The sequence below is a fragment of the Ictidomys tridecemlineatus genome, chromosome 14, assembly GCF_052094955.1.
Source record: "Ictidomys tridecemlineatus isolate mIctTri1 chromosome 14, mIctTri1.hap1, whole genome shotgun sequence".
NCBI lineage: Eukaryota > Metazoa > Chordata > Mammalia > Rodentia > Sciuridae > Ictidomys > Ictidomys tridecemlineatus.
This window is the reverse complement of record NC_135490.1, coordinates 14,675,121-14,745,182: the sequence shown is the minus strand read 5'-3', so window position 1 is coordinate 14,745,182 and position 70,062 is coordinate 14,675,121. Positions and strand designations below refer to the sequence as shown.

General features: G+C 52.8%; 1 protein-coding gene and 1 long non-coding RNA gene across 2 annotated transcripts; one reads left to right on the top strand and one right to left on the bottom strand.

Annotated features, from left to right (window-relative positions):
- Window positions 1–11,351: 11,351 nt before the first annotated feature.
- Lzts1 (leucine zipper tumor suppressor 1) lies at window positions 11,352–65,352 on the bottom strand. Its single transcript, XM_005329290.4, has 4 exons — window positions 65,214–65,352; window positions 20,150–20,627; window positions 17,811–18,626; window positions 11,352–14,980 (listed from the first exon to the last, which is right to left on the bottom strand). Exons 2-4 carry the CDS (start codon window positions 20,492–20,494, stop codon window positions 14,321–14,323), a joined length of 1,821 nt encoding a protein of 606 aa, XP_005329347.1. The 5' UTR covers window positions 20,495–20,627; window positions 65,214–65,352; the 3' UTR covers window positions 11,352–14,320.
- Window positions 32,303–40,639, top strand: LOC144370296 (uncharacterized). Its single transcript, XR_013430241.1, has 3 exons — window positions 32,303–33,200; window positions 33,557–33,617; window positions 33,765–40,639. It is a non-coding gene; the product is annotated as an uncharacterized LOC144370296 (long non-coding RNA).
- Window positions 65,353–70,062: the final 4,710 nt, after the last annotated feature.

Below are 70,062 nucleotides of genomic sequence, written 5' to 3'. Positions count from 1 at the left end.
ACCTGAGTCTTCCCAGAGGCTCTGTGGTCCTGGTGGGGGAAGAATGTATTGAATTTCATTGACAGGTGTCTTTCCTGCACTCTCTTGTGCCTGCCCTTGGAACACCAATTCAGTGGTTCTTTTTTTCCTATTTTTCAGATGAGGAAACTGAGGCTTGTGCCTGCTGGCCGGACCCAGCCCCACGGAGCACTGAGTAGACCGGGGAGCAGCTCCCTGGGTCCCAATGCCCTGGCTTTTGGAGCAGAACCCTGCGTCTTGTCCGGGTGCTGGGTTCCGTCTTTCCTGGAGGAGAGCCCTGGGGTTTGGGGTGGAACAGAGAGCACTACAGAAGCCAGCTGGCCCCCTCTGCCACCGGGAGCCTGGGAGCCTGATCACCAAGTTCACTGCTGACGGCATGAAAACCACCAAATGTCCCGCGAACGCCCCTGAGGCCCCCCCTCCTGGAAGTGAGCTGCTCTTAAACAAAGGGCCACGTGCCACCCTGCCCCCACTGCCAAGGCCCAGTGGGACAGCAGGTCCTTAAGCAAACGGGGAAAGGAGACCACAGCTGCCATCAGCACAGGACACTCTTGTTTTCTTAATTCCCGTCCTGCTAAATGGTGATTACCAGGGCCTGCCTGGGGCTGATCCTTCCAGCCACCTGACTGCAGCCAGTGGGGCACCCAGAGAACAGAGCAGCTGGTGGGGCGCACTTCCGCGGGGGCAGAGCGGGCAGCAGATGTGAGGCACTGATTATTCTGGGAGGGCTGCACCAGGGGCCGCATTTGCACTTCAAAGGGGACAGGCCCCGGTCCCCACCCTGGGACCAGAGTCTGTTCTGAGGAAAATCAAGTTGAGTGACCCTCGAGCCCCACCCCCTTCCTAACAGGGGGCGGTTTTAAACAACCCCCAGGAGTTAACAGGCACTCGCTAGACACTCCCAGGGACCCTCCCCTGTCTACCACTTCTCCTCTCAGTGGGTCTCTTTCCATCTGGCCTGGGCGGAGGGACTGGGCACTCTGTAATTACACCTTTTGTGTGGACCCTGGACACCCCTGTTGTTATGGGTTGAATCGGAACCCGCCCCACCCCCCAGATATGGTGACATCCCAACTCCCAGCACCTCAGAATCTGTCCACCTTTGGGAGTAGTGTCCTAGAAGATGTGATCAGTTAAGGTGAGGCAGCCCCTGATCCCACGTGGCTGGTGCCCTCATGCGGGCAGAGGACCAGAGAGGAAACGCCATGGGGAGACAGGGGCAGAGACATAAGCCAGGAAACAGCTGGGAGAGACAGGGACGGACCCTGCCCTGGTGCCTCCCTAGGGCGCGGCCCTGCACACTCCCGGCCTCCAGAACTGTGAGAGAGCACATTTCTGCTCTTTGGACCCGCCCAGTTTGTGGGGCTTATGATGGTGGCCCAGGCAAGGAGTGGGCCCCGAGGGTAGGTAGGACTCTCCTTCTTTAAGGAGGACACTGAGGCTCAGAGAGGCTGCCTGACGTCCCCAGGGTCAGAAAGCTGAAAGTCATGGGCCCCTCTGCTGTGCTCACAGGGACCTGGCCTGAAGCAGGACCTGGGATTGGCATGACCAGGCCTAGTCCTCCCTCCCCGCGGCTCCCCCTCCCCCTCCCCCACTCCCCTCCCCATTCCCCTGGTCATGAAGCCCCTCAGTCATGCAGGTGTGCCCAGGGCCCTGACGCCACATCACTAAATGGAAAGAAAGTTGAGCTTGAAGCACAGAAAGCGCCCCCTCCGCCCACGTAAACTTCTTTCCAGGGCACAGAGCCATAATTTCATGTTTTCGTCTTCTCAACCAGACAGTGAGCTCTGAGGGCAGAACGCTGGAGTTCATCCCCTGCCCTCCCTGCACCCACTCCCTGCACAACAGTAGATGCTGATTTAATCAGTAGCCACTGTGCTGGGCAGGGTGGGGGATTCAGAAGGCGTTAGCACCCTTAAGGCTCTTAGAGTGCAAGGAGGGCTCTGGTCTGGCCCACAGCACAGGCCCTGGGATCGTTAGTCTCCCCTGCTGAAAAGCAGCTCCGCTTGTGGGCCTCTGTGAAGTGGGGTCCCCACAGCCCCTCAGCCTCGGCCGGGAGGATCTCCGCACACTGGAGTGCTGTGGACCAGCCAGGGAACTAGGGGTCAGCAGAGGGCTGCTGGGTCCCAGGGAGGTTCGTGTGCCCCTGCCCCAGGCCCTGCAGTCCTGGCTGAACAGCCTCCTGGAGCTTTCCCGGCCCTCCCCTCTCAGAGATGCTGGCTGTCCTTCCAGGTAATGGAGGCGCTCCTGGGTGATCAGAGCCCCTGAGCCCCTCCCTGCAGGGCTGGCGGATGCGCCTGGTACCTGGGAGGAGCAGGAGGCGGGGGTGCTGGATGAAGTCCTACTGAGGGGTACAGCATGTCTCCCCGTCCTTGCTGGAACCTTCTACCTGCAGAGCAGAGTGACGAGGAGAGAGAAAGGGCTGTGCCCATGGGCCCTGTCCCTGGGGGGGACCCTTGGTCAGGCTCCCGGTTCTTCAGGGCACTGTGAAATGGGATGATACTGCCTGGGTGCATCCTGAGGTGCCTGCAGGGCACAGGCCTGAAGCCACTTGGGTGATCCCAAGTGGCATCAGAGTCTGCATGCTTTCCCTGGGGCCTGCAGTGGTGGTCCCCTGCCTCTGAGAACGCGGGGCCGATTACTGTGCCCATGAGGGGTGCGCATTTCCTGGGGCCCAAGTGGCTTTAAGGATCTGCACTTGGTTCGTCAGACTCTGAAACGGAGCTCCCCCTGCCCTCCCCCTCCCAGGCCGCCCCCCATTGTCCTGGCCTTTTCTCTGTCCTCTCTGGAGGCACAATAGCCTGGAAATGGCCACTTCCTCCTCATTCAAGCCCAGGCGCCCCACCAGGCAGCCCTAAGTGAGCTCTGAGGGCAGAACCCTGGAGTTCACCCCCCCACACTCCCTGCCCAGTAGCCACCTGTGCTGGGCAGGGTTGGGGGTTCAGAAGGAGTCAGCACCCTACGGCTCTTAGGTGCAAGGAGTGTCGCTTCACCTCCAGGCCCGGGGACAACAGCCTGTCCTCCTGGGAGACAGGGGGAGTTCCGGGCTCTGGTCTGGCCCAGAGCACAGGCCTTGGGGATCCTAAGGGATCAGAGTCTTGCTTGCCACGTCCTTCCTTTCACTGTGGCCCTGCGGCTAGAGGGAGCTCGGCCCTCAGAGGTCCAGGAGGTGTCAATCATGGAGCTCCGTGGGAAGCCTGTCCCCCTGTCCAGCCCTTTCTGCCTGGTGCTGAGCCCTGCCTGGCTATGCTGAGCAGCCGCTGGGCGGGCAGCCTCTGGGCTGGATGCTGTGGTTTGGGTGGGAGCTGTCCCAAGGCTTGGTGGCACTATTGGGAGGTAATGAGACCTTCATGAGGTGGGGCCTAGTGGAAGGTCTTTAGGTCCTTGGCGGGGGTGGGGTGGGGTGTCCTTGAAGGGAATTGTGGGACCCCAGCCCCTTCCTCACTCTCTTTCATCTCTTGGCCACCAGATGTACAGGTTTGCTCTGAAATGAGCTGCCACTGGGATGTGCCATCTTGCCACAGCCCCAGAGCCATGGGGCCAGCAGCTCATGGCTGAGACCTCTAAACCCACATTCACACACATCCACACCCCTCCACATATGTTCACACACACACACACACACACACACACACACACACCCTTACCAAAATAAAACCAAACCAAACCAAACCTTTCCTCTGTTTAAATTAATTACCTCAGGTATTTGTTACAGTAACTGAAAACGGACAAACACAAGGGATAAGTTGGGGCCACAATTCACTGGTCACCTGCAACTGAATTAGCTCTCAGCAAGGGCACTGGCTCTTAACCCATAAAGCAACCACCTTGGCTACCTGAAATGGAGCCAGCCTCCTATGGACTGAGACCCCTGAAACGGCGAGCCTTGAGTACACTTTCCCTCCTCCACAGTTGGCTCTGGCCGGGCCCCAGTCCCAGCAGCCGCGTCCTGGAGGACCCCTGGTGGTGCTGGAGTGGGCCACGAATGTCCTCCCCTCCCGTGGTTTGCGGAGTCCATGAGCAGGTTTGGTCCTGGGCAGTGGGTATCACTGGACGTCCACGTGGCTGGTTTAGAGGCAGGGCCAGGAGTCAGGAGGGTGACCTGTGCCTCAGCGGTGCGGGACTCTGCTGGGTCCTGGTGTCACCCATGGAAGACCCAGTGGGTGGGGTGCTGAGACGGTGGCGGCCCGCCCCGCCCCTCCACGAGGCTCTGGTTGTGGTGCTGGAGTCAAAGTTGGAGGCCGGGACAGTGGTGGGCGTGCAGAGAGGGAGGCGGGGAGGTCTGCGGGCAGGTGGGCACCCACGGCCCCTCCAGTTTGAGGTGCTCGTCCACCCTGCCCGCTGCTCGGAGGATGGTGGCTGCCGCTCAGCTGTGTCCTTTCTGAGGGCCATGCCTTCCCAGGGTGGGGAGGACCCAGGAATGGCTGGGATGTGGGGACAGAGCGAGTGTAGGGTACAAAGGCCAGCCTCTCACCCCAACCGGCTGAGGGCCACCGAGCCCTCCGTGGTGACGGTCGTGGGGGCTCCTCCCTCTGCCCCATCCCACTGGCTCCCTTTCCCCAGGGTGTGGCCAGAGGGCTGCCCCCAAGTGGACTGGGTGCAGGTCACCCTCACCTGTGCCCACGCCCTGGACGGGGCCCACCCCATGAGGGAGGGGCTAGAGGGAAGGTGGAGGAGGAGGTGAGGTGCCTTCCCCACGTGGAAGCGCCCTCCAGCCCTAACACACTTACACACCCATCCACACCCACACAACACACCCATGCACACGCTCACACACACACACCCAAACACCCACCCATAGCACACGCTCACAGATACACACATCCGTGCACTCCCACATCCACTCACACCCACACACATACGCAGCACACGTCCACACCACACATACACACGTTCACACGCAGGCACCTACACGTACACACACCTCTCAGGCCTCATCTTCAATACCAACCTTTTAAGGCTTCTAGAAACTAGGGAAAGTAGGCTATTTACTGTTGTGTGTGTGTGTGTGTGTGTGTGTGTGTGTGTGTGTGTGATGTGAGTTAGTTCTACAGGCTTCTCCCCTTTCTGTCCAGCTGTGCCCTTCGGGATCTCGGAGTAGGAAAGGCCTCCACCCGGCGGACTCCAGGATGGCAGAGGGAGGTGAGCCTGGCGGGGGCCCTGGGTTGGGGACTCCACCGGCTTTCCTGCAGCTCGAATCTTCCCGTGAGGCCAGCTTGGGCAGGAGCTGGCCAGCTGGCATCGTCGCAGCCCCTCCTGCTTTCTAAGTGTAGTCTTGAGGCCCGGCCAGACGGGAGCTGGAGCCAGCATCTCCCTGGAAAGCGTGCGCTGTCACCGGGCAGGGCCGGGAAGCTGGCGGGGCGCTGGCTGGGCTGAGGGGGGCAGGAGTGCTCAGGAGCCCTCGCCTCCCCTCCCAGGCTGCCTCCAGCTCCTTGTCTGTGAGTGAAGGGCTTGGGTGAATGCCCCCTGGGGTCCCTGTGATGACCTGTGGTGGAAGCCCTCTATCCAGGACGGCAGCCATCGGAGCCCAGTAGGGCAGGCCAGCCCCCGCTGACCAGCCTGGTGTTTCTCAGGGCTCAGAAGATGGTGGCTCTGGGGAGACCTGGGCCATGTGACGAGCAGTAGGGGAGGAAAACAAGGTGACCTTGATTGTGGTTGGACAGTTGGGCGTTTACCTCCTCCTCCGGCCTCCCTCACTGTCCCCTAAGCCAGCAGAGGAGCCCGGCCATCTCACAGATACCGGTGACTCCGTTGGAGGAAGTGCTTTTCAACAGCCACCACTTTGGGCGGATGGGGTGGTGCCCACCTGTAATCCTAGCAGCTCCGAAGGCTGAAGCACAGGGATCACAAGTTCAAAGCCAGCCTCAGCCACTTAGCAAGGCCCTAAGCAACTTAGCAAGACCTTGTTTTTAAATAAAATATAAAAACATGCTGGGGATGTTGCTCAGTGGTTAAGGACAACCAGGTTCAATCCCCGGTACCAAAAAAAAAAAATAAAGAGGTACCACTTCTTCCTGCTGCAGACTTCCTTTTGAAAACTCAAGCCAAAGATGCATTTCTAAGGGTGGATTTTTAAGGCTCTATGATCGGAAGAGGACAGATTGAGGGGAGACTGGCCTCTCTGTTGGTGTCCAAAGGGGACCTTGCAGGAGGAAGACAGGAGGAGTCCGAGCAGAACGTCACCTTTGTGGATGGTTAGGGTGACTGGGCATGGGCGCTGCTGTGGGCACCCGGGGCCCCAGAGCAGGAGCTGTCTTGGGCCATAGTCAGGACTAGAGCTGCCACCTAGGCACCGGGGACTAGATCCGTGTCAACAGGACACCTCTGTGCGCTGTGGCTTCCTTACGTGAGCACATGAGGATGCTGCTAGAGTTAAATGCCAAGACAGGTTTGAGAAGTCACCCAGCCCTGGCCCAGGACACCAGCAGGCTTCTCCACTCCTCCGTGTGAGTTGCCCTGTGAGTCTCTCTCCAGAAGAACCATCTCAGTAGGGGGGAAGCCTGGGCCTCGGAACCCGGGCTATGTGCACCCCACTCCCTGTGCAGCCCGAGAGGCGGCCAGCTGAGTGTAGGCCAAGCGTCCTGTTATTTTTGGAGTGTGGATTTAATTAGCCTCACCTGTCACTGATTACGAAGGCTGTCTAAGCCTCCTTAGCTCTCAATTAGCTGGGATTGAGGCGGTGGGGCGGGCGGGGGGTGGGGACCAGAAGGGGGGACGCAGTGGGCTGTGTCTGCGTGTGCACATGTGTAGGCTCGGGCCAGCGTGGGGGAGAGCTGAAGGTTTCTAAGGGCCCCTCTTGGGCCAGGGTTTGGTGTCAGCAGGCGGCTCCGACACACCCTCAGCTAATCCCTCTTTGTTTCTTTCTTCCCCAGCTGCGCCCTCTGTCCCAGGGGCTTTCTCCCTCCACCAACCAGCCTTCTGGAGTTGAAAGCCAAGGAGAAAAGACGGCAGACTGCTGGAGAGACAGCTGATCAGGGTAAGATCAGCTGTTCTCACAGGGTGGGTGGAGCCCAGCCAGGCCAGAGAGCCTGGGCGCCTGCTGTAGCTCCTCATGGCCAGAAGCCGGGACAATTTACCCCAGCAGACCAGAATAAATATAGTTACGATGCATTGCAGTCGCAGTAACAATAATAGCAGTAGTGCTTTAGCTAGCTTTTATTGGGTATTATCCCATTAAATTATAAAAACAACCCTCTGGCCAGGCGTGGTGGTGCACACCTGTCATCCCAGTGGCTTGGAAGGCCGAGGCAGGAGGATTGTGAATTCAGAGTCAGCCTCAGCAATTTAGTGAGGCTGTGAGCAACTTAACAAGACCCTGTCTCAACATGCAAAAATTAAAAAGGGCTGGGCTGGGGATGTGGCTCTGAAGTAGCACCCCCTTTCTCCCCCGGAAAAGTCTTAACTGGGCTTCTCCGGAAATCTTCACCATGGCTGATTTTAGGCCTGTCAGCAAAAGAGTCTCTGCAAAAGAGTTCAATGTAGATAAACTTCCTATTTTCATGTTGCCCTGTTTTACTTGGCTGCTGGCCGGGAAGAAATCAGCACTCCAGGTGCTGGACACCCCCTTACTAGTTTCTCACAAACATGTATCCAGTATAGTAGTTTGTAAAAATGTGTAAACAAGGCCTCTGGCCTTGAGCTGGGGCTTCACAGAGATGTCTACATTTCTAAGATAAGAGGAGTTACCAACGGGGCTCCATGGTAACAGCTGGCAGGGGGAGGAAAGAAAGGGAGAAAAGCTCTCCCCTTCTCAGATGTTGTCCTTGAAGAGTTAACTTGCCCAGAACAGAGAAAGAAAAAGCTGCTTTTATGTGAACTTCTGCAGACTGTGAACTTCTGAGCCCCTCCCCTTACATCCTGGGTATAAAACTCTGAAACTCCCTGAACTCAAGATTCAGGGATTGACTGATTACAGCAAAAGCTGTGCCCTCTGAACTTGGCTGCAGCCAAATAAAACTGTTTCCTGCTATCTTCGGTGCCTTACCTCATCTGTCTCTACAGTAGCTCATGATTAAATGCTCCTGGGTTCAATCCCTCATAACAAAAAGAAAAATAAAACACCAAAAAACAGCCCTCTGCAGCACAGAGAGATTAAGCCAAGTCTCTAAGGTCACCCAGCTCAGCAGCTGGGGAGTCTGTAGGTGACCTCTGCCAATTCTGATTCTGCTGGGCTGGATGGCACAGTGGGGTCTGACCCAGGAATTCCCCTTGGTGCACGGGACTTGTGGTGACGGTAAATGGGATGTTTTGAGAACTCTCTGGTCTCTGTGGTTAGATTCAGGTTTGCCATGATAGGTATCAGAACCATAAATTGGAGAGACCTGCTAGCCAGGTGGGAGGGCTGGACTTCATTCTGCGATGAGTGGGGAGCCGGCGGAGCTTTGGAGCAGAAAGGGGGCTTCCTGGAAGAAGCACTGGGCATAACCCTGAGCGCTGTGCATTGGGGGGTTCAATGGACCAGGGGGGGAGTCAAGAAACCCGTGGGGTTACTAGAGCTGTCAAGGCGACCAGCTGTCACATTGGGAATGCCCTTTCTTCTTTCTGGGCCCTGCTGTTGGGAATCCAAGGCAGTTGGCATTTGAAGGCATCTAAGAGGTCTTGGATGTCCTGACCCCAGCTGGGCCAATAGATGCAGAGGAAAAGGGAGTGGTGAGGAGGCTTTCAAGAGTGGGTTATTGCCAGGCATGGTGGTGGGCACCTGTAATCCTGATGGTTCAGGAGGCTGAGGCAGGAGGATGGCAAGTTCAAAGCCAGCCTCAGCAAAAGTGAAGGTACTAAGCAACTCCGTGAGAACCTGTCTCTAAATAAAACACTAAATAGGGCTGGGATGTGGCTCAGTGGTTGAGTGCCCCTGAGTCCAATTCCTGATACCTCCCCCCAAAAGAAAAAGAGTGGGTTATTTCAGGTCTGAGTGAATAGAGAGGATGATGGTGGGGTAGAGATCAACCTCTTTCCAAAGTGGCAGGAGAGAGGCATGGCATGCAGATGGCCAGGACAAGGTCTCAGTGTGCCCAGGGCTCCTCCCCAAACAACAGCAGCACCCCACAGGCCTGGATGAGACCCTTGAAGCTGAGTGTTCCTTAACCTCGAGAGAAGCTCTTTGGATTTCAGTGGCCCTCTAAGGACTGGGGCCTTTCACAAAGTTCCACCTTTGCTTTTCGGGTGTGGAAGAGCCAGGATGTTTAATGCTTAAGGCTTCGCAAAGGAGTGGGAGGAGCTTGTGTTAGGTGGGAGGGAGGCAAGGTCACAGATGGCCCAGGAAGAGGTGTGTGTGTGTGTGTGTGTGTGTGTGTGTGTGTGTGTGGGTGGTGGAGGACAATGTCTGGAAAGGAAGCTGGTAAGGTGTCTGCCGAGGCCCTCAGAAGAGAGGAGAATTCCAAGCACAGAAGTTAAGAGAGGACAGTGGCTGGCAGTCTCTCAAAATGTTAAAATCCAGGGGCACCTGTGGCTCTCCAAGTTTCCCCAGGTACCAGAGGAGGCCTGAGGAGACCACCCTGCCTGCGTCCTCTGTGACACTCACTGTGACGACACACTCTCTTGTGTGAACACCCTAAGGATTTATGCGCGCATGATCGAGTGGCGATATTTCAGGCCCTGAGACACCTGGGTGGGGAGAAGCTTGGGGGCAGCATGACCTTCATGAAATAACCGAGAAGACACCTGTGCTGCGGCTGCTGAGAGGGCGGCCGACGTCCCTCCGGCTTGTGCACTGAGCCTCGGGCTGGATAAAAATACCCAGAGCAGCGCCTCGGAGGCCGGCGGAGGCTGGGGACTGAGCTGCTTCTTGTCAGGGGCAGGAGCCTCTCTCTTTTTCTGTCTCACTTTTGTTCTTTTTCTTTTTGTTTTCTCTAGAATAAGGAGGTAGGGATTCTCTAGGACGAGGCTTGGGTTTGCTGCCCCTCCTGCTGGGACAGCCTTGGCCCTGGTCCTGGCCCTGCCCAGCCAGGCAGGGGCTTGCTTTTATGTTATTCCCAGACCTTGGGATGGGCAGAAGCCGGTGGGGTGGCCCGTAAGGAGGTTGCTGGAGGGTGCTTTTCATCTATTTCTAGACCTTGTGATGGACCAACCTTGACTTTAGCTACTTAAAAATGCTGCCGTTGAATGTGCAGGGCAGTGGGTGGGGGCAGGATTCAGGCAGGCAGCGCGGGGAGCCAGGCTCTGCTCCATGTGGCCTGTCCGGCAGCGCTGGACTCAGGATCCCCAAGAGTATAGGGGGGGAGTACAGGGGGGAGGGGCCAGGCCTCCTACACTAGGTTGAAATCGGCCCCTGCTGGGTCTCACTGGCTCTAGTGGGTACCCAGTGGCTACCCAGTGTGTGGTGGTGGGAGGCACATCCCCCAGTGGGCAAGGTTACCCAGAGGTCATCCTAGGCCTGTCATGACCCCTTTGCCCCAAGGCTGCAGCTCTTGGAACTAGAGGGAGTCTCTTGTCCTGATTCTGCCTCTTTGGGGGGGGGCACTGCACCCCACCTTTCTGCCTGTCCAGAACCCACTGCTCTTGCCTCCTGGGCTGGCAGCAGGGAGCCCTCCGCTCACCATGCCAACACCATCCTGGAGATCCATGTCTCCCCTTCTCCTTCCCACCCTCTGCTCCTCTATGTCCCACCCCCACCCAAGGTCATCCCCTGCCTGCCATCCTCCCTGGTCACCAGCCCCTATTGACCTTCCCGGCTCAGGGGCATTGCCCTGTGACCCATGTGCTCTGTTGTAGCCTTGAACTTTTAATTCCCTCTGAAAATGTCCTTTGCACCTGATTGACAGGGGACATTGTCTCCTGCACCTGAGTGACAGCCCCTTGGGCCCAGAGTCTAACTAAGCCTAGAACAGTAGGGAATGCTTGTCAAGGTGAACTGGTACCAGGCAGGCGGGACAGATGGCCACTGTGGTGACAGTACCTTCCAACTAGGGCCTGGGGTGGTGGCAACAATAACCACCCTGGTCTCTTGCCAAGAGGCCATATGCCCCCGAGCAAGGAGCTGGCTGGTGACGGGAGCAGCTGGTGGGAGACAAGAGGGGCGCGTGGCTGGGGCTGGGCTGTCTTGGAGACAGCCCTGTAACCCTGCAAGGCACTTGTCCCCTGGTCCTTCCTGGCCTTTTTTCGGGGTGGGCCAGGACCACATTGCAGATGAGGTCAGTGGGCTGGTAAGGGGCAGGGCCAGCTGAAGGCGACTGACCCCAGGGCCCTGACTCATGTCCCTGGGCCGCCTTCTCCAAGGCTTCCTCCCCTCCCTGGCTGCCGAGAAGGAACGTGGCCATGCCTGTCCGAGGGAGCAGTCTCAAGGAGTGGCCACACCGCAGTGAAGTGGGGGGCGGGGGACATAAGTGGCTGTGGAGGGCATGAGAAATGGCATTCTTTATTCATAAATAAAAACATAAAATTACCAGAAGTAGTTTACATGGCCAAAAAGTGACATCAAAAACAAAATAAAACGAAGCTGTCAAAAGCAAAGCAAACCAGAAACGACAAAGAAAAAGAACTATGTACACAGCCTCCCAAGTACCATTCCATCAAGGCCAGCTTTTGCCCCCAGAGGCAGCACAAAGAGCCGCTGAACAGAGCGGGCAGCGGGGCCCTCGTGGCCAGGGGTGCTGAGACTCCCCCAGGCCGGCCTGGCTGCCCTTGAGAGATGGCCCAGGCCAGGGACAGGGACAAGAGCTCAGCAAAGGCCTCTCGGGGCAAAGCTGCCAAGCCTCCAGTCCCCCGCTGAGCTCCGGGCCCTGGGGCTACGAAGAATATACTGTGAGGCGTCCCTGGGCGTCCCTCCTTGGTGGGTGGTGTGGAATGACCTCTCTCTGCAGAGAGCTGGAGCATCGTCAAGCCAGGCAGCTTTGGGGGCGCAGAGCAGGTCTGAGTGAGCAAGCTGGCCCGGGGCATCAGCCCTGAGCCTGCACTCCCCAGTTCCTGCTCAACCTTGCTCTTCAGAGCCTCCCTCTGAGAGGCTGGGCGGGGCGGGGCCCAAGAGTGGCAAAGGTGCCTTTCAACAGTGAAGGGAAGAAACCCACCGGAAGGCCCGGTTGCTAGGTTACAGTTCACTTGTGTCAGGTGCAACCTTAGGCCGCCCTGGGGCCTTGGGCTAGTGGCAGCCCAGGAACAGCTCCTGCCATCTTGGATGCTGGGCAAGGCCTGGGTGGATGTGTCTGGGATGGGATGGGCAGGGACAGGGGGAAGATGGAGGTCCCTGTGAGTGGGGGCACACACACTGAGGTGGAGAGCAGGCTTTGTTCCCGAGGGCCTGTCCTGGGGACATCACCTCTTCATCCTCATCACCTCTGCTCAGGCCAGGTCCTGAGGGCAGAGCACTAGGCTTCTGGCTGCTGGGGTGGGGGGTGGGGCAACCAGTCTCCTCCTCTCTCTCTGTGTCGCATTCTCACTGGGAGAAAGGACTCAAGGCACAGGCTGGTGGAAATGGAGGAACCAACGGCCATGGGACCAAGCATGGGGCGTCTTTAACCAGGTCTAAACTGTGCCCGTGGAGGGTACTGCCCTCAGGGAGGGAGGCGGTTCTGGGCATGTCCATCCCAGCTTCAAGTCCAGTCTGTGGCTAAGAGCAATGGTTTGACATTCCAGAGGACCGCCCCTGTCAGGCGAGGACACAGGACAGGCACAGTTACCCAGGGAACGGAAGGCAGCGCTAGCTAGCCACAGGGATGGTGCCCTGCCCCCAGCCACCCCTAGTGCTGGATGTGGTGCAAGGGAAGCAGCCCCCACTCCCACCCCAGACCTCTCAGGCCAGCGTCCAGGAAGCGGCACTGGGGGATTGCTCCCAGACTGTCAAGAACCCAGACTCTCCCAACCTACACCGCGGCCCCTCTCAGCAGACAGGCAGAGTCACAGGCACCCAGCAAGGGCTGGCTTTCCTACCAACAGCAGCTGTGGTTAGGAGCAAAAATAGATGGAGCAGCCTGGCCGGCTGCTAGATCTGGCTTGTTTCTGAAAAGACAAGAAAGGGGGAGGAAAAAAAGAAAAGAAGAAGAAGAAAGAAAGAAAATTCCCTGAACCAAGCAACTGCTCTCTTCACCCATCTCTGGACATCTTCAAAAGACAAACCCCAGCCGCCCACAGTGCCCCTGAGGAAGGCTGCAGATTCGTTACAGCCTGAGGCTCCTGTGAGGCTGAGGAGGTGGGGGGGAGCAGCAGGTGGCTTGAGGCTGTTTGTTCAGAAGGCTGTGTGTGTCCCCTGTCCTATGTCCTCGCTACCCTCCCTGCTGGGGCTCCGGCCTGGCAGCACTCTGTGGACCATTCCAACCTGTGAAGACTCAGAACGTAGCACCACAGATGCTAAGAGGGAAGAGATGCCCCTGAATGGGGCTAATGGGCAGAAAAGGGAGATGCCCAGATTGCAGGTGTACCATCTGAGTAGATGGGTTACGTTTGGATCCAAGCCAAATTTGATGCCTGGGAAGGGAAATCCTTGCAGAGGGGCCACCGGCCAACTCTGACCCGGTCAGGGACTTCTCCGTCTCAGTTTCAACTGGAAAGATCGGGAGGTACTCCTGGTATAGGCGAAGGCCAAACCCTCCGTGTCCCTTTCCCAACACCCATCCCAGAGTCTCAGTGTCTATGGCTTTAGGAAGAATGTCACTGAGGTCAAAGGCCACCAGCTGTTCAAAGGCTGTGTAACTCCAGTTGGACGCTGCACCCCATTATCTGCCACTGGTTCTCACTGTTCAGCTTCCCAGACCCCAGACCTCTGCAGGTCTCACGGAGGCTCCACACAGCCAAGGTGCCCAGCATCTGCTCCCTTCCGAGGCTTGATGGGCTGTGGGTTCTCCACCCCCCACCCCAACCCCTACACCTCAGGGGCCAGAGAAGAGCAGCTCAGCTGATGAGATTCCAAGGCTTCTGGTCATACATGGCCTCTTTCTATTCCCGAGGCCTCCTGATGTCCAGGGGATTAGACAGGCTTGGGGATAAGAACTGGAAGGGAGCTTCTGTCCCTGGAGTGGCCACTGGGGCTTCCCAGCAGTCACCTACTTCACTGTTTTGAACAAAGGCCAAGGTTTAGGGAGCCCTGAACCAGTGCACGGGGATCCCTGTACCCATCACCGGGAGAGCTGGGGGTCGCTGATCAGAGCTTGAGGTGGTGGTTGGTGAGGCTGGAACAGGGAGGAGAAGGGGAAGAAGTCTCATCCTGACCCCTGCCCACCACCTGTGGCTCCTGGACCTGTGTCTAGGAGGTGGCTTCTCTCAGAGAGGCCCGAGTTGCTGAGCAGCTGAGAAGGGAGGGGGGCTCTCCTTGAACAGGGGGGGGCCCTTGCCTCCGGGTACCAGGTCCCCAGCTCTGTCTCCCCAGGCTGGTCCCTCAGATCTCAGTGGCTATGATGTCCTCGTAGGGGATGTCAGCTCCTTCCAGGTCAATCTCAAGGGGCTCCCCAGCCCCGTCCCCGCGAGCCAGCTGCTGCAGGGCCTTCTCCAGGCGCTGGTTGCGCTGGTACATGGCCAGGTAGCTCTGCTGCAGTTGCTTCTGGTACTGGATCACCTTCTCCTTCTCCTCCTTCCACACCTGCCGCTCCTGCTGGAAGCCCGAGGACATCTGGTCGTGGCCTTGCCTCTCCTCCTTCAGCTCTGCCCGCAGCCGCTCCAGCTCCCGCTGCAGGGCGGGGATGTCCTCCGAGAAGGTGGGCGTGACCGCCGGGCCCAGGGCGGCGCTCTCCCGCTGCAGGGCCGCCTGCGCGCGCAGCTCCAGCAGCTCCTGCTCCAGCAGGTTCACCTTCTCGCGAAGCAGCTCTGACTCGTTCTTCTTGCGCTGCAGCTCGTTCTCGCAGACCTCCAGCTCCAGGCCCTTGGTGCGCAGGGCGCTCTCCAGGTCCTGGGTCTTCAGCTCCATGCCCTCCAGCCGGCCCCTCGCGTCCTTCAGCTGCGCCTTCAGACTGAGGATCTCGCTGGCCTTGGCGTTCACCTCCGTCTGCGACTCCTTGAGCTGCTGTTTGAGGAGGGAGATCTCACCTGACTTCTGGCACACCTGCCGGGGTTGGGGGTGGAGAGAGAGTGCCAGACATCAGTGTCCTTGCCCCAGGGACATCTCAACTGCCTGAAGGGATCAAGCTGCTCCAGACAGGGGCTGCCTGGAGATACTGGTCCCAAGTCCGTTGCCTGGGCAACCTGGGATGGCCGAGCCCTGTTGGACGATCTTTTTGTTCTCCTGTGCATCTTGATTTCCCCAGGGTCCGAGTCCAGACCACAGTCTTTGCCCAAAGCCATGGCAATTGGCAACTCAAAGATCAGTGGTCTACTCTGCCTACTGCTGCCAACCCCATCACTCACCTTTGACACCAGTGGTGCTGGCTTCTCTGCCAAACCCTCTGACCTCACCCCTGCACGTACCCGGCCCCCTTCTCTCCTCTCCTGCTGCCCTGATGAACCCTGGTGGCTGGTACAACCTGTCGTGCCACCAGAGCACGAGCTACAGGCTTTCCCTGCTTTACTCCTCCACTGCCACACCTACAGCTCATCAGAGTTTGGCCAGACGCAGTGATGATTGGGAGGCTGAGGCAGAAGGATTGCAAGTTCAAAGCCAGCCTCAGCAGTTTAGATAGGCCTTAACTTAGTGAGACCTGTCTCTTCAAAAAAAAAAAAAAAAAAAAGCAATGATGAAAACCCAAGTCATGTGTTTCTGTCCAGCTGACTGTGTCTCAAGAATGAATAGAGGCCAAGGCCTGGACTCGGCAGAATGGACTCTTGGAACTCGTCTGGAGATCACCTTCATATTTTCTCACTTTCCCCTCCCAGAAGAAGCTCCTCCTTGCTCCCGAGGAAACACTGCTCAGTCTACAGGAGACCCACCCACCTGCCATGCATGGCTGAGGCCAAGAATCTCTTCCCAAGGCCAAGTGCTATGGGCTGGATCTTGAATGTCACCCCAAGGTCCATGCGTTAAGTGCCTGGTCCCCAAGGTGGTGCTACTGAGAGGTGGTGGAAGCTTTAAAAAGTGTCTTTAGATCATGTAGGGTGTGCCCTAGAAGAGGATTGTGGAGCCCTAGCCTCTTCCTCTCTCTCTCTCTCTCTCTCTTTGGGTCCCTGGTTTTGAGGTGATTTTGCTCCATTACACACTCCTGCCATGATGTGCAGCCTCTCCGTAGGCCCAAAGCAAAAGGGGCCAATTGATCTGGGACCTCCAAAACTGTGAGCCAAACACAACTTTTATTTTTATGAGCTGATTATCTCAGGTATTTTGCTACAGTGACAGAAAGCTAACTAACACGCCAAGCCGGCATTTGTTTCCTGGAGGGAGCAGCACAGAATCATGGTGAAATCATGGGCTGGCTTTGAACCTGACTCAGTGGCTTATGATATGGGTGATCCTGGACACATTAACATGGTGGAAATATGGTATGGCTATTGAAAATGTGAACTCTGGATCCATACCATTAGGATCAAATCCTGACTCTGACCTTAATATGTATCAGACCTTGGTCAGGTCACTTAACTTGCTGTTTGCTATTATAGACTCTCTGAGCCTCAGTTTTCTTAATTGTACATTGAGGAATAGTTACAATACCTACTGCAGAGAGTAACTGCAAGGATTAGAAGAGAGAACTTGGCACATAATAAGCTCTGTAAGTTAGAATAAGTAGGTTTAGAATGATGTCATCATCATAGCATATTATTAAGTCATTTTTATTATCATTTATTTTTTGCAGTACTGAGGATTAAATCCAGAGGTGCTCTACCAATGAACTATGTCCCCAGCCCTCACTAAGGCGGGCCTTGAAGTTGTGATGTTCCCAAGTAGTTGGGTTATGGGTGTGTCTGTCCACCATGCCCAGCCTATATTCTTTATTTAATTTTATTGTTTTAACAAGTACCCTGACTGGACAAGCGGGGAACAAGATAACAGCCATGTCCACCTAGCTGCTGACTAGACAAGGATGGAGACCGAGGGCCAGTACTCACTATACATCTCTGCGAAGTTCCAAAGTGGCTGAGAACAAGGGCTGGGGCGGGTCTGCTGTGGCCACACAGATGGGAAGAGGACAGGTGTAGCTGGATAGAAGAGACCCTCCCTTCTCACCTGGCCAGTTCCCCTCCCATCTCTCCCATGTCACCTCACTGTCCAGGACCAGGGCAGGGCTCTGAGGCGATCAGATTCTGCTGAGGGTGGGCCACCCCACCTTGGCCTGCTGCTGGTCTAGACACAGGGCCCTCATCTTCCCCAGGCAGGGTGCTTTAGGGCCAAGGACATCGATGCTGAGTGCACAACCCACCTGCCCTCCCACCCCCTGGGACTGTTCAGAGGAGAGAGGCTGCATCCCGATCAGTGGGGTGCTGTGCCCCAGCGTCTCCATCGCTGGTCCAGGTGGTCTGGAGTGTGTCTGAGTGTATGTGTGTGCACACGTGTGCATGCAGGTGTGCTCTTTTCCCTGCTCTGCTGTGTGCCCCTCTCAACTCACCAACCCCGGGCTCCACTCACACTTCTGCCAGGAGGGCCTCCTTCCACTGCTGAGACCTGGCACTACCTGGCCGCTCTTATGGGTGGGTGGGATCCTTTTCCTTAAGTCCAGCCAACAACTCCCACTCTCTCTTGGGTCCTGGGACCTGATGAACCAGGTGTCCTTTTGAACTTCTGGTCAGCAGAGGAAGTGAGTTCTGCCCTCAGACAGCCTGGCTAGGCCTCCGGGTCTGGGTTCCCCAGTGACTCAGCCGGTAAACTCAGTTCCGGGGGCCACGGGGGTGATGGTGGAGACAGAGGAGGGAACCGGGAGCTGAGTGCGTCCCCATCACAGTTAACCAGGGAGCCCCTTCCCTGGGTCACAAAGCTGGCCCTTTAGTGTGTGCGGACAGGTGCACCTCACCTCCCACTGGGTCTCCTCCAGTGCCGGGGCCAAGTTGGTCTTCTCGCGCTCGTAGGACCTGAGCTTGGTCTCCAGCAGGTCCTGCTCCTTCATGAGGCTCTCGAGCTCCTGCCGCAGCTGCCACTTCTCCTGCTGCAGCTGCAGCACCTGCAGGTGCAGCACTTGCTGCGTGCGCTGGTTCTTCTGCGAGGCCTGCTTCAGCTTGCTGCTGCTCTTGGGCTCGGGGCCCTCCGGATCGTCCCTGCTGCCGTCCCTGCTGCGCCGGGCGCGCTCCTCTGAGGCCGGGCCCGAGGCGAACTCCTTCTCCTCAAAGCTGCGCTGCAGCTTCTGCAGCGCGCCCTCCCTCTGCCGCAGCTTCTGCTCCAGCTCCTGGACCGTGCACTCGTCCGTGGAGATGGGGGAGCGCACGCACGAGGAGCTCTTGTCCGCCTTGGCCGGGTGGGCCAGCTTGCTGCCCCCGTCGGAGAACGACAGAGCCTTCAGGCTCATCATGTTGCTGTCCTGCAGGATGATGCCCTGCGTGATGTTGTGTGCCGAGCCCCCGAAACGGCTGGTGGGCCCCACGGGCATGACCAGCGGGTCCAGCTGGTAGCTGCTGCTGGTGCTGTGCGTGGGCAGGCTGGACATGGAGTTCCGGCCCGAGTCGGACAGCGCCCCAGAGCACAGGCCCGGCTTCAGCTCCTGCTCCTTGGGCTTGTCCGGAGGGGCCAGGTGCAGCTGGTGGCTGGCACTCTCGGGGGAGGAGTGGAGGACGGTTCCCGAACGCGGCAGCACGGGTTTGAAGGCCGTGGGCCTCACTGCCCCCTTGTCTGAGCCCTGGGGAGGCAAAGAACCATATTGACCTCGAGTATTTCCTCTGGCTCTGCCCTCCTCTTCCTCCCCATGGGGTCTGTGTGCCGACCTCCCAAGGCACAGGAGCTCAGAGCCCAGGCGGTACCCTTCTTGGTCAACAGCCTTGCTGGCCTATTGTGGTGACTGTCTGCAAGGGAGGAAATCTTCAGTACCTGGGGAATGTCCTTAACAGTTGTCCTTTACACTAACTTAACAGGCACTGTTCTATGACACAGCAACCTGCCGACAGCCTGTCCCAGCCCCTTTGAGAAGACAAATGCCATTTATGTTCACTGACTGAGATGTCAGCTGCTGCTCTGGGTGTATGAGGTCAAGGCACTGGGCTGGACAAGCAGGGGTCCATGTGTGTTGGTCAATCCCTCTTGCCCTTTGTGGCCACTTCTGGTCATCCTGCAGCAAGAATGCTAACACATTCTCTGCTCGGCTGGGAGGATCACTGGGAACAATAGCCCTCTTTTAAACTTGTAATTTCCATAGGTAGAGTCCTTTCACATTGTTTAATGGGCTTCAAGATTTATGCAAACATAACGGGCCCTTTCCTAGTACAGGTTGAACTGAATCAGAATATCCCAAATCCAAGATGCTACAGATTCAGAAACTTTTTGAGACCTGACATGGGGCCCCAAGTGGAACATTTCACATCATGAAATTTCATTTGTGCACAACTTATTAAAAACGCTGTGTAAAATTACCTTCAGGCTCTGTGCATAAGGTGTACATGAAACAAAAAAATTCATGTTTTGACTTGGGCACCATCCCCAAGACAACTCATTATGTCTACATACATATTCCACCTCTGGTCCTCGGTATCTGGTCCTTGGATAAGGGATACTCAACCTGTATATCAAAGCCTTGGATCTGTTCCTACAAGACGGACAGGAACTGGATAGGAAAATTGTTTTCAGTGTCTACTATGGGGACTTACGAGTGCTTGAGCTGGCATAAAGCCTAGACTTCTGAAATCCCAGGACTCTTTGCCTACATCATTGTTAAACAAAATCCCAGTCCTTATTGAGCTAAAGATGCCTCCAGGCCTGGCTTGATCAAGGAGCTACTGCACCTGGGCAGCAAATGAGAAGACTCACCTCCAGGAGTCTGCAGGAGGGAGAAGATACTGACTCCTTCCAGCTGTTCTTGCAGATGACAACAGACCCCCCCCCCCATCTTTGCCTTTGAGAATGTAACTGGTTGTCCTACCTTGACAGTCCAGGCACATCCCTGTACAGCTCAGAGAGGCCTGAATTTCCCCTTGGCTCTTTGCTGAAGGGCTGACCCATGACTTTCAGCTCAGGGGGACCGACCAGCTTTCATTCCTTGACCAGCCTTTGATCTGGGATGAGGCTGAGCTTTCCCCCCTCACCCCTGCTGCTTCGGCCTCCTGGAGAGAGGTGACCACTGGACCTTTCTCTGCTTCTTCTCTTCCCACCCAACTCCCGTCCCCCCTCCCCCTACTCCTGTCCCCCTCCCTTGCCAGGACCCCCACTCACCATTTCTAGCTGATTGGAGAAGGGCATGAGCTTGGGTGGAGTGGATGGGTCAAAGTCCACCCCAGCCTGGCCCCCGATGTCCCCACTGGACAGTGCCGTGTAATCTGGGCGGTGGGAGCCCCGGGCCTTCTGGCTGACCTTGATGTAGAAAAAGTCCTCGCTCTTGCCCATTTTGGAGCTGGACTTGCCGTGACTGGAGTCCTGGGAGAAGCCGAATCTCAGCAGCCCATCAGAGTACCGGTTGAGCTTCTTGAGGTGGGAGGACTTGCGCAGCTTGTACTGCGAGGCCCGGCAGTGCTTGCTGTGGAAGCTGTGGCCGGAGATAAGGCTGCTGACGCTGCCCATGGTGACCCGGGGCCAGGGACGGGCAGGGCGGGGCGGGGGCCTGTTGCGGCGGTGGCAGCGAGGGGTGACGCTGGCTCCGCGAGGGGGCTGCAGTCATAGCAAAACTCTTGCAGAGCCTGGGAGAACCATGGACCTGGAAGGAGGTGCAGACAGAGGTCAGCCTGGGCCGGGCCGGGCACTGGACACACATTGATTTCAGGAGGGCAGCAGAGAAACGTGGGCAGATGCCAGCAGGAGCCCCCTCGGGGCGAGGAGCTGTTCTACACACTGGGGTGTCCATCAGAGCCCCAAACACTGAGCTCCTGCGACTTCGGCTCAGCGTGCAGTTGACAGGCCACACACAAGTCAATGATCTCAGAGCCCAAGAGGAGCCAGGATGACAGAATTGAAGGACAGGCTTGTTCCACCAGTGGAGGGCTCTGGTGTCCCTGTATCCCCATACCGGGGGCTTAATCCCCAAAGTCATAGGGTAATGGTGTTGGAAGGGAGGCCTTGGGAGGCTGTTGAGGGTGGGGCGTTTGTGGTTTTTTAAGAAGAGGAACAGAGACTGGCAAGGTCGCTGTCAGCACCACCTGGGGACCCTGCAGAGCCCCACCAGCAAGAACAAACTGGGTAAGAACTCCCACCTGTGTTCTTTAGAAGTTACCCAGTTTGTGGTCTTCTGTTACAGCAACAGAAAACGGACTCAGGGAGTGTAAGGGAAGTGTCTCCCTCAGGGTAGCCTTTAAGAACTCAAGAAAATGAAGGGCAAGCCATGTGGAAATCTGGGGGGACAGAGCTCACCAAGAGGAACCCCACATACCAGGCCCTGAGGCTCTGCGGCAGATTGCGCCTGGCTCCCTGAGATCAGCGGGGAGGCCAACCTGGCTGGAGAAGCAGCAGTCAGGGAGCCAGCAGGGGCCCTTGGCTGCAAGGACATTGGCTTGACTCTAAGTGGAGTCCCAAGGGGCTCTATGCAGCCAGCAATTTCATCTGACATGCTGGGAAGGTCACTGTCCACAGCTGGGTGGAGAAGAGGCGAGTGAGGGGCTGGGACAGAACTGGGGGGCCAAGAACGTGAGTGACTAGTGCAGCCATCTTGGGGTGGCAGATGTGCATTAAATTTTAGATACAATTTTAAAATTGAGCTGATAGAATTTGCAAAAGGATGGGGTATAAGGAAGTGAGAAAAAAAGAAAGGAATCAAGAATGTTTTTAAAAATAGAAGAAAAAAAACAATAAAAAAAATTTTGAAAAAGAATGACATAAAGAATGCCTAATGTTTTTATCCAAGCAGGCAGAAAGGCCACAGACGGAGCCAGTGTAGGGGGAAATAGAAATTTGGTTTAAAACAGTAAGTTTTCAGCCCATTTGGCATCCAAGGAGTGATGAGGTACATGGCACACGAGGAAGTGAGGGAAGAAGTGAGGGAGGAAGTGAGAGAGGAAGTGAGGGAGAAAGTGAGGGAGGAAGTGAGAGAGGACGTGAGGGAGGAAGTGAGAGAGGAAATGAGGGAGGAAGTGAGGGAGGAAGTGAGGGAGGAAGTGAGAGAGGAAGTGAGGGAGGAAGTGAGAGAGGAAGTTAGGGAGGAATTGGAGCCACAGGCAGAAGATGGCAGGTGTGGGAGCCGCTGCAGAAAGACAGGAGGAGTCCAAGGACTGACTGGAGCTCCAAGAGGTCAGGAGGCGAGAGAGGACGGAGGGAGAGCACTGAGGAGCCCTGTGGGCAGGAGGACACCTGAGGCAGGATGAAGGAAGGAATTTCCCACAGGGATGGTGTCACCGGCTGGGTGCCTAAGTGACATGCCAGCTGGGAGTTGGTCAATGGATGTGGTGGGGTGGAGCTCACTGGTGACCTGACAAGAGCAGATTTGGTGGTGGGGTGGAAGAAAAGCCACCTCAAGTGGTAGAGGGTCCATGAGAGAAAGAGGGAAAGAAACGGTGGCCTTGAAGGTTGAGAAGCTGGTGACAGACTTGAACTGGACTCCCAGTCACACCACGGCCAGCCACGACAGGGAGGTGAACTACCTACCATTTTGCACCTGCAGTTTTGCAAACTCATTCTAAAACATAGAAGCTTTCAGAAAAGTTAGAGGGCCTCTCTCTCTCTCTCTCTCTCAATTTATTCTTTTACTTTTGGGGGGCTAGGGATGAACCCAGCGCTTTGCACACACTATGCAAGGGCTCTGTCACCAAGCTACACCCCAGCCCTTCTTATTTCATTGTGAGATGGTGTCTCCCTAAGTTGCCCAGGTTGGCCTTGAACTTGAGATTCTCCTGCCTTAGCTGCCAGAGGAGTTGGGATGGCAGGTGTGTGCCATCCTGCCCCACCGAGGGCCACCTCGTACAGTCAGTGCTTCACCATTCACAGCAACCTTGTCAGTCACTGGACAGAGAATGAACCGGGATGTCAGTGCCTCCCGCGTGCAGGTTGACGAATCGCTAAGCACAGATCACGTGATTGTCAAGGGGGAAGGCAGTGTGAGCCCCAGGCATGCGGAAGGAGAGTTTCTCAGTCAGGAGACAGAGGAGCCATCAAGGGAAAAACAACCCACCCCCACTTCATAAAACCAGAGGTGCAGAAGGAATCCGTGTTCTTTGTTTTGCTCTAGATTATCCTGTCCATCTCAAAGGAGCCAGAGCAGCCCTGGGTGGCCACGGGAGTTGCGTGTGCCGGGCTGAAAGAGTCAGAGGCTCAGACTGAGCATTAGCGCCTGCGTCCAGACTTGGGTTGCTTCCCAGAGAACACAGAGGCTGTGTTAGGAGTAAGGGTCTTCTATCTTCCAGGAGCAGGAGCACAACACAACCAAACTTCATCCTGTGAGTTCGAGGCATGCTCTTACCTGAAGAGCTTTTGTTAACTTGACGGCCTCTTAGATTCATAGGGTCACTGGGAAAATTTCATGAAATGCCCTGAATAGATGAGCGCTCTGTGACATTTATTGAATGCGGAGTAGGTCCTAGGCGCTCTGCAGCGGCAGGCATTTTCATTGGTCTCTGTTATCTGTGTGATCAGCCTTCCCACCCCGTCTCTCATCCCTGTGCTGTCCTCAATATCCACACTGCTTTTTCTAGAACCACTTTTATTTTCCAAAAAGCAACTTCCCTGCCTCCCATCCCCCCTCGGAGCTTCCTGGGAGCGCAGAGTTCTTCCAGTGACCTAACAGTTGGCACTGAAAGATGTGATTTTTTTCCCCCCTAAGTCATCCTTCTGTAGCTCGGCTCAGAACTCCAGGGCCAACTCTTCTATTGCAGCCCACACAGGGAAGCGACGCTATGCATCGTACCACTTGGGCAACTGGCTTCTTACTTTTCGTCACCCAAGAAACACTTATGAGCACTTCATACATAGTGTCTCAGGGGCCTGGCTGTTGGCGTCTCTGAGCCAAGCACAGTGGGGCATGCTAGTAAATCCAGCAACTTGGGAGGCTGAGGCAGGAGGATCACAAGTTCATGACCAGCCTCAGCAATTTAACTAGGCCCTAAGCAACTTAGTGAGTCCCTGTATCAAAATAAAAAAAAAAAGATGGGACTGGGGTTGTAGCTCACTGGCAGTGTGCTTGCCTAGCTTATGTGAGGCACAGGGTTTGATCCTCAGCACCACATAAAAAAATAAATGAATAAAATAGAGATATTGTGTCCTTCTAAAACTAAAAAAAAAAAAAAAATAAGAGCTGGGGATGTGGCTTGGTGGTTAGGCACCCCTGGGTTCAATCCCTACTACCAAAAAAAAAAAAAAAACCAAACAAAAACAAACAACAACCCAGAAACAAGACAAGATCAACCTTTCTGAGCTTTCTTCGTTATAAAATGGAAATCTGAACTCTTAAACACATCCAGTACAAAGACAAAACGCTAGCAGGAGTGAAGTGCAAAGTGTGGCACAGGGTAAGTGCTTATGGCTGGGATGTGTGCGGGATAAACAGAAAGATAAGTTTTCCAGAAGCCTGCAACATAGACGGGGTAAAAAAGCAAAAATGCTAAATGAGCCAGGCATGGTAGCACTTGCTTGTAATCCCAGTGACTTTGGAGGCTGAGGCAGGAGGATCACAACTTCAAGGCCAGCCTCAGCAACTTAGCCAGATGCTGTCTCAAAATAAAATTTTTTTTAAAAAGGGGGGGCGTGGCTGGGGATGTGGTTCAGAGGTTAAGTGTCCCTGATTTCAATCCCCGGTACCTGCCCCCCCCCCAAAAAAAAAGCGAAATGAATCTGTGGCTCTGCTCTTCTTACCTCCATCTCTTCTCAACTGGACCTTGAAACAGCCTCCAAATGTCTTTCCCGTCTGTTTGACACACTCCTGTGAAGTGTGAAGGCCATTGTACTTCCTTATGAAAACCTTTTCAGCCTTCCCAAGTTCTCAGAGTAAAACACAGATTCCTCCCCACACCCTGCAAGCCAGGGCAGCCTGGGTTCCTCCTGCTGCTCCCACCTGATCACACACCATCCTTTCCTCCTCGGTGATGACCCCCTCACCTCCCGGTGGTTGAACACGCGAAGCCTCTTCCCACCCACAGCTGGGGCGCCTGCTGTTGTTCTGGCTTAGAACTCTCTCTTTGCTCCTCTGGCAGATCAGATGGCCCTTTCCCATCCTTCAGCTCTCAGCTCGAGCCTCGCCTCGCCTCTGGAAGGAAGGTGTTTTTCTGTAGTTACCCGTGAAAAGGTCGGGCTCCTCCCCTGCTTTCTGTCTTACCAACCTATTTATTTCCTGGGCAATACATACTTAACCTATAATAAATACTCTCATTCTAAAACCCAGCTGTTTGAGTACGTCTTCATCAGACTCTGAGCTCCGTGACAACAAAGACTTTGGAGATTTTAGAACAAAAGTGAGAAGATGAGGTGCCAACTCAGAGAGGTGCCATGTCACAGCCCCAGTGGCTCAGCTGACCAGTGACCAACACGGGATTTGAACCTGCACCCAAATACCTCATTTGCCAGCCATAGCATGACAGTAGGCTCAAAGATGTTTGGGTTCCCATCCTAAAGAGCAAAGAGAGTCCCCAGGATTGGGGGAGAGCATGCCCACAGGAGAAATCACATTCTGCTGCCTCCGGCCAAAGCTTCATTTCCTCTGTGGACAAATGTCAATCAGATCTTAGGTGACTTGAGCTCCATCCACCCGAGCAGCACCCAGGTGGCTTGAGGTGCAGGGACTCTGTGCTGCGTGCTCAGGATCACGAAGATGATGACAAATGATGTCAGAAGCAAAGGACAGGAGTGTCCAAAGGATGGTCCCTGAGAGACAGTTCCTGTCTCAGCCCAGGTACCCTGCCAGCAAGCCCCATGTGCTGGCATGCAGAGTTACAGTGGGGTTCCAGTTACTCTGGGATCCACCTGAGGCTAAGCTAATCACCCCTAAGTACCTAGACTTGTTCCCCTGTCAAGTTGAAGAACACATTAGGGAAATCCTGGGTGCAGTCACGCCTCATTCCTAAACCCAAATCCCCTTACCACCCACTTTGGTAAGGACAAGAATCTGAAGGTGCACATTTTAATTCCTGGGGGGAAAAAATCCCCCTTGGCCAGGGGTAAACGCAGCAATCACTTGGAGATCTGGTCAGGGGAAAGGGGGAAGAGGGCAGAGAGGAGAACCTCACACTGAGTGTGGCTGAACCCCATCTTCTGCTGGAGCTCTTAGGGACTTCACAGAGGAATCCAGCTCAGAGCTGACTTCCGGTCTGAAAAGAAGAGCCAAGGAGGAGAGGAACCCAAAGCAGCTGTTGGAGGAAGGCCTCCAGGGCTGTACTTCTCAATCCAGCCCCAGGGAATTCAGAACCTCACCCCAGCGACTGCTTCACACCCTCCCCCCAGCCCAGGCTGCACGGAGCAGCCACAGCTCCCCCAGGACCGGAAACGGCCTGGAATCCTGGGAAGCCCTGCTTCTGAGCCGCTCCCACACATTTAGGTGGGAACACCAGTGGGGTAATTTTGCTTTCCCTCCCACTCCACCCTGCACCCTCCTTCCCAGAGGAACCCCGGGCTCCGGCCAGTGGGACACATTTCTTTGATTACCTACTTCCGGAAGGTGGAAGGGGAGGCCTGGAGTTAAAAGGGGATTCACAGAGAAAGGACATCACTCATCCTGCTTCCCCAGCCAATGGCTTCCTTTCCCATGGGGTGGAGCAGCTGGGCCCTGAGCCACACCAGATCCAGGCTTCCAGCTGAGGAGAGGAGAGAGGTCACTCTCCGAGCTCAGGGTGCTCAGCCTCCAGCCACCCTCCTCCTGCTCCCCCAGAGGTGAGGCGCTCCCTGCTTGCCGGCCTCTCTGGGCCTGTCTGTCCTCATCAGGGGGAAAGGCTGCCTGGCTTCTCAGCAGCTGCTCACAGCCACACCCTGGGCCTCCCTGCTGCCTACTGCAGGGAGCAGTAGGACCTGAGGTCCCATCCAGATGCACCACATCCAGTGTGCACCCCGTTCCCTAACCCGCCCAGCTGCGGACACCTCTGCAACTACCATGCTCAGTAGCCTGCTTCTAGGGCGGAGCCCTGGGGACTGCGGTGTGAGGGTTCTTCATTTGGTCAATTCAACAAAAATTCACTCAGAGCTGTGTACATGTTTTGAACCCCAGCAGTTTGGAAGGCTGAGGCAGGAGGATCACAAGTTCAAAAAACAGCCTTAGCAATGTATGGAGGCCCTGAGCAACTCAGCAAGACATGTCTCTAAATAATAAAATATTAAAAAGGGCCAGGATTTGGCTCAGTGGTTAAGTACCCCTGGGTTCAATCCCTGATACCAAAAAAAAAAAAAAAAGAAAGAAAAGAAAAAAATCACTCAGAATCTCACATGGGCCAATTACTGTGCAAAATGCAGAGGGGCCAGTGGGTACCGGGGTGGAAGAAGGAAGAGATGTGGAAAGGAGAAATAAAAAGCCAAAAATATGGGAGAGAAGAGTGTGTGTGTGTGTGTGTGTATGTGTACACGTGTGCACACGTGTCTGTGCACATGTGTTGTGTGTACATGTCTATATTCACAAGAGTGCATGTGTGTGGGCATGCATGTACATGTATCCATGTCTCTTCTTGTGTGTGCATGTCTCTGTGTGTACCTGTGTGTGCATTTGCCAATGTGCACATGTAAGTGTAGGTGTGCATCTACTATGTTAGGGTAGACAGGGAAACCTCGAGAAAATAGCAATCAAGAAGAGCCAGCCAAATAGGAGTTTTTGTAACATGGTCCCCTTAGAGGGGATAACAACTGTGAAGGCCCAGGGAAGGCACAGGCAGTGAAGCTCGAGGGGGGGGGGGTTGGCAATATTGGAATAAAACACCTTGTGTGTATGTGTGTATGGTAGTGGGGTGACCAAGGCCTCACGGAACTCTGTGGCTCCCTGATACTCTACCACTGAGCCACAGCCCCAGTCCTTGTTATTTTAAGACAGGGTCTCACCAAAGTTGCCCAGGCTAGTCTTGAACTTGAGATTTTCCCACCTCAGCCTCTGAGTCGTTGTGACTGCAGGTGTGCACCACCGCGTCTGGCCTGACGAAGCACTTCTGACTTCCGTGACCAGGGTCTACTGGCACCCAGTGAGCACGGCCAGTGGTTCCTGAAATCCTACAGTGGTTAGCTGCATGCACAGCCCACAACAAAGAGCCACCTGGCCCAAACTGCCAATAGTTCTGGGGTCATGAAACCTGGTTTTAGGGGAACAGAAAATTGAACTAGAAACCTCAGTTCTGTCGCTGATTTGGTGTGGCTGGGATCAGGTGACTCCATCTCTCTGTGCCTCGGTTTCCCCACTTGTAATATGGAGGTAGGCATGCTCCCCTGCCACATGACTCCACTGTGAACCTGAAGCACAGGGAGAACTTAGAAAACCCTGTGGTGCTTGCTCGTCAGTGCTGTCCTTTCTTACCCTCCCCGGGCCAGTTCTGACACACTCGGTTTGTCTGAGAAGCACACAGGGCGGAAGTCCCATCGCTGTGCCAGTCTGACCACAAGTCCCAGTGCCCCTGGGCCACTTGTCCCATGACCTTCTGAACTTTGCAGTGGGCAGAAAGGGCACAGCGTGAGATGGGTGCAGAGCCTCAAGTCTTCTCTGGGCTCAATTTCCAACCACAACACATGGCGGGATTCATCTCAGCTTTTGTGTTTTTGAGACTTTTTGAGAATTTAATGAGAACACTAGACTCCCCCCCCCTCAGAAAAATGCACCCTTCCAACATTCCAGCTATGACTACTGAGGGTCCCTGGGCTCCTGACATCCGCACCTTGATTGGCCCCATTTAGACACATGAATATGTCCTACTACGGGGAACCCCACATAAACTTTGGGAGGGACGGAGAACTTGGTCTTGGATTACTGACAACTTTGATGGCTTCTGCTTCCCTTTGGGGACTAGAGAGATGGCAGCAAAGATTGGGATCTGGGCAGCTGGTCCAGGAGTGTCAGTGTAGGAGGTATGAGGACTGAGGGCATACCTCTGTGTTCTATGAAGTGGGCAAGTTTGAGACCACCCTCAGTGGGGGTCCCCCAGGGTCAGACTGGGGAGCTGCCTGGCGGGTGAGCAGGGCCCAGGGCTTGTGTTTAATTTTTATTTTAAATACTTAAAAAAAATAAAATAAAATAACCCAAGCACCCAGTGCAGCCCTGACATTGCTAAAATGTTGTGACTTCGATTTCAGAAATAAAATACCTGAGTTGAAATCCCCATTCCCTGGTCCTCCGCCCTCCCCCCACCAAACTCACTTCTCCCCACCCCTGCACATCCTTCCTGAATTTGGTGGGAACGTTTTTGTAACATAAACATATTTTAACATACTCTCTATGAATACTGCCTTTTTTTTTTTAACTTTATGCAAATGGTCTTATGTTGTACGTATCCTTCTGCCACCTGGATGGCCTGACTCAACCTCTTCCCATCTGTGGATCTACTGTGTGGACCAATGTGGAGCTCGATGCTCCGGCCTGGGTGTGGTACCAAGTGCTTCTACTCTCCTTGCTCAGATCTCGCCAAGTGCTGACCAAACTCTCCTGTATAGATTACTTTTGCACACGTGTGGACTTGTTCTGAGACTTGCGGGGGGTCTTGGAAGCTGTCTAGTTTTTAAAGACCCTCCCAGGAGAGCTAGAATCTCAGACTCTTATTCATCAAAATATCAAAGGAAGGCAGCGGGATTGAGAAGGGAGCCCCTGCATCCCACTTCACCACATCACCTGGGAAAAGGGAGGAGCAAGTAGCTGTTGTTACTCCCAAGAGGGGCCGTAGGCAGGGTGGAGGGAGGGAGGGAGGAATTTATGGCCCTGCCTGGGTGGGGTGAAGGAGTTGGGCCCTGCAGGGAGGCTGGCCTGCTATGAGTGACCCGCTTGAGGGGCTCCCTGCTCAGCAGCCGCCTGGTCACGGAGGGCAGCGTCTCTCCCGTCGTGTATTGCATTACCCAGGGATCAGGCAAGACCTCCATACTTTGCCTGATCAACTCCTCCATGACATAGAGGCCAAGAGCAGAAAGGGACTTGCCCAGGTCTCAGCTCAAGTTCCAAGTTCACAATAAGCACACTTTCTAGTTGCTAACAGAAAAGGAGAACTGGGTTCTAACCCAGATGGGGAAGAGGGAGAAGGTGGTGCTACTTGTTGTGCCTGGGTCACATGTGGGAGTGGGGGTGTGTAGGAGGAGTGTGTGTGTGTGTGTGTGTGTGTGCGCGCGCGCGGGCGTGTGTCTGATACAAATGGGATTCTGTCCTGCGGGGATCACAGTGCTGCTCCGATCAGAGATGATTATCCTGTGGGTCCATGTGCCCTGGAAGGCAGTGGGCCCCAGCCAGCTCCCCAGCAGAGGTTTCTCTATGGCTACATGGGGCACGTGCCCTGGGCTAATTGAGGCCCCCTGTCACAGGCAGTCCCAGATTGCCTCCAGGCGTGGTTGATGACAGAGCACTGGGCGAAGACAGAGCACGCCCTCACTCCCTTTCTTCTAGGTGGCATCTCCAGCACAGGGGAGCTTCTGACCCTAGCCCTGGGAACCACAGCCTTGTCTTCTCAGGTTCAGGTCCATCTGTGACCCTGGGGGACCACACCCTCACCACATCCATGCACAAATTCCCACGGGACAGATCATGGGGCAAGCATTGTGCCCAGGGCTGAGAAGAGGTTGGCAAGGCTCTCAGGAAGAGCTCAGAGCTGCCTTTCCAAAAGAAGAAGCAGTGGACCTGTTCCTAGTCTGAGCAGGTGACAGGACAGCCCACTCTGGAGCCACAGCGCTCTCCCAGTGCTAAGCTCACGTGGCCTCGTCTTATCTAGCTTCTCCGGGGTCAAGGTTTGTCTCCCCAGTTATCTTTCAACCTCCTTGAAGGCAGGGATGGAGTTCAACCTTCTTTGTGTCACACAGTGTTGTGCATAGTGCCAAGAACATAGCAGGTGCTTAGTAAATATTCCTAACCAGTGAGCTCACAGGGAAGCACAAGGATTATGCCCAGAGGGAAAGATGGAAAGGTGAGGCACGAAGAGGACTCATGACTTAAACCAGGCTCTCGGGACACACACAGACTGGAGACACATCTATGAAGTTGAAATCCAAATCTGGTTTTCACCAAAATATTGTGACTTGGACATTGAACCAACTGATCAACCTGGGGAGAGATAAATGGACCCTTGCACCAACACGTGTCCTTTTCAAGGATTTTGACCAAGACAAAGAAAACTAAGGTGGGGCCTTTATTTTCAAGGATCTGGTTGGGAGTGACAGGTACAGACACCTAAATAAAGAGAATTTAGAAAGCAGAAATAGTTTAGCTGCAGGTGCAGGGTGCTCAGGAGTGCTGGGTTAGTTCCTCCCACATGTAAGTGGCCTCACATTTTGTCTTTAGTATAGAAGGAGGAGAAAGTTCTCCTGTGTCTTCTGCTCCATCTCAAGACACCATGCTGTCTGCTTAGGTCACCTGTTCCTGGCACCGTCCTTTTATTCTTTCTTCAGCTTCTCTGCCTGCTTGGAGCTTGGAGCCCAGGCACAGATCTGCTGTGGGGAACAGTGGGGAGAGGCTAGGCGAGGCCGGCGCCAGGAATCTGCACTCTGCTGATTCTGCCTCACCCACTCTGCTCCTGGCCCTCATTCCACATTCTGGACCCTTAGTGTCACTTGTGGCCACTTGTCAACAGTAGGATTGCAATAGATCCACAGGAGGGAACCATTAGGTGCTATCATCTGGTTCTGCAAGGAATTGTTACTTAGGCCCTGGACAACAGATCACAGATTGATGAACCTGTTCTGTCACCTGGCAATCTTTCAGGATCTCCATTTCTTTGTGTGTCAGATAAGCACGGCTGATACCGGCTTGGCAGCCATTTGTGGGGATTAAATGAAATCACATGTATCCAAATGCTTGCCCAGGATAAGGGTGGCCCACGCAGCATGTCTACCAAACCTGCTGACATTACAGAGGGAGGTGGAAAGATGCTAGGACTCCATCTCACATGTCTTCAAGTTCAAAGAGCAGGTTGCTCAGGAAGGATCCCTTCCGTCTCCCAGGGCTGAGTTCATGGGGAGCTTCCCCACAACCAGACCTGCCTCTTGGCCTCCAGCAAGAGGGCAGCTGCACCGTGCAGAGATGTGAGAACAGTTGCGAGGCATCTGCCAGCTGGGGCTGGGGGCTCTGGCTGCACCAGGCTGGCGAGTGGGCCCCCAGCCAGCTCCCCAGCAGAGGTTCCTCTCTGGCTAAATGGGGCACGTGCCCCGGGCTAATTGAGTCCCCTTTTATGACTCCCCGCCTCAGCACACACTCCCTGGCTCAGCTTTCTTATCTGGCATTCCTCCCAGTGTTTGTGTTTCTTGTCCTTGACCCCTCCTCCTATTTGCTGCTCTGGATTGGGGAGGAGGGGGTCGAAGGGCCATGGCTGGGGCAGGGTGAGCCTTTGAGCTAGTTAATCATCTCAACCCAGCCTGCAAACCTCAGCGGCCGGGAGGGCTCCGTGTGCAAAGCTGAATAAGTATTTTCTGAGTGAATGAAAAAGAGGCGAGAATGGAGGAGGAAGGGGGCGGAGGGGTAGAATGGAGAAGGAAGGGAGCGGAGGGGTGTGGGCAGCATGAGGAGAGGCTGAGGGGTGCTGAGGTGCTAAGAGGGAGCAGGTTGCTGGTGGGCCGGGAGCAGGGGCCCACGCAGCTCTCAATTAAGTGCACTTGGATTCCCAGGAAAGGCGGAAAGTGAAAGGGCAATCGCTGGCAGGCTGAGTCATTCCATCCAGCGAACAATCGGAAGCAATTCTGCTTCCCACTGCTCCGGAGGAATCAAAAGCTACTCTGTGGCAGCCTTTTGTGTGCAGGTCCCCCCAGCGCTCAGCCTTCAGTGGCTGGCGGAGCCTCCCTCCATTCCGGTGGGCAGCTTGTGTCTTGGCAGTGTTGATTGACAGTTCTCCGCAGGAATAAGATTGCCCGCCAATCCTGACCTGCCCTTCCCCCTTCCAAAAATAAATCCCCAGTTGCATGCAAAGCTCATGCAAATTCAACCTGCTGCTGTCGCTGCTCCCCGTGAGAGAGCAGAAGGCAGGCTCCACATTCATGACTTGGTACCCCTGGGCAGCAGGGTCTTGCGGATGAAGGGAGCCACTTCTAAAGAGCTGTGACTGGGATCTAAATGAGGGAGTAGGTGAGATCTCCAGAGGAGGGCTGGGTGTCTGGCTGGACTTCTTCCCCGTCTCACCTGGACAGATAAGGAACCCAGGACTAATTAGGACCCTGGAGGCCAGAATGTCCAGGGTCCTGCTGCACATCCCTGAAGACGATCCAGCTGTGAACCTGGGTAAACGAGCACCACAACTAACAGGTCTTGGACAGGGATTGAACACAGGTTTTGCCTATTTACCAACTTTGTGACTTTCTAAATTATTCTGAGGCCAAGTTCAGGCTCCGTTGGGAAAAAACTGGCAATGATGGCCATTGCTTTGGCGTGGGGGGTGGTCACATGCTGTTATTTCTGTGACATCCCTTGTCCAGGTACCAAAGTTGGGGACTGGTTGGCGTTTGGCAAATCAAACAACGCAGCGTCCCCACCTGGACAGGAGATGTCTCAAGTTCCCTTCAAGTTCTCTGACTCCGAGGAATGCTTTTATGGCTCCCTCGCTCTAAAATTCTGACCCTTCATTCACCCGTACACAGGTCCACATGATGATCCTCTGCACTCCAGCCCAGGCTCCTGGGACAGAGGAAAATATACCAGGTGAGAGCTAAGTCACATTCCATTTCACCCAAGAGTCAGAGGCAGGGAAGGGGGAAGGGAGCCCCTTGCTAATGGTGCCCTTGAAAACAGAGGGCACTGGGACCCCTTCTGTGGCATCACAGGGGCAACCACACCCTTGTATGACAGGTGCCTGAAGCCCACCCTGCCAGCACCGTCAGGAGTCCCAGGCAGTCTGCAGCGGGAGAAAGAACTTGCCCCCACCCCTGCCCCCCGCCACAGAATGACAGAAGTGAGAAAAGCTTGTAAGTCCTGTGATGCTCACCACTCCTCCATTAGAGGCCACAGACCCAAAGAGGGTCTGGGACTTGTCGGAGGCCACACAGCAAGCAGGAGCAGAGTGGGGGCTGCGCACGTGGCCTCTGGCTCCCTCCCCGGTGCTTCCCACTATCTTTAACAGTGGAGCAGGGAGGAAGAAGGGCCGGTGGGGTATCATGCCATACTGACAGGCTCTGATTTAAAAATACTCCGATCAGACGGGAGATGAAGCCAAGGCCCATCTGCATGCCAGCCACCTGGGACTCCCAGGGTCAATGCCAGCTGGGCCAGGTGATGACTTTCTATAAACAGTTGGAGCTCTTAAGCTTGGCTGGTGCTAGAGTGTGACAAGGGACAGAGGCAGAAAGGAGCAAAAGTCCTCTGTGGCCTACAAGACCCCAGGGAGGGCTTGGCTTTGGGTAGGGAATGGGGAGAAGTGGAGCAGGTGGACGGTGTGGGAGAGTCGGGAGCAGGATACAAGCTGGGACTCAACGAGGCTCTGCTTCTCCTCTTTGCCTTCGCCTTGCCCCAACCTGGCTCCCTGTTCATACCCACCGAGTGTGTCCTGTGTGTGTGTGCGTGTGTGTGTGTGTGTGGTGGGGCAGGGGGCTGGTGCCTGAGATTGTAGAACTCAAAAGGGACTGGAGTTGGGGAAGCCCTGGCAGAGGGGACATCTCACACTCCTAACTCTGAAAATGACCTAGGCTGGTCCCTCAGGGCAGGTGGCTCTGGGTACTGGTGTTGTCCTGTACCTGAGTGTGTTTTGGTGTGCTACACAGCCTGGGCCTGTCTGTGCATAACCCAGGAAGCCGGTGGCCATTCCTGACAAGTCTCCACTGGTCGCGAGTCAAACCTCTCCAGGTGCCATCTGATGTGCTTGGCTGGGGAATGTGACTTCTGGGTCACCTCTTCCTCTCCCTGGGGGCTTAGTGATCCAGAGCCTCACATGCAGCAAAGGGGCCTTGGAGCCCCTGTGGAGCATCCAGTTGGCCTCCCTACACAGGCCACTCCTCTGTACGCCCAGAACCTGCCACCCCCACACCCCCAACGGTGAGGATCATTAACCTTTTCTCAGAACCCCAAGGTGCCAGCAGATGGGCCCCTAGTTGCCATCCAAGTATCTGATTCTGTCCCTTCCACCTCTGTGAACCCTCCTGCTCAGGGTTACAGCCGACAGGGACAGAGGTACATAAGGAGGCTGTGAGGAGCTGGGACACAGGGTCCCTTGGGCTTCACTCCAGGACCTCCTTGCACTTGAGCCCTGTGGACGTGGCCGGCTGGCACGTCCCCAACATGCCACTTTCCCTCTCAGTCAGTTTCACAGGCCCTTCCCTCTGTGAGGCCGCTTCTCAGGTGCAGAAACCTCCCTTGACTGTGACTGAAGAAGGCAACGTGGGCTAAGAAATCCAATCCAAGCCTACCAACCTCCAGGAACCACTGTTCTCGCATTTTCTTTATACCTCTGCCCCATGCCCGTCACAGCACTGTTGGGATTACCACTGCTGGCTCCTTGAGGACAGGGACTTGTCTTGCAGTCCCAGGAAATGGGTCAGCCTTGTGAATTGGACCCAGATGTGCATTTTAATTAGATGTCATGTGAATAATTCCTCACCCCCCACTCACTCCCAGTCTTCTCTACCCTTCCCTCCACCCAGTCCCCAGGGGGAATCTTATCTGGCCTCAGTACAAAAAGAAAACCCTTCCTTCCTTCTTCCCAGGTAGCCATTGGGGGCCCGTGGAACTAAAAGTGAGGATGTTTAGGGTCTCGTGGAGTGAAAGGAACTCCGGATGTACGTCAGGGCTTGGACGAGCGGAGTAGGGGGAGGGCATGTTTGAGATATGTCGCAAAGACTTCAAAAGCCTTCTAGGTGCTTCCTGGGTGGCGCTGTCCTCTCAAAATACAAAAACAGACGGAGGGAGTCTAGCCTGAACCCCCTCGCACACAGACTTCTTCAAGGACACCCTGAATCCTTCATGGACTCCCTTTGATGGTCCCTTCCCGGGGGCACAGGCCTGTGGCAATAGAACTGGAAATGGAGGGTGACCGTGGCCAAAGAGACATACGTGCAGCAGAAGCTCGGTACTGAGCCAACGCGCCAGACAGACCAGCTTCTCTCTGTACTCAGCCAAGGCCAGTGATTCCCAGCACAAGATTTCCAGGAACACAGAAGCATGGCGATCACTAGGGATATATACAATCCAGGTGTCCTCCCTCCCTCCCTCCCTCCCTCCCTCCTTTCTTCCTTCCTTCCTTCCTTCCTTCCTTCCTTCTAGATGTTTTTTAAGAGTAGAAGGGGTGCTAGTGTTAATTACACTAGGACAACAGGCACACGCTGGGATGTTAGGTCACTTCACCATGCGTGTCCTGGATCAGCCATATTTCTCCCATGTGGGCTAGGCCAGGGGTATAAATGTAGGAGGAAGGTGGGGTGTCTCCTGCCCCTGGTCCCTTCCCACAACCTCTTAGCCCTCTTTCAACTCAAGAAGCCAGGAAGCAACTGGGTAGTCAGGCGCTCCAGCTAAAGGGGCCTTTGGCCAGGTGCTTTACCTACAGGGACTGCTGTAACTCCACGTGCCTTCACACTGGGCCCTCACCTCATCTTCCCTCATGATAACCCTGGGCAACTATTAAAAGCTCCATTTGAGAGGGGCTCACAGGCCAGAGTTCCTCCTTCCCCACATGTACCCTCGTCATGGGGCAGGAAAGGTGGCAGCTGGAGTTGTGGCTTGGATTGATGGGCGGGTACCCCACCTCTCAGTTGCCACCTCCCAGGACCTATGCCAGCAGTAGTTCTGATGGTAGAGAAATCTGTCACTGGAGGGGTGAATTTCTGGGAGCATCTGTGCATTGATAAAATATTCCAAGTATTCATTGAATATCTTACTTTGCACAGTCACCATCAGAGCCCTGAAGATATGGCAGCAAGCAGAGTCTGCCCTTAAAGGTGTGTAAAGTCATGTTAGAAAATGACAAATTTAGGGGGAAAGATGGTGGAAGGAGATGGACATTATTACCCCTCTGTATGGGTACGGTGTGACTCTACATCACGTACAACCAGAGAAATGAGAAGTTGTGCTCCATTTCTGTAAAAAATAAAATTAATTAAAAAAACAAAAAAAAAGGAGAAAAAATGGCATATTTTGCTTGTCACTTAAGGTCCCATACAACTGAAGCCCAGTCTTTCTTCAAACCTCATCTCCCACGATTCCGAGCTCTACCAACTACGCCTGCCTCCCATCCCATGCACACAGTTTACAAGGTCACTGACGCTTGCTATCAGGTTGCATTGAACATCTGGTGTGACCTCCTGCTGGCTGATTCTAGACCCTGACTGGCTGGTGTCTCTGACCACTCTCGGGGGGCTGTGCCCTTTCCCTCCTTCTCCCCTCTGGGGTCCACCTCCTCCCTTCCAGATCCAGCCCTGGCTGGTTTCTCAGGCTTTGTAGACTTCCTGGAGTTGTGCAGGGTTTAGTCACCTAGTCTGGTTCACTATCAACCAGACAGTAAATTCTCTTGGACCCTAAATCCTGATGGGCATGGAAGAGCGTCACCATCTCCTAGCTAGCAGATACTTCCACTGCTCCTTTCGGCCTTTCTCAAGTCCTGTGTGTCAAACCTCTGCTGTTCCGTAGGTCTCACCCACTGTGCTGCCTCTCTCCCTGCAGATGGCTTCATCTCTGCAATTCAGGCACAGGGAGAGTGGCTGCGAGGAAATTCATCTCATTCCCTCAACTCATAAACCTGCCACTCTGAAGTGCTTTCTGGCTCCCTTATGTCTGTCACCATGAAACAGAAGTCTGTCTTCTTATCAGGCTAATCTTTCTAGCGTGGGAGGACTCCCATCACCTCCAACCTTCTCAGGGGGCTTGCTCCAAGGATTTTGTGTTCTCTTCCTTGAAGTTCTTCAAGTTCTTGCTTTCCGGTTAATAGGTACAAGTGCCCCCATTCCAAACAACAGGAGGGGCTGGCCATGTAGCTCAGTGATAGAGCACTTGCCTGGCCAAGGGCAAGGCCCTGGGTTCAATCCTCAGCACTGCAAAACCAAAACCAAATCCAAAACCTAAAAAGCAACCCACAAGCTTCTGAGCTCCATTTTCCCCTCCAGAAACTGTCTTTCCTGTTCATGGCCAAGGTTCTGGAGAGAACAGGCTATATATACTCACATTGCTGCTTGCTCACGTCCCTCCCCCTCTTCAATCCATAGCAGCCTGGCTTCTGTCACCATCTTTCACTGGAACTGCTTTCCAGGGCTGTGAAGTCCAATAGGTCTTTTCAATCTAGATGGTCCGAACTTAGAATGGTTTGACTTAACTGTGCCTCAACTTAGGATTTTTTGACTTTACGATGGTGCAAAGTAATCGGCATTTAGTAAAAAACCATAGTATGCCTTTTGCATTTTGATCTTTTCCCGGCCTAGCTACATGAAGTCCAATACTCTCCTGAGATGCTGGGCAGTGGCAGGAGGCCACACCTCCCAGGAAGCCACCATAGCAGAGGGAGACCACCAGCGTTAAATGCCTTCTTGACCTTCAACATCGTAAACGTATGATGGGCTTGTTGGGGAGGAACTCCACCCTGTGTTGAGGTGCATGTCTAATTATCCAACTTGACCTCCCCGTCAATCCCAGTCAATCCTTGGTTTCTTCACTCCAGCCATTTTGAAAGTTTCCTTGCTCCATGACACAGCTCAGGTCCCCCTGGCCTCTGCTTCCCTGTCCTCTTTACCTTTCTCATCCCTTTCAGTGTGGACGCTCTTCAGGGTTCCTTCGTGGACTCTGCCCCTGCTCCTGTTCTGCTGAAGCCCTGCCTGTGGTTTCTCCTCCTCCACATGGTGCTGATCTTCAGGTCTGAGTCTGCAACTCACAGCCTGCTCCTGAGCTCCTGAGCTCCTGAGCCAAACATCCAACTGCTCTTCATGTGGGGGCACCACCCTGTCTCAAACCCAGCATGTCCACCACAGGATTCACCATTTGGAACCCAGGGCTTTGCATGTGCTAGGCAAGCACGCTACCACTGAGCTATGCCGCAGCTGTGTTTAGTTATTTTTTTTCCCAGACAGGGTTTCGTTCAGTCACAGAGGCTAGCCTTAAACTTGCCATCCTCCTGCCTCCGCCTTCTGAGAAGCTGGGACTGTAGGTGGATGCCACCGTGCCTGGCAGAATTCGTCATTCTTTCTTTCTTGCCATAACCAATTGTATTAGTCAGGGTTCTTCAGAGGAACAGAACCAATAGAGTGTGTGTGTGTGTGTGTGTGTGTGTGTGTGTGTGTGTGTGTGTGTGTCTCATTCAGGGAGGGTCTTTCCAGTTTGCTGATCCACACACAAATTGTTTCTGGAAACACCCTCAAAAACAGTCAGAAGTAGGCTTTACCAATTTTCTCGGTGTCTCTCAATCCAGTTAAATTGACAAACAAGATTAAACGTCACCCCCTCTTCCCGCAAGGTGCCCTTCCTCCCGGGTTCCCTGGCAGCAAGTCAGAATCCTGACCCCAAGGATGCCAGCCAGGCCTGAAGCCCCGAGACCAGGCCCTCACCCCTACCTCTGACCATGACAAATTCTGTCTCATTACTGATTTTCTTCAAAACCACTGTTTCCCTCCAACTCCCCCACCACCGAGTCCCCCTGCCATCAGATTCTCTTGGGATATTCGTGGGACTGCTCTTCACTCTTTTCCAAGTTCTCCCAAGGATTCCCTGTTGCTCAGAGGGTAAAGTCTAAGTTTCCTAACCAGTTCAAGGCCTTCACAACCAGGACTTGATGGCTGAACCGTCAGGGCCTATGACACCAAGGCTTCCCTCCCTTTCTGCCCCTCCTCTCGCCGACCAGAGCTCTGCACATGCCCCATTTCCTCCTGCGCCTCTCCCCAGGTTTCCTATGCTACTCCCACACCTGAAGCCCAGGAGGACTCAGACAGCACTGGCAGCTGGAAGCCTTGCCGTGTCCCTGCAGGCTTCTGGGCTCATTCACATATCAGCATTAATCACACTGCCACCCAGCGTCTCTTCATTCCTATCTTTTTTCCTGAAGGACCATCAAACTGTGATTTACCCAACCATGACTTTAGCACAGTACCTGGCCCAAGGCTTTATCTGTTTATTGACTGAATGGATAAATATGTGTTTAACAATCAAAGCAGTATGGAGATTCCTTAGAAAACTGGGAATGGAACCACCATTTGACCCAGCTATCCCTCTCCTCAAAGGACTATACTCAAAGGACTTAAAAACAGCGTACTACAGGGACACAGACACATCAATGTTTATAGCAGCTCAATTCACAATAGCTAAACTGTGGAACCAACCTAGATGCCCTTCAATAGGTGAGTGGATAAATAAACTGTGTTACATATACACAATGGAATATTACTCAGCATTAAAAGAGAATAAAATTATGGCATTTGCAGACAAACAGATGGAGTTGGAGAATATCATGCTAAGTTAAATAAGCCAATCCCCAAAAGCCAAAGGCCGAATAATTCTCTCCGATCTATGGATGCTGATCCATAATGGGGACGGGGGAGGCATGGGAAAAATGGAGGAAATTTGATGGGGCACAGAGGAGGGAGGGTCCATGGGGGCAGGAAAGATGGTGGAAGGAGTGGGACATCATTACCCTAGGTACATGTGTGACTGCACATATGGTGTGACGCTACTTCAGGTACAACCAGAGAAATGAAAAGTTGTGCTGCAATTGTGTGCAATGAATCAAAATGCATTCTGCTGCTTTATATACCTAATTAAAATAAATTAATTAATAAAAAATCATTCTGTCTCATGGTGCACGGTTTCTATGAACTACCTGCCCTAACTACAGCACCACAACACTCTACACAGCAGGTGTTTGTCAACCTCTCATCCCTAATCCCACCCTTGGGTACCTTGGAATACCCTTGGGAGCCCCAGCACAGCTAGGACAGGCTCTACCCCAGCATGTGACAGAGAAGACTTCTCTGACAGCACCAGGCCTCGGTGGCATGCTCCTCTGAGCGTCTGGCCAGGGCTGGGGCGTCCAGGAGTGTGCAGACCCATGTTAGACCTTCCTCGTGGACCTGCTGGGGTGAAGGTGTGTGTGGCACTGGAGTGGTGTGCCTGTGGGTGTGAATTTTTCTGTACTCCAAATACTATTTTGTGCAGAGAACTTGGGCAACCCACTGTTTGCTGGGGACTGTGGGAATTCCTGGAATGTGAGACTTCAGAACCGAATAAGAGGAAAAGACCCAGGAAATCTAGGATGAGGTGCTGGCCCTACCTAGGCCAGAGGCTGGGATTTGTACAAAAGAAAATTAAATTAGTCCTCAGTGACCCCTTGACCTGACCCTTGGCCCCTGACTAAAAGGCTCCCTGGAGTGATAGGATCAAAAACAAAGATGTAGTGGCCCTGAGTGTGTCTCAGAGGGTGTGATCTGGGTTCCTGGGGGACAGTAGAGGGAAACAAAGAGTACTGTGTAGGGAGGGGAGGGGGGAGAAATGTGCATACCCCATCACCCCAGCCGCACTGCCCCTGTGCCACCCAGAAGCCTCACTGCAAGGCCCCAGAGAGGGGAGAGCAGGGAGGCAGGGGGAGGAGGCCCATGAGGACAGTGGGGGAAATGTAAACGGAGTGACTGAAGAGGGAGGGAGCAGGGAGAGGAGGATGAGGGTGCACGGCCAAAGTAGGGGCGCAAGCCCCAGAGGCTGCATGGGCACTGCTGGCGATGAGCTCACTGCTGCTGGGCAAGGACATCCGATTCCTTTGTGTGGACATCACATGCTGGCCAGCGGGCTGAACTGCCATTAAGGACTGGGACTCTGGGCTTGGGAGCCAGGAGGTGTGGGGTGGAGGGCACCCTAAGATGGGTGGAAGAAATCACGCAGCCTGCAGAAATGAAGGCAGCTTTCAGAGACTGGAACATGTCACAATGGGAAGAGGAATCCATACAGCTAGTGGCCACCTTCCCACGGCCCCATTCCCACCACCTCCAAAAAGAAGGAAAGAAAATCCGTAAGAGGCCTCCGGTTATCAAGAAATAAGACAATCCTGGGATGGGTTTGTTTTGTTTGATTCATTTTAAGATACAGTGGCTTGAAGAGTAGGTGACTTTTCCAGATGCTCTCGAGACTGGACATCAGGATCGAGTGAGTGCAAGCACATAAGGCCAGGATACATTTTAACAGGATGAGCCAGAGAACAGTGGCTCAAGAACTGGGCCTTTACTGGGCATTTTCAATCCAGAGGTTACTCTAAGAGTTGGAGGGAGAAGGGTCAAGCACGGGAAAAATCCCAGCACCCCGGAAAATGTCCTCAGAGCACCCTTTTCTCTGTCTCCACCATCACAGAGCCAAGAATCTGGTGCAGGATCCAAAACACCAGGATTTGTCAGCATCCTGGCTACTTCCCAGTGGGGCTGTCCATGTCTACTGCCAACTCTGGCTTGGTGCAGAGTCTGGGAATTCTGGTACTGGAGGGAAGCCGGAGCAGCAGACGTGTGTGGAAATAGCCCATCAGCTGCGAGCTCCGTGGACTTCCACACCTCTGCATCATTTAGCACTGTGCCTGGCACAGAGTTGGAGCTCAGGAAAGTGTCCACTGAATGGACGAAAGAACGAATGAGTGGGCTTCCTGCCACATGGCTCTCCTCACTCTCCTCTCTTCATTTCTCCCTGTTCACACAGGACCCTCCATGCCCTTCTTCCCAGCTCTTTCTGGTCTTCCTCCTTTCCTTCATATTCCATATCCTTGCTCGGGCTGTGGCTTCAACCAAGAATTTTTCACACCTTGCCCCCATGGTGTCAGCCTCCAGCCCGTAAAATGTGCTCCTCCAGGTCCAGGTCAATATTGCTTCCTCTGGGAAGACTTCCCATGTTTTCCTTGCTTTTTTGTCTGACGTTTCTCAAAAGGGGGTCTGAAACTTTCATAGCACTGATCTGATCCCCCTCCACTTTTTTTTTTTTTTGCACTTAGAGGCAGGGTCTTGCTTAGGGCCAGTATTTCTTGAAATAACCTTAGTGCAATAGACTCCAGCTACTAGAAGGGTCTAGACAAGTTGCTGAGCTGGATTTGAACTTGTGATCCTCCTGCCTCAGCCTCCCAAGTCGCTGGGATTACAGGCCTGCACCACTGCACCCAGCCGATCTTATCCCATTTTTTAATAGCCTGCTCCTTATCCATTATCCATCTTTGGGCTTCTCTGAGACTAAAGGCTGGTTTCCATGTCTCTACATACCCAGCTGAACTATACAAGGACGAGAAGAGAAGCCAGGGAGGCTCAAAGGGGTTGGAAGAAGAAATGTTAGGGGGTTGCTGTGAAGAAAACTTAAACATGGTAGATACGTAGCCTCAGCTATTGCTACAGCACAATTTCCTTTTCCAGATTCAGATTCTGTCCCAAGAAGCAGAAATGCCACTGACCGACAGAGAAGCATTGACGCAGCCCTTTGACATCCTGGGGAGGGGAAAGTGCTGATTTGCTCAGGCCCTGCCCCCAGCCCCTGCAAGTTCCATCAGAGGAAAGACGGGGCTGGTTTCCCTCCTGTTCTCAGGCCTTTCTTTGGAAGAACTGGCCCTGGCCTTAGAGCATCCCCCAGGAAGCGAGCACCCCTCCTCCTCCTGTCCTCTGCCCAGTAATAGCGCTAATTGGAGGGACTTCAGTCCCAGCGCAGCCCTGTTCCATCAGGCGGAAAGCCCTCTGGGATTTTCTGCATGTGGGTAGTGAGTGTCCCCCTGGCTGGGAGCTCGCTTGTCATTGCGTCCTCATGAAAGGCCCCTTGCAACTCCTCGTTCACTGTACCTCATTGTCCCTGCCCATTCATTGACATTCATGGGATAATTCCTCCTGCTGCCACATGCACAGAGGCGCGTGCGCCATGTGTTCAGACCCCGTGCCCCATTAGCAGTGAGGACACTTGGAATAAAGGGCAGCACCGCCTGAGTGCAGAACTGCCCTCCCTTCCAGTAGCCGGGGAGTCTGGGATACTAAGATTATTTCGAGAAGAACCAGGAGACTTTGGTGGATGCTGTGGAGGGGGGCTGGGGCCATCCCGGCGGCTCCCTTCTCTAAAGGGCTGTCAGCGACAGATAGAGCTTCTTCCCCTCCCCTCCATCCCAGAACCAGCCAGTTTTGGAGATGCACCCTACTTTTTGCTTGGCCCTCCAGGCTCTCTAGCACCTCCCAGAATTATCTTCCAGTGAATCCTGCTCCAACCAGCCAGCTCTGCGGCAGGACCTTCAGCTCACACACACACATTGCTTCTATAGTCTTTCAAATCACTGCTTCAGGGGCTGCACGATCGATCACAGTGGTGGGAAGAACGGGTGTTCTCCCAGAGCAGCTTATAGGAACAGGGTCTTTTCAATATTTTTTAAGGTGATGGTTGAAGAGATGGTCGGTGGGATTGTGAGGAAAGTCACAAGAGTAAGCAGAGCAGAAGGAAGACCATGAAATAAGAGATCAGAGAGCAAACAGCCACGGGAGAATGGGGCTATCGTGATACGGTAATGCCAGAGGGTAGCCCCTGGCCGCCTCCAGGCCCCGAGAACAGGCTGGCTTCTCCCTGACCTTGGGACCAGAACATCTGCCCTGAGAGCTGAAGTCCCACCCCCAGGCCCTGCAAGGTCCGCTCTAACCTCACCCCTCACTGAAGCAGGCTTCCCTGGTCATCCTGAGGCCTAGGACCCCATGACCACAGGCTTCTTAGAAATACCCACTGGCACTTATAAGGCCCCATTCATGTGCGTCTATCTTAATTGCTCAGAGGAGATTTCAAATTTGGGGCAGGAAAGGGGCAGGGCTTGTAGCTGTCCCGAGCACCTGGTGAGAAAGGTTTGCACTTGAGCAGCTGCTCCCAGGCTTGCCTGGCTCCAGGGCCCACAAAGTCAGGCTGATGTTTGCCTGCTTAGTGAGAAACAATGGAATCTGTTCTTTCCAGAACAGATATGGCCTAAAGGGCAGTTGCTCCTCAACAGGAGCATTTTGTAATCAGAACAGCTGAGAGTCTGGGATCAGACAGATGTGGGTTACAGCTGAGCTCTGCCCAGACAGAGAGCTTTCAGGAAGTTACTTAGTGGTTTTGAACGACAATTATTCTTTTTGCATTTGTAAGTTGCACTTAGGTTTCTCTGCCTAGGCAAGACTGACAAATTGGGTTAGCTACAGTCACGCACCACAAAATATGTGGGTCAACAATGGACCACATATACACTATAGGTAGTGTATATGCATAAGTATATGGGACCACTATTGTATCCCATAAGATGATATGGAGCCAAAAAAAAAACTCTTGTCACCTAGTGATGTCATAATGATGTGTAATGTAACATTATTATTCGTAGTGATACTGATTCAAACAAACCTACTGTGCTGTCAGTCATGTGAAAATTGAGCATATAGAGATAAATACACTTGAAACTTGATAACAAACAAGTACTTTAGAGGTACAGGTATTTATCATACTTTGGATCATTGTTTTAGAGCATATTGCTTCACTTATTAAAAATAAGTTTACAATAAAATAGCATGCTGTTCTGCCAGCAGCAGCCACACACATCTTATGTTTGTGTCTCTTGATGACAGCAAGAGGCCACACAGAGACACTGACCTGTGCCATTTAGGTTTGGGTAAGTTCACTCGATGATGTTTGCACAATGACAAAAATCACCTCAAGACATGCTTTTCACCACATGTGCCCATCACTAAACAAGCCATATCTGTACTTCTTGGCTGTCCTGTGTATGGTAGGCAGTTTGACAACATCCCTGGTCTCTACACACAAGAGGATAGCTGTACCTACTCTCCCAGCTCTCTCTCTCTGCCAATTGTGACATTTAAAAATGTCTCTAGACATTGCCAAATATTCTCTGGGGAGCAGAATCTTCCCTGATCAGAAACTGTTGATATATACACCTTGGGGAGTTTCTAAAGGTTAGATGAGAGCATATGTAATGCGTCGCATAGCATCTAGCATACAGCAGGTGCTCAATAAATGTTGGTCCCGTTTTGACATTTTAAGTAAGATATGGCTGTTTCCTTTCTATTTTCACTGGCCATAGAAAATCTCCCAGGGGTTGGGAGTGGATTGAAGTGTGACAATCCCTGGACAAGAGCTCTCAGGGAGGTATCGGAGCCCAGTGACCTGTCCAAGTGGTTTTGCTGGTCTTTAGGGGTGAGAAACAGGAGACAACTCGTGGACGCTTGGAAGTGCTGGGACTGTGTGATGGGAAAAGGGGGTTGAGCTTGCCAAGCTCTGATTGTTTAAATCCTCTCCAAATTCCCAGATTGGAAATTAATCACCAATGTGATTGAAGCCTTTGGAAAGTGAGGCAGTCACGAAGATGGAGTCCTCATGAATGGGATCAATATCCCTAGAAAAGACCCCGAGAGAGAACTTGTGCCTTCCACCATGTGGGAACCCTGCAAGAAGATATCCTCTATGAGCCAGAAACTGGGCCTCACCAGACAATGAACCTGCCAGCGCCTTGATCTTAGATTCTCAGCCCTCAGAACTGAGAGAAAAAAACCCTTCTGCTGTCTGCAGTCTGTGCTGCTGTCTTTTTATAGCAGCCTGAACAGACTGAGGCATAGCTGGAGGCCCAGAGAGGGATGCGGTTTCGGCGCTCACATGGAGAGCCATTTCCAAGTAGACCGTGGTTTCTTCAATTTCCCCTCTCTGCCAGGTGTTCTAGGGAGACATAGGCCCATTAAGGATGAGGGTATGGCTCATGCAGACTAGTAGTTCAAACTGGCGGGACAGAGTGAGGAGAGACTGCAGAGATGTTGGCGTGGCTGGGGCACAGAGGGGAAGGGCTCGGGTCTGCAGGCTGCAACTCTAGGTCACAGAGGACAAACTGCCTGCCCAGCCCCGTCACTGCACATCAAGCCCGAGTAGCTGTGACATCCTGCCTGCCCGGGGTCTGGCTTCTCCAGTGGAGAGCAGAGGCAGAGGAAAGAAAAGAGAGAATCCTCTGGACATTCTTCCAGCCTAGGATCAATGGAAACTCAAGTCAATGGCTGACTTGCTGTTAGGTAAAAACCAATTGAATACTCAGTCCCTGGGTATCTGCAGGGATTGGTTCCGTGAGTCCCCTTGGATTCTAAGACCTGCAGATACTCTATAAAAGTCCCTTCTGTGAAAGTGGTATATTGGCTTATAACCTAGGCTCATCCTTCCTATGTTTAAATTGTGCCCAATTTGATGGAAGTGCCATGTAAATAGTGGCTATACTCTCTTGTTTGAGAAATAATGATGAGAAAAAAAGTCTGTTCACTGTCAGTACAGACACAATTTATTTTTTTCCCCCTCAAAAAACATCTCCGATCTGTGATTGGCTGTGCCCATGAACGTGGAACCCGCAGATACGGAGCGCCAACTGTGTAGGGACTCTCAGGGTTGCCCAAGCCACAGAGGGCCAACCCCTCTTAGAGTAACAATGACAATGACCTCGAGGTGTGGTGTCTTGGCCTTGCCCTGCTGGGCCTCAGCTGTCTGTGTGGTCTTGAATGAGTCATTCTTGGGTGGGGGGTAGGGGGTCCCTTTATCATCTGCCCATGGGTGGCAGTGTACCTTCTCCTTCCAGTACAGACACTTGGAGAGGCTCCTGTGGGATCGGGGACCAAACAACTTTGAGAAGGAAGGACAGACAGTTGGTATAAGGACAGTTGGTGAGGCTGAACCTGGCCCACACCAGGTTCAGCCTCATGCTGAGGGGGCAAGGCCAGGAGGCACTTGAAAAGGCTGAGCTGCAGGGCGGACACAGAGCAGGGCAGGCTGTCTCTGGGAGGCTGAGTGGGGCTGCCCTTCTGAAGATTAACGAGGTCAGTGTGTGGCAGGAGCTGGGACCTGCAGTCCTGAGCTGAGAGAGAGGGTCCAAAAGAGCAGCAGATGAGGGGGAAGGAATTTGTTTTGTTTAAACCATGAGATTAGTTGCAAGGGGTAGAAGGCATACACATTTCACTTTGTGTGTATGTGTGGTGCAGGGGATTGAACCCAGGGCCTCACACAGGCTAGGCAAGTGTTCTACCACTGAGCCACACACCCAGTCTTTTTTTTTTTTTTTTTTTTAACAGAGAATTGAGAACCAAAAGCCTGAAGTTCACCGCCCTATGTTGTGCCACACAGGGGGTGTGTGGACCTGGCCCAGGTCCCTGGCCACATTCTGTGGTTCTCCTTCTTGTTGGCTCATATCCACGTCTGTCCTCCCCATCCCAGGGCCTGCATCATCAGCTGCTCAGTGTGTAATGACAGCCTCCAGAGGGCCTGCTGGCCTCTCCTGCCTCCAGCCATTCTGCATAAGGGTGTCCCAGTGCAGATTTCAGTACTCATCTGGCCCATATGTCTCACTGCTCCGTGACATGTCTCATCAAGAGCCATGCTACTATCTTGTTCTCTTAGAAAACCCTTCCATTAAGTCCGGCACAGTGGTGCATGCCTGTAATCCCAGTGGACTGGGAGGCTGAGGCAGGAGGATCATAGGTTCAAATCCAGCCTCAGCAACTTAAGGAGGCCCTTAGCAACTCAGCAAGACCCTATTATATTATAAAGGGCTGGGGATGTGGCTCAGTGGGTAAGCAACCCTGGGTTCAAATCCCTGATACCAAAAAAAAAAAAAAAAAGACAACCCCCCCCCCCCCCCGCCAAAAAAAAAAAAAAAAGAAATCCATTAAAGTCACGAATCAAAACGTTGTTCCTGAAAGTTCTCTTCCCACTTATTTCCCTGGGGCAGACCTTAACCAAACCTCTTGAGCTCCTGAGCCCTGAGCCCCTTTCCTTTATCTCTGAAAGGACATAAAGACCTCACATGGGGTGACCCCATAGGCATCAATGAGGATCAATGACACAGTGAATGCAAAAGGACTTCGAAAACCACAAAGGACAGTGTTGTATCCCAGTTCATTCGTGACTCCAATCCCTGAGGCTCAGTCAGGACAGTTTTCTTTCTGTTCTCACACTGTTTCTCTTCTACTTTTTGGCCATTGAATCCTGCCCTCACTAAGCTCACCATCCCCCTGAGGCTGCGACCCTCCTTCATCACCACTCCCCAAAGTACTGGTCCTGCCCCTGACCTGCCTCAGCTCTTTCGTGCACTGATAAGAGTCATTAAGCCGGGCTGGGGATGTGGCTCAAGCGGTAGCGCGCTCGCCTGGCATGCGCGCGGCCCGGGTTCGATCCTCAGCACCACATACCAACAAAGATGTTGTGTCCGCCGAGAACTAAAAAATAAATATTAAAAATTCTCTCTCTCTCTCTCTCTCTCTCTCTCTCTCTCTCTCTCTCCTCTCTCACTCTCTCTTTAAAAAAAAAAAAAAAAAGAGTCATTAAGCCCCCTATGTACCTGGCACTTACCCATTATCTTACTTAATCCTCACAATAAACTCAGTAAAGTCTGGACACCAGATCATTGTACAAAAGCAATTGTCATTTTATATACTAGCCACAAATAAATAAGAGATTGTAAAGAACATACCATCTACAAAACAGTATGCTTGGGAATGAATACGAACTTACATATGACATCTACACTGAAAACTGTGAATTATTATTGTAACACATAAGAAAATCCAAATGAATGCTGAGATATGACAGGTTCGTGGATCAGAAGACTTGATATTCTAAACATTTTACTTCTTTCCATATTTTTATAGGGTCAATACAATCACAACAAAAATCCCAGCAACTTATATATTAAAAAGCACAGTATTTACACTATGTATATATGATAATATATTCCTATCAGGACATGAAAAAGAGTGCTTGTAAATCTCAAAAAAAAAAAAATACACAGAAACCAAATTCAAAATGAGCAAAATATTTGAATAGGCATTCCATAAAATAGGATGTACAAATGGTTGAGAAGGTATTCAAAAGGGCTGATCACGATTAGTCATCAGGAAAATATAAATTAATATCATCATGAAATACTTTTAGCTAACCACGAGAATGGTCAACAAACAAGCCTGATATACCAAGGGTTGGGGAGACTAGCAAGCCAGTGAAACTCTGCCTGCTGCTGGCTGGAGCGCGGACACTTAGCTGCGCGGGGAAGACGCCTGGTGCAGTCTGTTCAAGCTGAACTTGTGCACGTAGCATGACCCAGCAATTCCACTCCTACATACCCTTGGTGGAAATGGACATATGTTTGCTAAAAGACCCGGCAGCATTGTGTGCAAGCGTCCCAACATGGGAGATCTAATGCCTTCTGGAAACCTAAGCCTTCGGATGCTAGGATAAGTTACCTGGGCTACTGAATATTGTGGAGCAGTGAGAACAGGGAACAACTGCTACACACCACGGCACGGACCTTTCAAAGCAGTGCACGATGTTACTCCATTAAGAAGTTTAATTTTTAAAACAGTTAAAAGTTATGGTGCCAGAAAGGGGAGGGGGTAGTGATGGGGAAGAAAGGAGAGGGACTTTGGGGTGCTGTTAAAGCTCCATCTCTTAGCATGGGTTCTATTTGTACGAAAATTCTGGAAATTTGTCATCCATGATTTGTGCACATTTCTGCATGTACAAAATACTTCAGGACTTTTCTTTTTTCTTTTTTTTTTTTTTTTTGATACTAGGGATTGAACCCAGGGTTGCTCTACCACTGAGCCACATCCACAGCCCATTTTACTTTCACTTTAAGACAAGGTCTTGATAAGTTGCTGAGGATGGTCTGCAACTTGCGATCCTCCTGCCTCAGCCTCCTGAGACCCTGGGATCACAGTCATGCACCCCTGTGCCCAGCACATCTTAAATTTTTAAACCAATTTTAAATTCTCCCAAGGGGATTCTTTGTTCCGATTTCCTAAGGAGGAAAGGAGGCCCTGGGAGGACAGGGGGCACATTGAGCATCACATGGAGTGAGAGCGGAGCCAGGATTCACCTTATTCTCCTGATTTCTGTCTATAGACCTATTCCCTCTTTCATGGGGCTCGGCTTCTCACTGGAGCTTGGAGTCCTTAAAGGCAGGGGGCATAATTTCTGTCTTTGCTGTTAGCACAGAGCTGGACACCACAGCTCAGCAGATGCTCAGCCGGAGTGCAAGGCCAGAAGCAAAACCTCAGACCTCGCCCACCTACCCTTCTTCTCTGTGTTGTACCCACCTTTCCTTCGGGGCTACAAAGAAGGTTCATGAGTTTGCTTTGACTCCCCCCCCCCCCCCCCCCGCTGGGCTGCAGCGGAGGAACCCTGGACTCTGATGTGCTGGGTAAGCCCCTACCCCGCACCACGCCCCAGCAGGCCGGCTCTTGATCTGCCTCTCTACCTGGAGCAGGCTGTGCCATCTTCAGGGCAGGGGTGGCAGTGTGGTTTCAGCCCTGTTCCCAGAACGTGGTGCAGATGGGGAAGAATGAATGACACCCTGGTTCCCTCCTCCCCTGAGGCTACCACCAAGGGGGATGGGGTTCCTCCACAAGGGTGGGTGGGAGGTATCAGCTCAGTGACTGCTCCGTCTCTTGCTGTTCCAGGGCTCTGGGTCCTGGCTCCTCCACCTCAATCCACAGCCTAGCAAGCTCCTTCCCAAAGCAAAGAGAAAGGGAAGCCGGCTGTGGGGGCTGGCTGCTCAGCTGAGCAGGGCTGCTTCCTTCCAGTCTCCTCCTCCCCCGCGTCGCTGGGGGATTCTTACGTCACCGCCTCCTAGAGAATCGGGACCTGGATGTTGTCAGGATCCTTCTCTGAAAGGGCTGATGGGCAACCTCCCACAGCTTAGGAAAGGGGGTCACCTCTGTCTCCCTCCCCCATCAGCCCTGGCCAGAGTCGATGCCCCAGCCAGAGCAGTGGAGCAAGTCCCTCAGATGTCATTAGAGAGGCAGGACTTTGTCTGAGGCTGCTTTTCCCCAGATTCTGTGCACGTGGCATGAATCTAGGTGCAGAGCTGGGCACTGGTACTGCCCCATCTGCCAGCTGTAGGAAGGGAGGCCTTGGGGTATTGTACATTGGGGATTAAACCCAGGGACACTTTGCCACTGAGCTACATCCCCAGTCTTTTTTTTTTTTTTTTTTTTTAATTTCAAGACAGGGTCTTGCCAATTTGCCCAGGCTGCTCTCAAACTTGTGATCCTCTTTCCTCAGCCACCAGAGTCCTGGGATTGGAGCATGAGCCACCATGCCTGACATGGCCTTGGGCTTTACACCTAGCCAGTGGCAGGGCTTACCTTGTGAAGCCTGTGCATCTTGGTTAACAGCTCTGGGGCAGGTGTGTGCACAGGTGCATCAGGCACCTGGCTGTCCACTCAGTGCAGAACCCAGCCTGGCTGGTGATCTGCCCTGCCCCCTCCCCTCTCCCCGCATTCCTCCAGACTTCACCCCAAGCCTGCACCCCCAGCCCTCCCCTCCCCTCCCCTCCCCTATCCACTCTGGAGGTTGTAATCTTCTGTAATCCGCTTCTCCCTTCATCTAGGACACTGCTGCCACCTCTCCAAGATTCCATTTCCTTGTCCGTAAATTGGAACCAAGAGTAGTCCTTCCTTCAGAGATTTTGGAAGTACTAAGTGAAATTTTATTAGTAAAAGAACTGGGATATAATTAAGATCTCAAATTATGGCTTTTTTTTTTTCTTTTAACATATGTGTCTTGATAACTCAAGATTTAGTAGGATGGCTGGGACAAAGTCTTGATATATTTTTTTTCCACAGGTTTACAGGGCCCTGGGCTTTATTTCTTGTCTTTTCTGATCTAAAGAACTGAGCACATTTCCATTGGAGAATATTTCCCTTTGGGGACTTTAGAGATTAGACTAAAAAAAAAAAGATTAATATCAAAAGCATTTTAGTATAAAAGAGTAGGATCAGTTGATTGGAAGAATTGCTCTTAAATTTCCTCAAAATCACTGATCTATTCAACAGATGATAAAGTCCCTGAGGACAGAGCGCTGGCTGTCTGATTCACTGTGGTGTCCCCAGGGCGCAGCATAGAGCAGCCCACACAGGAAGCGCTCACCTGGAGAGCCACTGGAAGCCTCCATATATGTTGAGAAAGCATGCTCAGCTCCTGCCATGGTGCCACACAGGGTTTGGGGGCTGGAGGGTTTTGGGTTGAAGCCGTGTCTTCTTTTCCTTCAGCTCTGTCCTAAATCCTGGCTGGGTGACCGTGGCCTAGCCCCAGATGTGGATGAGATCAGGGGCATCCATCTTTCCCCAGGGACTTTTTGGATGGGTCTGTGCCCAAACATCCTCTCAGGCTGCAGCATGCAAGGGGGTGGCCTCTAGGAAGAGGTCTCCATGATTCAGCTCAAATTCTGCCACTTTCTGGAGGAAGCCTCAACCTGGGCATCTGTGGGGTGTGCTTTTCACCTGGGTCCTGAGCTGGAAGTGGGGAGGAGGAGACCGTGGAGGGATCCAGAGACTCCTCTCACTTCTACAGTGGACCCGGAAGAGTGAGCAAGAACAAGCTCAGGGGCCGGCTTGCAGCAGGCCATACTGGGTCTTGACCAGGTCTCGAACACACCGGACAGACAGACACCCTGTGGCCTTCTGACAACAGAACCCTGCAGTCGCCACCGTTGGAAATGAGATTCTACCTCTGGGATGCACTTGTCTATCACTCAGCGTAGAAACAGATTTGCCTGCAAAGACTGAGCTCCTGAAAGCCCTTCTCAGGTAGAAGGGGCTCAAGCAGACAGATGGTTGATCCCTGGAGTGCCCCTGTCACTCTGTCTCTGTACACTCCTGTCCTGGCTGCCTGGGAAGCACAGGTCTGGACAAGGCCCAGGGACCTGCACTATAATTAAACCAGATCCACAGTTGGCAGCTCCCAGAAGGTCCTCACCTGCCTCTTGGTCCCTCATCCCTAAGCGGCTCTGGGGTCAGGCAATAGAACATGGTTTACAATTGCTGGCAAAAAAGGAGGGGAAGGAGAGAGGCTATGGGTTGAGTTGCCCTCTCTCCATGTCTCCTGTCCTGGAATGCACTTCTTTTGGTCCCTGTTAGGTGGAAACATCTTAGGCAGGGACCTCAGGGTAGCACCCTAATTTCTTGGCAGGCTTTCCCGAAGGCATTTTATGCCAAAGACAGTGAGGCCTAATTCCAGCCTGCCCTGTCCTCCCACCTGCCCTGTCCTTCTTTCACAAGTTTGCAGTCTCTTATCAGCTTCTAAATCTCTGCAGCAAGGAAGGTCAGGTGGGAGTTTAATAGCCGTCCAGGACCAGGCAGAGGGCAGCCCTTTGAACTGGAGCCTGGATCCCACACGTGGGAGGTTTGCACCACTGCATAATTTAAGGGGTGGGGCTGAGAATGCCTGGGGGACACGCGGGCTTCCTTTGTTTCTGGGCAGCTCTTGGAGACCTTTTAAGTCACTTTTAATCCTAGAATTGAGTGGCTGTGCGACTGAGCTGGCACAGGTATGGCAGCAACCCCTCCCCTAACGTTCCCACCAGCCACGTGAGCCCCCTGTGGGCAGACACTGCCCTCTCCCCAGCATGTCAGAGCAGTGCAGATGCTGCGCTTAAATGAGGCAGTTCTAACTCAGATCATCAGACTGGATACCTGTTAGCTGTGTTCCTCAACTCTCTGGGCCACACCATTAGCAGGGAAATGTTCTTCCTACTGGGAATCCACTGGTGTGGGGAGGTAAAGAGAAGGAAGTCAATATGGAGCCCTCCTGTAAGGTGCGGGAAACCTCTGCCTGCCACTCCACGTGGGAAAACGTGTGTCCTCAACAGAAGCAGCTTCTCCTTGGCCCACCCTGGCTGCTCCTCCTACCATTTTGTTCAGTGCCATTTAAGCATAAGTGTGTCTCCCATTTCCCAGTGCAGAATCAGACTCCTTAACATGGCTTTTGCATTTTCCTGTGTGAGACCCAGCCAGACCTGGGCCCTCTCACATCTTTGCAACAGAGAGATTTAGAAGGAACCAGGAGGTTTCATTTTATTTGTTTTTCTTTCTCCCCCTTTTCTGTTCTCAGGTGCTACATAATCCTGAAAATGACTCAGCTGGGAAAGACCTTGACTCTGAAGGAGGAGGCAGGAGGAAGGAAGAAAGGGGAGAGGAGTAACCTGCCCTCTGTTCAGTGGTTCAGCCTGGGGAGGACTCTGCATCTCCTGAAGTCTGTTCAGCAGCAGCCAGGTCATCCCTGAGTGTGAAGGGAGGCCCAGCTGGCTAGGACAGCCTTACCCTGTCCCTCTCTCCTCCCCTCCTGCATGCACATTTGGCACAAGCCAATCTGAGCAAGAGATCTCCTTTCAGTGCTGGGCCCCTACCTTGGCACATTCAAGATGATGTAACACTCATCTGCCTACGTAATTTCATGGGCTTTTAGTCTATTTTGATTTAGTCAGATTGACATCATACATGCATGATGTCAGATTAACGAATTTGCAGATCCAGGCAGGCAGAGGTGGAAGTGATTCTTTCCCATGCTGTTTTCCGTTAAAACAGTCTCCCTTTGCCAGAGTACGCAGATGACAAGGTGGTAGGCACTGGTGGCACTGCCTGACCCAATTTGTCCCTTCCTGGCCCCTGAACACGCAGGCACACCAAGGGTGTACAACCTCCTGCTCAGGCCAGGCAGCCTCAGGTCCAGTCTCCTCCCTTTGGAACTGGTGGGAAGGCTGTATGGGGGTGGGTGCCGACATAAATCGAGCTACTACCATGTTTCATGTGATTTTGCTTTATATTGGCTCATGCGATTTCCATAAAAGTTCTATATAAGACACAATACATGTTACAGATGAGAAAACAGGCTCACAGAGGCAAGTAACTTGCCTAATACCACACTTTCAACAGGTAGGAGAGCTGGATCCGAACGCTGGTCTATCCGATTCCCAACACCATGTTTTTTCCACTCTCTAGTCTCAAATTCCTCCACAGGTTCAACACACATGAGCAGCCCTGTGCCTCACCTTTAGGGCTCACCTGGTCTCTCCCCGTGGGCAGCAGGTGCTCTCTGGATGGGGACAGACAGCTCCTGGAGGCTAAGGGAGCCTGGCACAGGCTGAGGTAACTCCGGAGTCACCTGCTGTCCTCACAGACTGTCACAACCATATTCCTTCCCTCGGCCGCATGGTGTTTAGCAGACAAGAAGGGAACTCTAGGCAGGGACCAGGTTGAAGAGCCTTCCAGAGTGAGGCAGGCAGGCCATGCTGTTCTGGCCCCTTGCAATTCTGAGGTGGAGGGATGTCCCGCCTGTCCTGGCTGGTCACCAATCCCAGATGGGCACCTGCCTCCTGTCTGGAATCTCCCTGGGTGGTGTCGCTGCTCCAGGTGGTAAGCGCTGCCGACTGGCACCCCACAACTCTCCCATTCTGTCTGGGTTTGCGTGAAGCTGTGCACATATGAGAGACAGAGGCTGGAAACTTTTTTCATTTTTAAAAGTACCAACTGGTAGCAACTGCGTCTGGCATAGGAAGCCTTTGCTGTCACCTTCTCTGGGAGCATCTCGAAATACTCAGAAGGGCAGAAAAGGCAGAGGAACAGGAGAAAAGAAGTCGTCTAAAGCACCCAGAGAAACAAGAAGGAAGAGAGGAGAGGAAAAGAGACCTGGGTGTGGGCCGTCCCTGATGTGGGCGGGGAAGAAAATCCACCAGGCTGGAGACATCTCCTTATGGACGTGTGTCCCCAGAGCAAACCTGCCTTCCACTCACAAACTGAGGGTGCAATGAACTCCACCGGTTCTCCAGTCCCAGCCCACAATAGCAGTGGGTTAGTGAGTGTCCAAGGGGAAGCGCTAGCCCTGGATCTGTCACTAACCAGCGGTGGGAGCCTGAGCAAGTCGCTCTGCACTTCTCTGTTAAAACAAAACAACCACAAAAAACGGGGTACGGGAGGCAGACCTCTATCATTTCTTACAGATCCAAAGCAGGGAAGCATTACCCACGTACCCTGTTATAAAAATACGTCCTGGACCCAGAACCTTGACTTTGGATTATGAACTCTCCCCTTCTTGAAGCCTCAGCTACCCGAAATATTTCCAGGTGACAGAGTATCTCTGAGAGCAGGTGCCGTCAACTAGGAGGTAAGGGAAGGAGAAACAGGCATTCCAATAAGCAAGGCTACTTCTAGAAAGAAGCCGCTCTACCTTCAAAATCTATTCTATACTCCTTGGCTAGATTCACTGCCTCCAACCAAGGTCCGCCTCTTGCTCTCTGCCACTCCTCTGCCTCCCAGATAGCATTTGTGCTCCTCAGCAGAGAGCATGAGGCCCTGCTCCACCCAATCCAACCAGCCTTCTAGTCTCCTACCACTGGCTGTCCTCCACCTTGCCATCCCCCTCTCGATCCCTGCAAAAACCACACCATCTCTAGCCCTTTGGGGACAGGGTCTCACTAAGTTGCTTAGGGCCTCTCTAAATTTCTGAGGCTGGCTTTGAACTCACGATCCTCCTGCCTCAGCTTTCAAAGCTGCTGGGATGACAGGTGTGTGCCACCCACCACACCTGGCCCAGGATGGTTTTTTAAACAATGTATTTGTCTCATCCCCAATACCAGAGCAATGATGGCAGCAGATCTGTGGTTGCACCTCCCAGGATTCAGCCCATAGTCTGACATGAACCTAGCATTCTATAAGAGTGGAACAAAAATAGAACTGGGCTCCTAGGGTTCACAGCGAGACTTCTCAGAGAAAAGGCAACAACCTGGGAAAACATTTTTTTTTTTTGTGGGTGGGGAGGGGCGTGGAGAGGGTGATGGGGATAGAAGGACTCTGAAGGATCCTCCCAACCCTGAAGTGTGTGTTCATATGCAGGGTACCAGACATTTCTTCAATGCAGACTCTAGTTTCCTGATGAATCTTAGATCCCTGGACTGTAGCACCTATATAGAAGTTTCCTAAGTTAACAGCTATCTGGAGCCACTGTTAGAGAGCCCAGGGAAGCTGAAGCCCTGTGCTGCTACACTGCTAGATTAGAAAATTGAGTTTCAGGAAAAGCCACACTTCTCGCCCGCACCTGCCCCACCAGCCACGCGCTGGCTGCACAGCCCAGCTTTTGAGCAGGGCAGCTGCAGCCTGGCCGGGGGAGGAGCCCAAGGCAGCTGAGGACTCCTTCCTGGGCCTCCTTCTGTGGCCAGCTCACTTTACCCTGCAGGTGGAGCTGGGGGTGGCTCCTCTGGGCTCCTCTTGTTTCCCCCACCTGCCTGCAGTGCGGTTTCTCCACTGGCGCCACGGAGGCGTTGGGGCTGGGGGAATTTGATCAGCAGGGCCGGGGTGTGGTGGGGGGTTGTCTCCTGGAGATGTGAACTCAGCCCAATCCTCCCTTCCTCCTCCCCTTGTACTTCTGAGATGTCCTTCCAGCCAGGAGCAGGGGGGGCAGAGCTGGAATGTCTGAAGGTTGCAGTAAATCAGGGGAGCTGTCTGGAGTGCTCAACTTGTCCTCTGAAATGTGCTGCTCATGACCTCAGTCAGGCTCAGGGGCAGGACAGACCCAGCTCAGGCATCCTGCAGAAACTAGGGATGAGGCTGCCTCTTGGGGATTTGCAGGTCAAGAGCAGCCTGGGGCTCATGGTCCCTGCCCCTCGGCAGTCTCAGCATGGTGTGTCCCTCTGCCTTCCTAGTGGTGTGGGGGCTTCTGTTCTCAGGGTTTCCCCATCATTTCCCTCTAGGAGAGGGTAAAAGGAACCTGGATTGAGTGTATCCTAATTCCCAAGCCTTGTTGGGTTGGGGATGTGTTCCTCTTCCTCTCCCAGTGACCAATCAACTCTTATCAGTGATTTAGAGAACTTCCTGTCGAGGTCACTCTGTCTGATGCTGTCCCTGCTGCCTAATGCCGTCCCTGCTTTTCTCCACTTCCCGCCAGCTCCAATGCAATGCGTGGGCATCAGAAGCGCCATCACGAGGTGCCATGCATTAGTTGGAGATCCCTGGGAGCAATTTACACCAGGACAGAGCTCTCTAAGTTCCTGCTCTGTTAGCCTGTTTCCTGCGGAACCCTTACCCGGGCTGGAGCTTCCTCACTGAGATGGTAGACCAATCCTTGCAAGTTCCTTCATTATTCTTTCTTCTCCTGCCTGCCTGAGTTTCCAAGTTCTATGTCCCTTGGGCATAGAAAATCCAAAATGGCTGAGTAAGAAGAGCTTTCACAGGCCTCACCACCATGGGTCTCAGCCATGTGGTGCGGAGCCAGGGCCTGCTGCTGTACATTGGAGGCAGGACACACTTTCTCTTTCAAGGGGCTTATCATCTCAGCCAGGAGGGACGAGAGAGATGAAAAGCTAAATTCCTACACTTGGGAACAAGTGCTCAGTAGGATTGACAAGTACATACTGTAGAATTCAAGGAACAAGGAACAGAGCACTCACGGAGGGCGGGAGCCTTCTCTCCCGCTGGCTCTCTTTTCCTCCTTCCAGACGGGCCTTGCGTAGCCCTCAGACGTGAGTGGGCCCCTGCGTCACCTCCCACTCCCCTATCACAGCCCCACCATTGAGTGTCACGGGGGTCACCAGGGAAAGGTGCCTGCAAACCCTAAGCTTCGTTTCCCTGCCCCCCTACTCTCTCTTCCCTCCTTCCCTCTCCCCTCTCCTTGCATGTCTATACTCAATTCTCTCTCTTTACAGCAGGAATATAATGTTCGGCGGCTTTACACCCACTCTCTGAATGCTGCCAGCGAATAATGACTAAGGTGGTGGGTGGAAGTACAGCAAGTTGAGACCAATTTAGCAGTCCAGGGTGCCAGGAGGAGGGTGAGTTAGCAGCAAATGGCTTTGCAAAGGCAAGGGGAGCGAAGGTGCCCCCAAAGCCAGCAGACCATCGAGCCAAGTGCAGGGCTCGGCCCCGAGTGCCCCAGGCAGGGACTGCCACAGCCGTCTCCATAGTGAGATGCATGCACAGGACAGGGCAAGGTTTGGGATCAAAGCTCACCACAACCCCCAATCTCAGCTCCACTTTGGACATCTCTTGAGGGGCTCCTTTAATATATGCCCCTCGAGCTGTGAGTCTCACCCAGACTGGTTCCCCCTCTCTAGATGCTGCCTGGCTTGGGAGGATCTGCAGCTCTGAAGGGCTCGAGGCCACCCTAGACTGTCTGGGCATGGACGAGATGGAGGTTCTGTGATATGGGGGAGGGGGCTGCCTGAGCACACCTCCCATCATGCTGTAGGGAGGCCAGTCCAGCTAGACAGATGAGGGGCCCTTCCTGGTCCTGAGAACTTAGGGTCTCTCTCTCTGAGGATGGGTGTTGTACCACGCACGTGTGAGTGTGTGAATGGGTACCAGAGGAGGGCACAGCTCAGGGGGAGGGGCGGTAGCTGTGGATGAATGAATGGTGAGGTGCTGCACGCGCTCAGGCAGACTTCCTGGAGGAAAGGGATAAACTGACATAAAGGCAATCTATCCGCGATCAGAGGGCTGCTCTTTGCCGCCTTTGTCCCACTGGACGCAACCTACATCACATCTGTTCAGACACTAATTTGCCCATCACTTGGTAAGAAAAATGAACCCTCTCTCTGGATGGATTAGTACAACCAGCTCTGGCTGTGAGCTGAGACACACAGACCCTGCTGGTACCGACTGTTTCTTCCACTTTCCCTGGGCCAGCCCCTGCACCCTCCTTCCCACGTCACTCACTCAGTCCTTTCCTCCACTGGGGGTGGCCTGTGTCCCAATCACTCCCCCAGAGATCTGGTTTCACACAGTGCTTAAGTTCTCAGCGAAGAGACTGCTACCCTGTTTCAGTGTGGAACTTAGTTGCTATGGTCAAGAAATTGACTATGGAATAAAGCATACCAATGAAATATCACTAATTCAGATTCTGGGGCAATAAAATAGTGCTCTCATTTCAATGTGAAGCGGACCCAAAAAAACCTTACGAATTGATTAGCTATGAAGAAAAAACAAAACTGGGCATGGTGGCATACACCTGTAATCCCAGCAGCTTGGGAGGCTGAGGCAGGAAGATTGCAAGTTCAAAGCCAGCCTCAGTAACTTGGTGAGACCTTGTCTCCAAATAAAAAGGGCTGGGGATGTGGCTCAGTGGTAAAGCACCCTGGATTCCATCTCTAGTACCCCCCCCCAAATAAAATAAAATATGCTAAATTTCATTCTTTAAAGCAAACTCCAAGGAGACATTCTATTGTCCTAGTTTATTGGTTTTTTTGAGCTTTTATTACACACACACACATACAAAGTGCTTAGGGAGAAGAGAGGAATAGAAAAAGTGAGAAAAAATTTTGAAGATGTACATGCTAAATTATAATAATTATGAAAGTAACTGAGTTTTTATCAATTTGATTTTTTTTCTTAGGCATATTAATACTTTCCAGTGAATCTAAATCTAATTAGACTGGGGGTAGAGCCCGGTGATAGCGCACATGCTTAACATGTGTTGGCCCTGGATTTGATCCCCAGCACCCGCCCCTGCATAATCTGTAGGGTCCAGTTATAGCATGACTGGGAGGCGGAATAATGGGTTCAAATCTCAACACTCTTGGGAAAATCTTAAAAGACCTCCTACACCTCTAAAAGGTTCACTCAATTTCTTTGTCTGCCAAATGATAAAGGAAATCTTCCAGGGTTGATGGGAAATATTAATAACAATGTGTTCCCTTTTAAAGTCTGAAGTCCTGTGCAAGTAAAAACAGGATTAAAATCATTATTACCGAAAGCTTAGGGATGGCTGAGGGCAAGGTTCAGACACAGTGTGATGTGGGAGGCACCGAACAGAAACTGTAGCGAGAAAAGGCTGCTTCACCCTGCAGCCTGGCAACTGAGTCCAGCTCTGCTTGATGTCAGCCAGAGGGTTTGAATGACTTCCCTAAACCCTTGGACGAGGAGCTCTGTATACTGGAAGTGGTCCATCGGCACCCTGATTGGAGGCAGAGGTGACAGGTGAGTTACCTCCGCTTTTCATTCACCATGTCGTTTTGGAAGGGGGAGACAGGCTCCTGCTAGGGTCCCCCTGGGCAGAGTAAGCCTCAGCTCCTCGGTTCTCGGCTAGCGTCTTGGAGGACTGACTCTGGGGACTGCTCCAACTACTCTATACCTTCCTAGATTCAATTTCAAGGTTCAGTTCATAACCATGACCTCCCTCATATCTCTAGTTCACCTCCTTCCAGCGGGACAGCTGCTGCATTCAAAGTTGGTACAAACCCATTTCCAATTTACTTGTTACTGATTCATGTGAGCTGGTTCCTCTTTCCAATTATTTTTTTAGCCTTTAAAAATAAAAATCACTCATCTCCCTGGCACCCCACATAGATAAGATCTTGACTAAATAGTGAAATGCAGAGTTTTCCAAACTTGAATAGTGATCTTTGAAAGGAAACCTAAACTCATTATGAACCCTGGATAACACACATTGCCAACTTGATTTGAGAAATACCGAGGTGATGCAAAGGGCACAGGAAGAAAGCTACCTAATGGTGTGGCCTTGGAGAAACCATGGCCAGATTATCTACCCAAACATGGTAACAAGTCATACTTCCCAGTTCAGTGTCAAGAGTGTCCTAACTGCAGGAGCACAAAGATCAATTCAAAAGCAAACTAAAATGTGAGAGCTAAGATGTAAGCTACCTAAAGGTTCCCCAGACTGAATAGCTCTTTGCTGGCAAAATCCCAGAACCCCTTCACTATTGCCCTGGAACAATCTGCCCCAGAGGATTGAAGTGTACAAAGCTCTGGCTCTTAAATCCCATTTAGCATCTCCCCGCTTCTGTACTTGTACGTTTCTGGACCTGGAGATGGAGTGGGTGAGGACTGGGGTTCTCTTAGGCACCAGAAGTGTTGGAGGCAGTGCCTGGGACAAAGCAGGAGCAGCTTACCCAGGCAGAGGCCCTATAACAGAGGAAGGGAAGTAAGAAGTCACACCAGCAAAGTGTGCTCGTGCAGAAACCCACCACTGGATGTCACAGTGCTCCCTGCCAAGGGAACTCCTCATCATAACCCAGCGGTGTATTCTGAACTGGGAATTCAAGAGAAGACCTCTGCTTCTGGGAACTTTGCAGTTCTTGGGAAGTCAGTTAATCAATACCCTGACACCACGGGATGGTGGCAAGAACTCAGAGGAAGGCCCTTGACCAGACTAGCTAGGGGGAGAAGTAGAGGTGCCAGGTGAGAATATTCTGCACAGAAGGAACATGTGTTTCTCTGCTTAATGGCAGCAGGAGAATGTGGAAGGAGCCAGGGTCTGGAGTCTTATGGACCTGAATTCAAATCCCTGTTCCTGTAGCCTCTAACCTAGCTAAGTTATTTCACTCTCCTCTGATAATCACACATGCATGCCTGGCAGGGCTGCAGTGAGACTTAAAGGAGATAATGACTAAAAAGTACTGGGTACACAGAGTATTTAGTGAATGGCATTAAATCTCATTACAATATTGTCCATCTCACTAGTCCATAAGCTGCTTGATCCCGAGCTCTTCATCATTACTGTATTCAACTCTGCAGCCTTTCTGGAGTGCCCATGCTTTGGGAGAGTGTGAGGACAAGATTTGCCATTGGGTGTTGAGACGCCAGAGGTCTGCATGCATGGGTGAAGAGGTAGACGGCATTGGCGCTCCCAGCACACCCACCTTTCTAATGCTAGCCCTTGCCACCATTTACTGAAGCACATGCAGATGGAGGGGGCTTCCTACAGACATCCAAGTGCATGAGCTGAATTGGCAAAGCAAGTTAAATTGTTAAAGTGCACAGTGGCAGCAATAACTATTAAATGACAACCATCTTGAGCAACAGTGAATGTCCCACCCTCCCTCTCCCTCGCTTACAGACACCCTCTCATCCTGGAAAGACGCCTTTCCTTCCCTTTTCCACTGTTTTCTCCTGATTTCCATCAAGGTGAGTGTCTCACACTTAAATCTACCCAGCTAGGGCCTCCTTTTTGAACTCCCATTAGCCTAGACTTTGTTCCCAGTAGCTGTGGGGCCTCAGGGGGCACCCCTCCCTTCTGGTGCCTCGATTTCTCCACTGGCAGACACAGAGAGTAAACCATGTCTCATGCCAACCTGGTAGTTACATTGTGAGGATAAAGGAGATAACAAATGAGATAATATCTATGATGCACAGAAAGTCCCTCAGAAGAAAGGCGCTGGATAAATGCAAGATGTAGGGCCACACCTGATTAGTGTGTATGTTCTGCCCACAGCTCCTGCCCACAGACTCTTCTCCAGCCTTGAACACAACCACCCTTCTTGTCTGTAAAGGCTAGCTGTACATACCCATATGCACACACCCTTCAAACACCTCCATTTTCCCTGAGTGCCTGTAGAAAATTATTTTTGAACTTGGAGGAAGCTCCAGTTACAAATCCTCTCTTGCCCCTAACCGCAGCCTCCTCTCCAGGGTCTTGGTGTAGGCAGCTGATCTCCCCGTGGCTGGGCTCCAGGGCTCCCAGGATCACTAGTAGGCTGCACTTCCAGCAGAGGGGGGGACCCTTCTCTGGAGCAGCAAAGCTTTGTCCAGAACTCAGTGCCTGCTCACCAGCTTGCCAGCACTCAATGACCAGAGCAGGGGGGGCTGATAGTAGCCTGCTTAGGTGCTGGGGATCCATCAGCATCCCTTGTTTTTAGGAAGCTGAGATTCGGAAGCCAACAAGTCTGCAGCACTTTCCCAGGCATGACACCCGTGGGCGGGTGAGCAGAACACTCATATGCTCCGCAATTCAATCCTTTCCACTTGGAGCAGAAAAGAAACGTCACCTGGCCCTTGATGTTTCCGTGCCTGTTGCTGCCTGGTTGTGTGCTCAGCAGGCTGCTGACAAGAGGAGTTAAGCCTATAGTAGGGTGGGCTGGGGAGGGAGTGGGGGCCTGACTGCCTGTGGTGGGGGAAAGGATTGCACATGACTGTGTGTCAGATACTGCCTGCATTGCACGTCCAGGACTGACCCTGGTGATCTGTAGTTCCAGAAGGCCGCTGAGACACCAGGTTCACCCACCTTTCTTTCTACCCACTTCACCTCCCGTGATTTATTCCTTCAGGGAAACATGCCAAGCGTCTAATTGCATCCGTGTCCTCTCTCCACCCGTGCGTCCATGGCCCATCTCCGAAGTTCCAGGCGGCGAAGTTCAGCGACTGGTCCTTAACTGTCGGACCCTCTTTGGGGCCTCAGCCCCTGTGTCCTCACTTCCTCGCCTCACCTCTGACACTAGTGTCACCTAACACTTACGTCTCCAAGATCAGATTCGGGGCTGGGAGTAGGTAATCCCTGTCTGCCAGAGACCAGACAAAGACAGAAGGACTGACGGACGTACCATCATTTCCTTGGGGCTAGGGCCAGATCAGCAGCACCCACGGTGGCAGAGGGGGAAGACCCTGACAGCTACATGCGGAGACAAAGCCACCTAGACAGACACTGACACAGACAGACAAAGACCGACGGACGCCAGGACGCACGCACGGACTGGCACGCCGCGCGGGGAGCTCAGTTTCCCCTGCAGCTGGGCGCCTGCCGCGGCCGCAGACACTCCACGAGAGCCGGCACGATCCTTGGTCCACCGCATCTTACCTTCGCCCTGAGCCTCGGGGCTGGTTTAGGATGTTCTTCTTTTTCTTTTTTTCTTTTTTTTTCCGGCGTCTTTTGCGGTGTGCTCCAGTCTCCCTTGCTCCAGAGCTGGGGTGCCGGGTAGGTCCCTGCGACGCGGGCAGCAGCTCGCGGCTCTGGATCGCTGGACAAGGCGAGCAGAGAAACTTTCGGCCTCCCAGCGGGTCCGCAGCCACCGCAGCAGCCCGCTCTCTGCTCGCCAGCCTCTGCGCGGGGCCCTGAGCCGCGGGCGGGGCGGGGCGCGGCGGGGCGGGGCCAGCGCCGGCGCCGCTGATTGGCCGGGCGCTGCCGGCAGCCCCGTCCTCCCTGCGCGCGGCCTTTGTTCCCGGCTGACAGCTGGGGCCGCTCCGACCCCCGGGCTACTCGGTGCTCGTGGCCCGCGCCGGACGCGCTTCCCGGTCTCCGCGCTCTTACTCCACCAGACCGCACCCCGCGGCACTGCCGGCTCAGTCTTTCTCGCCGCTCCCTTTCTCCCACTTTCCCTATCCTGATCTAACCCCGCCTTCCTCCGTTCATTCCCAGCACACTCCTTTATCCATCCCCTCTCCGGCTCCCTCTGTCTGCATTCTCCTCTTCTTCAACTCTTCTTCCTCTGACAGCTTCCCTTTCCCAGTATTATCTCCCCACCTCTCGACCCAGCAGAAAGCCGGGTTTCTGGGTTCCAAGACCCGCCGGACCAGCAGCCGAGTGCAGGGCATTGCTTCCCCACGCCAGAATTTGAGACTGGAGCCCGGAGCGCCGGCACTCGCACTCACAAGCGTTTCCAATCACACTTTTTCGCCTTGGTCACAGGGGGAGCTTCAGGTGAAGGCAGAGGCCCGCTTCGTTTGCAACTCTTACCTGCACCCCAGTCCCCTTCGGACGCCCTCATTTTCTCATCCACCCTCACTTTCAACTTCTCACAACTGAGCAGGAAGGGCAATCGAGCTCACAAGTTTTGGCCGGACAAAGGGTCACTTGAAGGGGGACTGTGGAAGGGGTGTCAGGTGCTGCCTGAGGGCGCACTGAAGCTAATCCGTGAAAAACAGGCGTGGCAGAAGGCACAGCTCTGTGCAGCGGGTGTCAGCCCTAGCCTGAAAGAGGCAAATGTGGAGGTAGGGGGGATGGGAAAGAAGTGGTCAGACCGAGGTGCTGACCTCTGATTACACATAGAATGGGGAAAGACAGACTAAAGGGGAAAAACCGTTTTCTTTTTCTTTTTTTCTTTCTTTTTTTCTTCTGCCACTCCCTTGCTCAAAACCCAGCAGGAAAGCCTCCCTGCCTCCTGGGCTTGACCCTGAAGACCCCGATTCTAGGTTTCCACTACCGCAGAAGAGGGGTTTAAGAACTCAGATCTTGGTACTTGTCATTTGAGCCAGCACCTTCAATCCCCTAGGGTAACAATTCCCAGAATGTAAACTTGAGGGCAGAGATTTGTTTGTTCTATTATGTTGTGAGAAGTTTTGTTCACAGAGGTATCCCTAACACCTGAGACTTGCCAGGCACATAGTAGGCTATCAATAAATTCTTTGAAACCACGAATTCATAGATTATAGGTTTTCTGGGAGGATTAAATGAGAAACCCTGGCTTGTGGTAAGAACATACGTGCATGGTAGGAATTACACATAACACTACAACGTCTATGTGTCGATCACAAAGTCTACCTGGCAGCCTCCTCTCCTTTACCCACCAGTGCATGCATCTGTCTCTTAATCTGAAAAGCTTTTCTTCTACTCCTCTCTCTCTCTCAAAGTCCAGTGCCTAAAATGCAATATTTACTCACACTTTCTCTGATAATCCCAGGCAGAATGATGCCTCATTTCTCTAAAGTTTCATGTTCCTTTGGGTCCCATTTATTGATATATCATGTATGCTTGCTCTCAGGTAGGAATGTCTAGGGAATTTTTGCTGAAGGTGTGAGTACAGATCCAACATTCTGACCCTTAAAGGTAAGGCTGGACTCTGAGAAGGTGGATTTGGGGACCAGGGGGTTTCCAGACTTCAATCAAACTCATTTTTTTTGTCTTAAGATGTGGCATTTGATGGAACCAGGCAAAGAACTCCTCAAGCCCATTCCTGGTTCTGGCTCTGACACTGGCTATTTATATGCTCTTGGACAAGACACTTTCCTGGTTTGTCCGGGCAAGGCCGCAATTGTGCTCATCTGCAAAGTGGGCAGTTTAAATGAGTTATTCCTTACGGGCCCTCCTGCCGCACTGACATCTCCAATGGAGATGCTCAATAGAACACTGATTATGATGTGCGGCCATATAAGGAGTGCATTAGGCAGAGTGTGGGCAGTGTGTTGGTGTGTACAGGGTGGGACTGGGATGTGCCATGGAATGACAGGAATACCCTAGGGAAGGGATTCTTCAAAGATGATGTAGTGGCCAGGTGGGGCGGTGCACACCTATCATCCCAGTGATCCAGGAGACTGAGGTGGGAGGATGGCAAGTTCAAGGCCAGTCTGGGCAACTTAGTGAAACTCTGTCTCAAAATAAAAATAAAAGAGGGCTGGGGATATAGCTCAGCAGTAGAACACCCAGATTAAATCCCCAGGACCACAACATGGACAACAAGTACAGAAACAACGATCAAGTGGGTGCCCGGAGAGGGGGTAAGAGTGAGAAGCGGGAGGGGGAAGACCTGTGATGGATGACACTGTATATGTGTATTGTGGTTGTAGTGTGTGTGGGGGGGGGGTGGAGAGAGAGAGAGAGAGAGAGAGAGAGAGAGAGAGAGAGAGAGAGAGAGAGAGAGAGAGAGAGAGAGAAGAGAGCCTCTGGAACATGATCTCCAGCAGAACAAAGCCATAATTAGCTCCTGATTCAGCCATCAGGTATGGTACTGCTATGGCTGAATGAGTTCACACATTCCATCCCCCCAAACTGTGGATTTCTTAATGTGACTCTCCCACTTTCTAGTCTTGTGAAGGAGCTGGCCCTTCCTGGACATCTGGGTTCCTGAGAAGCTGTCACATTGGGTCTCTGCATCCCTTCACCTCTTCCTTGTTTGAGTCAAGTCTAGAAAGCAGGATCGTAAAGCTTGTGCTTGTGAAAATTCCCTGGCCTCCTCCTCTATTTGCCCCCTGCCTACAGGGCTTACTGTTCTGGCTTGGCATCTCATTCTTCATTGCCAAGACCCAAGACTGGCCACACAGGACCAGACTCATGTGCCAGGTGAGCAAGCAGCCTGTCTGGATTGCAAACATCTCTGCCTGTCTTCCTTGATATATTTTCACTTATCACAATTTAAATAATTGCTTAGATTTATGTTTGTCTCTCCAACTCTTCTATAAGTTTCTTGTTCAAAGACAAGCACGTCTCTCCTTATTCAACACTGAATCCCCAGAACTCAGCACACGGATGGTATACAATAAGCACTCAAAATATACCTGGATGGCTCTGGAGATGTAGCTCAGTGGTAGAGTGTTTGCCGTGTGTGCCTGAGGCTCTGGGTTTGATCCCCAGCACTGGAAAAATACTTGAATGGATACTGTGGTGTGTTTGTATGCGTGTGCTTGGGATGATGTTTCAAAAAGAAGTGGACTCAAATTCAGAAGATCCACCTCTGTTCTTGCTTCTTCTTCATTATTCTTGCTTGCAGTTTTGTTACAACATTTTTTGAGATCAGTTTCCCCTCAGTAAAATGGGTCTAATGACATTTGCATTCTCCATCTCGTGGCGGTGGTAGAAAGATGGAAAGAATAGGGTTAAAGGTGCTGTGGAAGCTACACAATGGCACATAAATATTTAATACTGTGTTGGCAGGTAAAAAAAGGCTAATTCTAGGTAAGTGAGGCTGGCTAATCTCCAGAAGTAGAAGAGAAAATTCATGAGGCCACTGAACAAAGCTTTAATGGATCAACAGGTTGTACCCACTCTATCTCCTCGACACCCTAGTCAAGGAAAAGGAAGCCTGATTTTCCTGCAGGTGAAGCCAATGCCTCACAGCCTTAGAGGACGTCTCGCCAGAGTCCTGTCCTCCTCTAGAGTAGAGAACAGTTCCCCCGGAGTTGCCCTGGGTATGCAGCTTTTGTTACCAGAGTGCACCTCTTATCTCTGGACATGAGCAAACTGTGCTTTGAATTGGGAGAAGCATCTTTTCCTTGACCTCTCTGGGTGTTCTGAAGATAAGCACGGTGCAATGCAAGTACCTTCCTAGAAAGTACCTATGACTTTGAGGAATTGTTTATCATTACCATTATCACTGGCATTATTATCTGCAACTTCATTCTAAGTATTTAACCCGAATTCAGGTTGAGGAGACCAGAGAAGCTACAGGGGGAACAGACACCCTTAGTTGCCCTGGGAGAACTTGCTGACATCAGGATTCCCAGTCAGTGATGACCCCTTTCCACTTAGATGCTCAAGGTACATTAGGAAATATGTCCACCTTACTCTTTCAGTGAAAGAAAAAATGCATCAAAGAGCAAGACAAGAAACTGGCTCAGCTTCACTGGGTTTAACGGCAGGCGCCACACCCATCTCAGAAGCATTGTGACTGGTACAGTGCCTGAGTGCGGTTTGAGCCGGTAGTGGTGACCACAGGCAGGCAGTCTTCCCCTGAGCAGAGAACAGTGGACCAGCCAGCTTGTCTAGTGCAAGACCAGGGCTCAAATGGCACTAAGGGCTTCTAGTGTGAACAGGTTAGGATAATTCTGGAGGAAGCCTTTGATATAAAAGCCAGATCTAACTGGACTACAGAGAACTCAGAAGGAGAAGTTCTGGTTGATGCTCCCGCCCCTCCCCCTCTCCTTCCAACAGAATGGGGTTCCAGGTCAGTTTACACCTGGCTTCACACTGGTATCAGGGCTCAGGTCTTCCCCTCTTG

What these genes read in the sequence shown, in the direction of transcription:
- Lzts1 (XM_005329290.4), bottom strand. Translation starts at nt 20,494, where the DNA reads ATGGGCAGCGTCAGCAGCCTTATCTCCGGCCACAGCTTCCACAGCAAG. An exon ending in TCTCCAATCAGCTAGAAATG is followed by an intron (nt 18,627 to 20,149) that starts GTGAGTGGGGGT and finishes TTGCCTCCCCAG; the next exon opens with GGCTCAGACAAGGGGGCAGT. An exon ending in TGGAGGAGACCCAGTGGGAG is followed by an intron (nt 14,981 to 17,810) that starts GTGAGGTGCACC and finishes CAACCCCGGCAG; the next exon opens with GTGTGCCAGAAGTCAGGTGA.